The following is a 72,089-nucleotide window of genomic DNA, read 5'->3' on the forward strand; positions in this document are numbered from 1 at the left end:
TGACGAGGAAACAAGGAAAGCAGCCACAGCCAAATACCTCCATCGAGTAAGGCAAGTCCTAAGAAGTCAGCTCAATGGCAAGAACAAGTCCCTAGCCATTAACAGCTACGCCCTACCAGTAATCAGGTACCCTGCAGGAATCATACGGTGGCCAAAGGAAGATATACAGACCACAGATATCAAGACACGGAAGCTCCTAACCATGCATGGAGGGTTCCATCCCAAGTCCAGCACCCTGAGACTGTACACTAGCCGTAAAGAAGGAGGCCGAGGACTAGCGAGCGTGAGAGCCACGATCCAAGATGAAACATCCAAGATCCATAAGTACATCAGGGATAAGGCCCCAACGGATGACGTGCTCAGTGAATGTCTCAGACAATGGGCATCAAAGGAAGATGAGGTGCTGGAGGGACCATCATGGGAGGACAAGCCCCTACATGGGATGTACCACCGAAACATAGCTGAAGTAGCTGATATCCAGAAATCCTACCAATGGCTAGAAAGAGCTGGTCTGAAGGACAGCACAGAGGCACTGATCCTGGCTGCACAAGAACAGGCCTTGAGCACCAGAGCAATAGAGGCCCAAATCTACCACACCAGACAAGACCCCAGGTGTAGATTGTGCAAAGAAGGTCCTGAGACAATCCAGCACATAAATGCAGGGTGTAAGATGCTGGCAGGTAAAGCATACATGGAGCGCCATAACCAAGTAGCTGGAATAGTGTACAGGAACATCTGTGCAGAGTATGGACTGGAAGTCCCAAGATCCAAGTGGGAAACACCTCCAAAGGTGGTAGAGAATGACCAAGCCAAGATCCTCTGGGACTTCCAGATCCAGACAGACAGAATGGTAATGGCGAACCAACCGGACATTGTGGTGGTGGACAAAGAGCAGAGGAAAGCCGTTGTGGTTGACATAGCCATCCCAAATGATGGTAACATTAGGAAAAAGGAACATGAGAAACTTGAGAAATATCAAGGGCTCAGAGAAGAGCTGGAGAAGACCTGGAGAGTTAAAACTTCAGTGGTACCTGTGGTCATTGGAGCACTAGGGGCAGTAACCCCCAAACTGGAGGAGTGGCTGAAACAGATCCCAGGAAAAACATCTGACATCTCAGTCCAGAAAAGTGCAGTACTAGGAACAGCAAAGATACTGCGTAGAACCCTCAAGCTCCCAGGCCTCTGGTAGAGGACCCGAGCTTGAAGGGAAAAAGAGACCACCCACGGGGGGTGAGGAAAAGTTTTTTTTTTTTTTATATATATTCAACCCACAGCGGGGAAATTTACTTGTAACAGCAGCGTATAAGAGTGCAAGAATACAAGTGCCAAATTTAAAAAGGATAAATAACAGACAAAGACAAGTGCCACCAGTAGCGGTAGAAACGAAACACTATTTTATCAGGCGCCACGCATGTTGTAGAGTCTGACAGCAGTAGGAAAGAAGGACCTGCGGAATCTTTTCTTCCTACACCGTGGGTGTAATAGTCTGCTGCTAAAGGAGCTGCCCAGGGACCGCACAAAGTCATGGAGGTGGTGAGAGGTGTTGTCCATGATGCAGGGATGAGAATCTTCCGTGGATCAGTTTTTTTTTTCCGTCGGGAGTATCATTTTCGTGAATCGTGTAGATCCGTTGAGAAAATTGTTTTTATATTGGGGGGGAGCGACTGGCAGCAGTATTGCGACAACAGCCGCCTTATTTTCGTCACATCATTGACAGCTCCGGCCCTCTCTTCACCCGCGTGTCCAAAACATGCGGCCGCAAATCCGATGACACGACTACAAAGTCGGTCATCGAACTGCGGCCTAGGGTGTCCTGGTGCCAAGTGCAAACATATTCCTTATGTTTGACCATGGTGTTCTTCATTGAAAATACGTGTCGAGCACAAAAGTCCAATAAAAGAACACCACTCGGGTTCAGATCCGGGGGAGGTGGGGCGTTCCTCCCAATCATGCCCTTCCAGGTCTCACTGTCATTGCCCACGTGAGCAGTGAAGTCGCCCAGTAGAACGATAGAGTCCCCAGAAGGAGCGCTCTCCAACACTTCTTCTAAGGACCCTAAAAAGGGTGTGTACTCTGAGTTGCTGTTTGGTGCATAGGCACAAACAACAGTCAGGAAAAGGCGGAGGGAGGCTACCCTCTCGTTCAACGGGGTGAACCCCAATGTGCAGGTGCCCAGCCGGAGTCAAGGTCACGGAGTCGTCACCTTGCTTATCTATACTGTAAACCACTCAGTTCTTTATTAAATGAAGACAGCTTTAATCCTGACATCAAGGAGTGTCAGATTTGGTTCGAAACAGTTAACTTAAGCTCAGCTTGTCAGGCACAAAGGCAGGGCGACCAAATGCAGCACGTTCCTTTATTGAAAATGGGAAAAAGGGGAGCGGGACGCTGGACTCGCGATCTGGCTGGCGTAGCTGAGCTGAAGAGCGCAGCACATAGTCGTGGTCGGGGCAAGCAAGTAGTCGGGGCAGGTGGCGATCGGAGCGTGGTCAGGGACGGGCCAGTAGTCGGGGCAGGCGGCGATCGGAGCGTGGTCAGGGACGTGCCAGTAGTCGGAGCAGGCGGCGATCGGAGCGTGGTTAGGGACGAGCCAGTAGTCGAGGCAGGCGGCGATCGGAGCGTGGTCAGGGACGTGCCAGTAGTCGGAGCACGGCAGGCGGCAATCAAGACGTGAATAGTCAGTTTCCCTAAACGATTAGCAACGGAGAAAAGGCACAGGCTGATAGGCTAAACACACAGGCTGTAACGGGTAGTATACAGGAAAAAAACTGACAAGGGAGTGACTGGATGACAGGGCATAAATAGAGAGCCTGACAGGTGTGGGTGATTCAGCCGATTGGGGGCGTGGCCGAGTGTCAGGTGATGCCGGAACGTGACACAGCTAGCGTGGGTGCATGCCAGTGGAAATAAACGAGTCCCCGCGGTCTTAACAAAGACAGCCAAATATCGAGCAGTTAACAAAAGCCCCAAATCTTATAGGAAAGAAGAGCCGCTGAAACAGCCGTGATCAATTTGATCCCGGGTCTCGACACCGGGGTCTTTTTAATTTTAAAGGGACTGGCGTCCGGAAATGACGGAATTAATCTAACAATAGATTGATTACTTGACTCGGAACAAATCTTCTTTCCGTACCGGCTTCAATAAATTCTCATCTAAATTCTAGGAATGTTAGGTTTACGAGCAATGCTCTTCTATCTTTCACCACTGTACTTACTTACTTACTTAGGCCCACGCTCCTCGTGGATCATAAGCCACTGACGACTCTTCTCCATTTAAAATGGTTTTGGCCAGTCCTTTCTGCCTCCCCCCAGCTGATTCGAAGGCTCTTGAGTTCTGCCTCAGTGTCCCATCTCCAGCTGTTTTTGAGCCGTTCTCTCCTTCTCTTCCCCTGGGGGTTCCAAGTCAGGGCCTGGCATGTGGTAGTAGCTGCCGGTTTCCTCAGGGTTTGTCCGATCCATCCCCACTTTCACCTCAGGATTTGTTTCTCTACTGGCTCCTGTCTTCCTCTCTGCCAGAGTTCTTCATTTCTGATTTTGTCTGGCCATCTGATTCTGAAGATGCTCCTCAGACAGCAGTTTCAAGATTCAAAATTTTTTATTCGCCATGTTTGAGCGTGCCAAACAAGGAATTTGACTTCGGTACATCACAGCCTCTGTTCAACATTTAGGTGACTAACAACACTCAGCACGTGTGAAAAAAGTGACAAATATTCTCAAACATCCCCTGATCTTAAACTCCCAGGAGGGCAAGGAAAAACTCGAAACTCCAACTAGGAGAAATGAGAAACCTTGAGAAGATACCACAGATGGGAGGATCCCTCTTCCAGGATGACCAGGCTGCAGTGGATGCAGAGAGGACACATAGTACAAATAATGTAGACAATTCAAAAAAGGTGTGGAGAGCAGGATGTTATTGCACAGCAATGACTCTGAGACACTAAGAGTGGTGTGAGTTCATCAGAGCGACAGCCTGGGGGAAGAAGCTGTCTTTGTGTCTGCTGGTTTTGGCGTACAGAGCTCTATAACGTCGTCCGGAGGGGAGTAGTTCGAAGAGACTGCAACCTGGGTGGGAAGGGTCTGTAGAGATGTTACTTGCACGTTTCCTGGTCCTGGACAGGTACCCGTCTTGGATAGATGTGAGGTGTCAAACGCGCACTTTTTATCAAAGTGGCACCGGCTTCCCGGTAACGGGTTCGATGAGCCGGGGTGAAGGGACTCGTCCGTATCTAACCACCCGAGTTAAATTAATTCTACCAGGATCAATCTAATTTCTTTATGACGCCAATCCCTCTCAAGTCAACCGACGCTCGAGCCGAGTAACTAATTCGAGGCAAGTAGTCGAATTGACCGCGCCATACCATGATGGCTCCCTTCGGTTGTTTGATGCTTTTGTTATGTTACGGATATTTTTAGATGTCTTTGTTAAGACCTCAAGGATTCGTTAATTTACTAGAGCGCCCTCGCCCTCGCTGAGCTCAAGATAACTACTTCGAACCAGATCTGACAATTCCTGATGTTAAGGATTAAAGCTGTCTTCACTTTAAAAAGAATTGAACGGATTTAAAGAATGACTATGATAGGGGAATAAAAACATTTTAAAGTTGTAATTACTGCATATAAAACGATGCTCAACATAGTTACTACGAAATAATCGATAACCGAATTAAGGCTTAAGAAGAGATTTAATGAATAAGCAAGCAAAAGAATTACAAGTTAAATAAAACAAAGAAAACAAGACTCACCCACTCAGAACAAAAGAGGAGACTAAAGGTCTAAAAACCTATTTGGTTTAACAAGTCGAGTGATCGGCTCTCCTTTGTTCCAAAATCCGAATTCTGTTTAAAAAAGAGGAAAGGTCTGGCCGTGAGGAGCGTAGCCAAAAAAGTAAAATTGGCAACTTCCCCTTTCTGCCCGGAGCGGCTGTCTCCTCTGCCCTCCTTGAAGCTTAAAATTTGACCAAGTCCAATTTGAAGACTCCTGGTGAAATTTTGGAACTACATGTTTTAGGATAGTCAATGTGCTTGGGCCGAATTCAATACCTAATTTTACACCATCTTGTACCACCATGCCACTTGACAGTTGACAGACTTGATAATTCCAATTATCTTTTCTGCAGTCCTGATTGTCCATTGCAGTCTGTGCTTGTCTTGTTTGGAGGCCGATCCAAACCAGACAGTGATGGAGGTGCAGAGGACAGACTGGATGATGGCAGTGTAGAAGGTCTTCAGCAGCTCCCGCGGCAGGTTGAACTTCTTGAGCTGTCTCAGGAAGTTGATGGTTTGTATTTTCTGCCACGTCCTTTTCGTGCTTCTCCACGTCTCTGAACCGTAGAGAAGGATGCTTTTCACGTTGGAGTTGAAGATGCATACTTTAGTTGTGGCTATTTCTTCACTCATCTGTCCCTGAGAATCTGAGTTTACAATTCGAATCCACAGAACTGCTTGTCCACCCCAGCCAGATCGCCGCTCTAGCGCCAGCCACCCCAGCGCCAACCACCCCCATCATCCCCTTCCACAATAAAGGCTGTCGCTACGCACTTGGCTGTACTGTCTGATCCCTTACAGTACAGACTGACCACGCTATGCAGCCAGCGTACGATGAGACAGCATTGAGCCGACTGGAGCGAGCCGAGACCGCCATCAGCAGCCTGTCCGCTGACATCCGGAATCTGATCGAGGTTGGTCAACAACAACAGCTACAGTAGCAGGAGATGGCCCAAGCCCTCCAGAGACTGTCGGTGGCTGCGTCCCCGGCTGTCACGGCACCCCCGCACCGCCCATCTGCCGAGGCCAGGAGGCTCGTGGACGTCCCGGAGCTCCGCCTTGGCAACATCGAGAAGTTTAACGGAGACCCAAAGCACGTGAGGGCATTCGTGACTAGCTGCCGTATAATGTTCAGCCTCCAGCCCGTCACGTTTGCGTCGGAATCTGCCAAGGTCGGGTTCGTCCTAACCCACCTCACGTGCGAGGCGCGGCTGTGGGGTCTGGCCGAATACGAGAGGATGGCCCCAGCTTGCGATTCATTCGACGCCTTCGCGGAGGAATTGCTCTGCCTGTTCGACCTGGGCTCCGCCACCGAAGACGCCGCTGAGGAACTGGCGATGCTGCGTCAAGGTAGCCGATCGGTCGCGGAGTACGCACTTAAGTTCCAGACGATGGCTGGCAGCAGCGGATGGAACACGCCGGCGCTCGTTAGCACATTCCTCAACGGCCTCGCTGAGTACATGAAAGACGAGCTGGTTTCTTACGATCGCCCGCGAACCCTGAAGGGCGCGATGGACTTGGCGGCCCGAGTAGACCGGCGGATCCGGACGCGGCGGCGCAATCGGGGTCCCCTCGGAGGAGCACCGTCGACGCCTCTCACTGGGCTTGTGTTTTTACTGTGGGGAGGGGGGTCATCGGGTGGCGGGGTGCCCGTTAAAAGGCCGGAGCTCACGCGGCGTCGGGGGATCCGCGTGAGCTCGACCAGCAGCGGCTCTCCCAGTTCCAGCACGCTCACGCTACAGGCACGCGTCCAGCTTGCGGCGGGCGACCAGAACGTGGCGGCCTTGGTGGATTCCGGCGCGGAGGGGAACATCATGGACATTAGCCTGGCATGCCAGTGGGGTGTCGGCTTCCTCCCTCTGAGCCCGTCCATTCCCGCACGTGCCATTGATGGCCGTCTGATCGGCGAGGTGGCTTTCGTGACGGAACCAGTTAAGTTACTGCTCTCCGGCAATCACCACGAGACCATCCAGTTTTTTCTTCTTTCCCTCCCAGAACAGCGGCACATACTGGGGCACCCTTGGTTGCGGCAGCACAACCCGGTGCTGGACTAGGAGGTGGGTGCTGTTCGGCAGTGGAGCGAACGCTGCCATCGGGTGTACCTGAAGGCGGCCACTGTTAGAGATTTGCTCACTCCAACTTATTTTGCAAGAACCACACGGGAGACAAGCAAGTCCTTTTAGACACCTGCAGGCGGAGAGTTCACTCGTTCAAGGAATGAAGTCTGAACCCTCCTTCCTGCAAGGGCATATTTATTAGGAGGAACAGAGTGGGGGTGAGAGTGGACAGGTTTGGTGAACCCCCGGCCTCTGGTAAGATCAGAGCAGGGGGTGTTTTACGATCTTGTGGGAAACAGAGCAACTTTGATTGCTTCCTCTGCAGCTGGTCAATCAAACAGAGGAAGCAACCACTTTATTTTACTGCGTTGTGAGAGCAAGACAAGATTGGTTAATAATTACAGTCTACATTCCAACATAATCCTACAATAAAGATAACCTGGAAAACCCTAACATCTACCAGCCCACTCGGCAGAGCCCCGCCCAGGTACAGTCCCGACATCTCCAATGTCCCAGCATTATATCACGAACTCAAGGAGGTTTTTAGTAAAGCCAGGGCCACTTCTCTTCCTCCACACCGGTCCTACGATTGCGCCATCGATCTGTTGCCCGGCACTTTCCCTCCCAAGGGACGCGTCTACTCCCTGTCCGCTCCTGAGCGCCGGGCTATGGAGGAATACATCCGGGAGTCCCTGGCAGCCGGTATCATACGGCCGTCCTCTTCACCTGCGGGAGCGGGGTTTTTCTTCGTGAAGAAGAAGGAGGGCACGCTACGCCCGTGTATCGACTACCGGGGAATAAACAAGATCACTGTAAAGAACCGATACCCTCTGCCTTTTCTGTCTTCCGCCTTCGAGAGCCTTCAGGGTGCCACCATCTTCACAAAGCTGGATCTTCGCAACGCCTACCACCTGATCCGCATCCGGGAGGGAGACGAGTGGAAGACGGCTTTTAACACCCCGAGCGGACACTACGAGTACTTGGTGGTTCCGTTTGGGCTCACCAACGCCCCAGCGGTTTTCCAGTCCCTGATAAATGACGTGTTACGAGGCATGCTGGGCAAATTCGTGTTCGTTTATTTGGACGACATCCTCATCTTCTCCCGCTCGCTCCCTGAGCACATCAAGCATGTTCGGGCGGTGCTGCGCCGCCTCCTTGAGAATTCGCTCTACTTGAAGGCAGAGAAGTGCGAGTTCCATGCCTCCTCTGTCAAATTCCTGGGCTATGTGGTGCGTGAGGGATCCATCGAAATCCACCCTGGGAAGGTGCAAGCGGTCACGTCATGGCCTGTTCCCGAAACACGCAAGCGGCTGCAACAGTTCTTAGGATACGCGAACTTTTATCGCCGTTTTATCCGTGGATACAGCAGGCACCCCTCACCGCCCTTACCAGCCCCGCCTCCCCGTACAAATGGACGGAACGGGCAGAACAGGCATTTCAGGAGCTTAAGAGGAGGTTCACATCTGCTCCCATCCTCAGGGTCCCCGATCCCGACAGACAGTTCGTGGTCGAGGTGGACGCCTCGAACGTGGGTGTCGGGGCGGTGTTGTCTCAACGTAGCTGCCAAGACGATCGTCTCCACCCGTGCGCCTTCTTTTCTCGCCGTCTGTCAGCCTCGGAACGATACTATGACATCGGTAATCGGGAGCTCCTCGCCGTCAAGTTGGCCTTGGAGGAGTGGCGGCATTGGCTGGAGGGCGCCACCACTCCGTTCATCCTCTGGACCGACCACCGCAACTTGGAGTATCTGCGATCGGCCAAGAGACTGAACGCAAGACAAGCACGGTGGGCTCTGTTCTTTGACCGGTTTGAGTTCTCTCTTTCCTATAGACCGGGTTCCCGTAACGCGAAGGCGGACGCCCTGTCGCGTTTGTTTCCTGGGGGGGAGGAGGGACAGGGTCCGCCTCCCACTATCCTCCCGAGCTCGGTTCGGGTGGTGACTCTTACATGGGAGATCGAACGCCAAATGGAAGCCGCATCACGCGATCAACCCAGCCCCAGCAACTGCCCGGAGGGTCGCCTGTTCGTCCCTGAAGGCCTGCGGTCGTCCGTGCTGCAATGGGCGCACGATTCACGCCTGGCCTGTCATCCCGGCGCTGCACGCACGAGGTACGTGGTGGCACAGCGTTTCTGGTGGCCCACCTGGCAAGTGGACACCAGCGATTACGTCAGAGCCTGCTCAATTTGTAACCGCTGCAAGACGTCTACTCGCCCTCCGGCCGGGCTGCTTCAACCCTTGCCGGTTCCCCAGCGTCCCTGGTCTCACCTGTCAATCGACTTTGTCACGGGCCTCCCCCCCTCAGAGGGAAACACGGTGGTCCTCACGGTGGTGGACCGTTTCAGCAAGATGACGCATTTCTTCACATGTCCTGAGTGTTGTTGTTAGTCACCTAAATGTTGAACAGAGGCGGGGACGAGTCGTGACAGCTCCCAGGGTTTCCTCTCTTCTCTAACATTGACGGCAATTCAGAGGACTGTTCAGATGCGAGTCTTTTAGCTTTTTGCGCACAAGGAATCTGGGTGTCTGCACTCAACTCATCTGTGGCTATTTCTTGAGACATGTCACTTTCCATTTGTGTGCTTACCACATGCACTTTCCATTTGTATGCTTACCACACCCTTTCCCTTTCCTCACTTGTTTCCTCTCCACTACTTGTAGGCATTTCTTCTACTCCATCAATTTCCTCTGCGTTCTCTGTTGGTGGGGATGGCACATGCCCCTCTCTGTTCCCTCATCACCTGTTTCCTCGTCACCTGTTCCCTCCTCACCTGTTCCCTCCTCGCCCGTTTCCTCTCCACCAATCACAAGCCTTGGAGGGAAATTTGAATTTCCAAAATGTTTGTTAGCTTCATTTTCCTTCACCAGTGTCATTTCTTTCCCGGCATTCAGTTTGTTGGCAAAAGACCTTGGGCACTTTCTGTAGAGATGATCGGTTTCTACACAGAGATGGCACTTTCTGCCATTGGTACACTCTTCAAAAGTGTGACCAATAACTCTACATTTTCTGCATATTACTTGCTCACACGCTTCTGCAAGGTGCCCATGCTGTCCACTTGCGGCAGAGCTTGGGTTGGCCCTGACAATATATGTAGCTTCGGTTTTCTCTCAAAACTATCATTGATGGGAGATCACTTCACTGGTTTCTTTTATATCAAACACATTGTTTTAGGTTATTCACCTGACATGCTGATGAAGGCGGAAGAAACCGCCGAAACATGTCAGGTGAATAACCTATAACAATTTGTTTGATATAAAAGAAACCAGTGAAGTGATTAAATAAGGAAAAACAAAATGAACTTAGTACAATTATTGATGGGAGATGTTTCAGGCCCTGGAACCCCTGAAGGTTCCCCCATTGTTGAATGGGGACCCGCCATGAACAATTCCAGATGCCATCTTCATCTCTCACCTTCATAGCCTGACCTTTAACCGTGCAATATCTTCCCAGAAAATTACAAATCCATCCATCCATCCATTTTCTGAACCGCTTAGTCCCCACGGGGGTCGCGGGTGTGCTGGAGCCTATCCCAGCCGTCATCGGGCAGTAGGCGGGGGACACCCTGAACTGGTTGCCAGCCAATCGCAGGGCACACAGAGACAGACAACCAATCGCACTCACACTCACACCTAGGGACAATTTGGAGTCTTCAATCGGCCTACCAAGCATGTTTTTGGAATGTGGGAGGAAACCGGAGTGCCCGGAGAAAACCCACGCGGGCCCGGGGAGAACATGCAAACTCCACACAGGGAGGGCCGGAGGTGGAATCGAACCCGCACCCTCCTAACTGTGAGGCGGACGTGATACCCAGTGCGCCACCGAGCCGCGAAAATTACAAATGTCCTCTGCATTCACTGTCTCATTAAACGTTCTGAGAATAACTTTTTTCCCAGTATTGTCGGTCAGCCTTTCAACAATAAACACAGAACTGGGGTTTAACATTTCCAAAACTCACGCAGGTATGCCGCAGAGCAAAATTTCACATCAAAGCCTTTGCTAAAAGGCAACGTTATAATGCAGTTCAAATCATATGCTTTAAATTTCAGGGTTTGTTGGATTAGCTTTCTGGAAAAGTCTAAACTTGACATTACCAGCGGCTCACCATTCATTTCCTTAAAATTGAAGCGTACACTATGGTGCATCCGCATGGGGAGCCGCCATAGTGGAAGCACCACCTAAAGACATTTAGACAAAAGGAAAGAAACACTTAAAGAATACCAAACAACTTCAAATTAACACAAAGTAAATTAAATTAACTTGCCACAGTAGATTCCGTCACAATAGTATCAGGTTATTTGTAACACAATGCTATGACAGTATTTCCTCCACAAAATGAGTCAAGTTCACTGCCATGTCAGGGTGAGAACCTGCGACATAGGAGAGGTGATCGCCTTCTAGCCAGCTAAGAACAGATACTACACTTGATCTTAGCCAAAAGGCCGAGAAGCGATGGAGTATACGAGTGACGGACTCGCTTACAGGCTTCCCTGTCTACCCATTCTCACTGACAGTTACAGTACGGAACAGAGTGGTGCTCTTCCGGGCACTAATAAATCAGCAAACTTGTCTGCCGATTTATTTGTTCACTCTCCTTCACCCGCAGTAAAGCATGTGTCACATGCCGTGCCAGAGAGACACCCGACTGGCAACTTACCTCAACCACACCCTTTTGTTATCGTCATATCTGTCGCCTGCTCCCTCTTGTTATGTGATGTATTTAAATCCTGCCCGTGTGTTTCTCCCTATGGTCGCGCCTCGTGTTCCTGTCCTGCTCGTCCAGTTGCACCTCGGTCTTGTCTGGAGGCTCACGGTCAGAATCTGTTCCGTGTCCGACTGGACTTCTGTATATCTGTTTGTTGGCCGAGAGTCTCTATCCCGTCTGTGTCTTTGTTTTCCCCACCTACCTCCCTTCTAACTCCCTTTCCCTTCAATAAACCCTGGTTCAAGCTGCATTTGGTCGCCCGGCTCCAATCATTCCTGACAGCATGTAGTCGTTTACGAGGCATATGTACGTGTCTCCTTTCTGCAGTCTCTATCCAAATACACAGTCCAGGTATTAAATGGGTAGTCCCGGTGAACATAAAAGGCAAAGATTGATATTTTGCAAAGAACTTTCCAGGGTCATCGTTTGTACTGAACGGCTGCGCTGGAAAGAGTTGAGCCTGAAGAATAGAACGAACCTGATGCAGAAGTGATATTTGAACACATGCCTCAGGAGAGACTGGAGCCTAAATCCAACACCTTAGACCGCACAGCCACACTACCAACCACCTGTAATTTCTACATTGTATCTATTAAAATGTGAATTTGGAGGATAAAAAGTTGGTTTCTCCACCAGCATCCAGGTTAGTGCTGCCCGACTGAGCTTTGCTCATAATGTAATGAAGCCTGTACACAACAGAATCGAAACAATATGAATGACAATCAGAAATCAGTTGCGTTGGATCCGAATGCTTGTTTGCTGATTAGAGGACATCATGAAGGACTAGCACTGAGTAGCAGAGTGGTGCAGCGGGAGCGTGCTGGGCCCATAACCCAGAGCCCGATGGATCGAAACCATCCTCTGCTATTTAGAACGTGTGTCCTTTGGACCTTCTTTCAAGTCATGATTTTGAGAAGAAATGTGTGGATATTATTTTCCACACGTTGGTTGTGCTGCGTGGAACTCGACCCATACGCAATGCATACAGTTTATTAGGCATATGTGTGCTTACTTTCACCATTCTCAGTTCAAATACACCAGACATGGGCAAATGACAGCCCGCAGGCCAAATCCGGCCAACGGGGCTGTTTAATCCGGCCTGCCAAACCCGAATAAATTGTATCATTAATCATTTTCCCTGCAATTACTATGTTTCCCCCAATAGATATGGAAGCGCCCGCTCGCGCATTTACTCCCGGAAGCCATGTCAGAAAGCTCGGTGGACACTCACAAATGTAAGTAGTACGGACCCGGCGCACTCCGCGCTCTATTTTCATCAGTGCCAAATTTCAAGTGTGGGCTGTGATGTCAGAATTCCTGTAATTCGTGTGCTGAGCTTTCAGATACAGTTTGACGCTAATGCCACCCACAAACCTTCCCCTGGAATCCTTCCATTAAAATGAGTGGCCCAAGGAAAAGAAAGGTGGACACTGAGTGCCGAGTGTTTAAAAAAAGGAGTGGACAATTTGGCTCGACCTACGTGTGTGAGCAGACGTTCAGCTGCATGAACGTCAACAAAGCCCGTCACAGATCTAGGTTAGAGGACCAACACCTTGGCTCTATCCTAAGAATTACGACAACAAATTTTACTCCAAACCATGATGCACGAGCAAAAAAGGGAGACCAACAATACTATGGATTTCTTTATTACTTTATATAGATGTATTATTTCACAGAATCTTCAAGATGATGTATTTGGTCAGAATGTCTGCCGTTTGATGTGATTTTGCCTCATTAGATAAACATCTTTCATAAATTTGGCCTGCAGGCGCTGAAGTGATGGAAATATTATTCATAATAACAGTGCCGTATTTAATGAGAATCACTGATAGTAGTGCTGTTAATAAATGCATTTTTTTTCAAAAAGTTTATTTTGATTATCCATGCTTTACTACCTACTAAAATAAAAACTTTTTATGCAATGAGCTTTACATGTCATTTCTATTACTTCACACAAACACTACATCCATCTGCTCCTGGTTTGGTCCCCGGTCAAAATTTGAACCCAATTCGACCCGCAAGTCAAAAAGTTTGCCCACCCCTGAATTAGACAAACATGATTGTCAGTGAAAAAGTATTGTGATTCCCATTTCTCTTGAAAGCAACATCAACTTTCCTTGTGTTCTTTCCAATCGCCATGGCAGAAATGAGCGGTGGTGCTGCCACCTTTTGGTTATAGGAGGAATTATAGTTTCAAGTTTCATGATTTTTTTTATTCAGTTTGACAGTGCAGGCGGGCCATAAATAATACATTATTATTAAGACCGAAGCTGCGGGCTGTATGCAATCTGACCCGGGGCCGGATTTGGACCGGAATTTAGACATGGATTATGTACAGTGAATAAAGTGCATGGCTTCCTGTGAACTCAAAGCAGCAGTTTTTACTTGTAAATGAACCCAACGCAACATAATGCGCTTCCATGTAGTGTTTTCTTCACCTTTTTCATGACGTTTATTTTGATACAGCAAAATGCAGGTCACAACGGCAAATTCGTATTACCACATGAAAAGCTGTCAATAACATTTCATGATCGACATGTTTCCATGAAGTCTTGGAAGAAAGCCTGTTTCGGACCTGGTTGTAAAAAAGGGAAGGGAGACCGTCAGGGAATACCTGGTGCTGAAAGCCTTTTTTTCCCACGTCAATTGTGAAAGGAAACTTTTACAACAGCCAACCGCCACTGCTTAGCAGGGTTTCAGGGGCGATTGTGTCTATAAAATGGAAAATTTTGATTTCTCTCACTGCTTACGGCCATACTACCCTTAAAACGCCCGATCTCGTCCGATCTCGGAAGCTAAACTGGGTCGGGCCTGGTTAGTACTTGGACGGCAGACCGCCGGGGAAAACCAGGTGCCGTCAGCTTCTTTGTTTTTCTTTTGTGCACTTCAATCGTGAAGCAATTTTTTTTTACAACACCATATAAAGTTGGCTTCAACAAAGACATGGCAGTTAGGGTTAGGGTAAGGTTAGGGTTAGGGTTAGGGTTAAGGTAAGGGTAAGCTTAGGGTTAGCGTTAGGGTTAGGGTTAGCTAAAGAGTTCCTCTCCCGAAGGAGAGGAGCAAAGGCACGGTCCTACCATCCTCGCCCGCACTCCACAACCAGCTCCAGAGCATCCTGCCCGTTGTGGCCGCGCCAGCCATGCTGGCCAGGACTAATTAGGGCTTAATAAAGATCCTTTTTGACCTTGAACATGTGTTTGTGCTTATAGATGTTTGGTTTTGATTGCACTTTACCTATCCGGTCGCCTTTGTTATATAATTAATAAGTGAGTCTCGATTTGGCATGTAAGATTGACAGCTGCACTTGCGTTCAACTAAATTATCGTACCTCACACCTAATCCATCGACTCCCCCATCTGGGTGGAGCGAGAGCATCTTGCTCTGTGCGGCATCCATGCGCTCTCCTATCTGTCACGGAACAGAGACAGGACAACCAAGTGCGCACGATCCTTTATTGAAAAGGGGGAAAGGGGAAGTGGAACGCTGGACTTGCGGTCTGGCGTGGCTGAGCAGCAGAGCACAGCGCGTAGTCGTAGTCGGAGGCAGGCAGGTTGTCGAGATAGGCGGCGATCAGGAGCAAGGTCAAAGGACGAGCAAATAGTCAGGGCAGGCGGCGATCAGGCATGGTCGGTCAGTTTACGGAAGCAGTTGGCAACAGAGATCGTTCAGGGAACAAAAAGGCAGTGGTGTCATTAGCAGGGTAAGGAGACGAACTGACAAGGTTAAGTAGTGGACCTAACGAGCTGTAGCAGGTGCTGGCAATTCCTTGATTGGGGCTTGGCTGGGAGTCCGGTGACGCAGGGACGTGACACTATCTGGGTAGAGCGTGGGTAAATTACTATTTGCTTCCAATTGGTTTCGTACCGGCGTCATTTTGCGCTAAATTTTGTTCATCTGTGTGGCCATCGACAACGTTTCGGCATCTCTTGTGCCTTTCTCAGGTCTGCCACACAGGATTTGCAGCTAAATTTAGTTTAGTTTCATCGCATGCGGAGCTGCTTCCTCCCCCACGGCCGCATCGAGAGTGAGAGCATCCTGCTCCAAACGGCAATGCTGGTCAGGCCAAATTGGGCTTAATAAAAATTATTTTCAACATTGATCACGTGTTTGTGTTTTATTGTTGTTTGTTTTTGTTTGTTTGTACTTTGCCTATCCGGTCGCCTTTGTTATATAAGTAATGAATTAGTCTCGACATGGCATGATAGATTGACAGCTGCACTTGCGTTCTTCGAATTAGTCGTACCTCGCACTTAATTCATCGACTCCCCTATTTGGGTGGAGCGAGAGCATCTTGCTCCGTGCAGCATCCATGCGCTCTCCTATCTGGGTAGAGCGTGGGTAAATTATAATTTTGCGTCTAATTGTTTTCCTATCGGCGTCATTTTGCGCTCCATTTTAGTTCGTCCGTGTGGCCATCGACAACGTTTCGGCATCTTTTGTGCCTTCCTCAGGTCTGGCACACGGGAATTGCAGCTAAATTTAGTTTTATTGTATGTGGAGCTGTTTCATCCTCTATGGCCGCATCGAGACTGAGTTTCCTGCTCCGAGCGGTCCTTAAATATTTTTCTTCATGTCAGCAATTTGCGTTTTGTTCCGGATTTTTTTCCATCTACTTATTTTAGCTTAATAACTTGTTGTTTTCACTCTATTTCTATGTGTATTTCTGTTTCTTTTCTTGCAGGCACCGATTGGGCGTGAATATGTGAACCCGGCATAGGTAAGTATAATTTGTTTTTTGTTTCAGGTATGTATCTAGGTAAGTATTGTTTTTTGATTATGTAAATATTTACTTTTAACCACTTTTTGGTTTACATTCCAATTTGTGTTTACGTTAAAATTTTTGACTTCTTTATTTCCAATTTTTGACTTGCAGGTTGACGTTTTTGTCGTATTGGGAGTTAGGGAGGGATTTGGATTAGGGTTAGGGTTTGGGGTTAGGGTTTGGGGTTAGGTGAGGGTTGGGGTAGGATCAGTTTAGGGGACAGCACACAGACGTAGCAGGAGCTCAATGGAAACCGGATATGTGTGTGTGTGGGGGGGGGGGGCACTGGAGGTGGCACAGGCGAGTTAGGATTACATATATAACCAAGGCGAATTCCAGCCATGGAGCAAGGTTGGACCACGGTCCACTATGGCCGCCGCCGCCGCTTTACTCGTCAGAACCCTGAGCTGGGGGCTGGGAGGTGTGCCGGACGGATGGACCGTGCTTTTGCCCCTCCTTCCTATACGAAGGGGGGCTTCTACCGCAATCCTAACCAGCCAGTGCCTCCTCCGGTACCCCCCAGCCACTTCAGGGTTCGCTCGTATGCTACGGTGGTACGCCAAGGTGGTAGACTGCCATCTGATGTGCATTCCACCCAAAGTGAGGCTCCGGCCAATGGGTGGCGACACTTTGGACTAGGTAGCGGGGCAGATCAGGGCAAGCACGGTGGATCTCCTGATTCACCGAGCCCGACTTCTCCTCCAACAGCACGCCCGGATCCGGAGCCCGTGACTCCATTGACGGAGCCCGTGACTCTATTGACGCCAATTCGGACCTGGTCGTCGCCGGCACCAAGTCAAGTTCCGGTACCCGTGGCTCTATTAACGCCGGTCCTGGCCCAGACTTCTCCGACACCGAGTTCGGTTTCGGTGCTCTTGGCTTTTTCCATGCCAGTCCAGGCTCAGAGGATGGTGGCTCGAGAGGATGGGAAGAACCGAAAACCGGTCTTCTGCATGCCCTCGCATTCGCGGAGCCCTACCGCACGTTGGGTTGATGGTCGAGGTCCGACTTCATATGAGGTCGGTGTGCTGAACCCAAACCCCAATCTGGACCCCATCTTTGACCCATTGGGGGAACCCGAAATCGGGTTCCTCTCTGATGAGTCAATTGATTCGGTGGACGAAGAATTCCACGACTCCTCGGATTTCCTGAATTTGAGGGACCCTGACATTGGGCCTCGATATAATCTTCATTCTAAGCCCCACCCAAGGGGCACCTATGCATACTCCATGTCCTAACCCCCAACCCTACCCCTAAGCCTACCCCCAATCCTAACCCTAACCCCAACCCTAACTCTAACCCTAACCCCTAACCCTTACCCGAATCCAATTCTCTGTTTATGTCCTACTAGGAACAGAAATTCCAAACAGCAGGCTCAATTAACATAATTAGGACACATTTATTAAAATCAATTCAGACTCACTTACCTTAGATACCTACCTTGGATACTTACATCAAATTGGTACCATGCCTCTGGTCCGCGGACCACGGCCACCTAAAAAAATTAGAAAAGACAAAAATCAGCAAATTATATACGTAAATACCTACCTGAATAATACACTTACCTGTAGTAAGAAAAATGAGAAACAAAAAATCAAAAAACAAAACAACAAAAAACAAAACAATAAAATATTCAAAATCATAATTCACAATATCAAATCTTAATTGGAACACATTCATTGAAGCTAAAACCAGTTTTATTTCCAAAAATGAAAAAGTCAAAAACAAAGACGAAAATTTGAAATTGGAAACTCTAACCAAACAGAGACAAAAAATGACGCGCAGGGCGACAGACGCTCAGTGCGTGGAGAGAGAGCAAAGAGGAAACAACTCAGCAATTACAAACAGTAGAATTCAGCAACCTTTTCATTTTTTGTTTGTTTGTGTGCCAGACCTGAGGAAGGCCCTAGCAGCCGAAACGTTGTCAGGGCACACTTATATTATATATTGGCCAAACTAAATCTAACAGAAGAAAATTTATTAAAAACGACTTCATTAAAAACAACCTTATTAAAACAATTTTGTTCGTTAAAAACAATTTTATTACATATATAACATAGGCGAATTCCAGCCATGGAGCAAGGTTGGACCACGGTCCACTATGGCCGACGCCGCCGCTTTGCTCGTCAGAACCCTGGACTGGGGGCTGGGAGGTGTGCCGGACGGATGGACCGTGCTTTTGCCCCTCCTTCCTATAGGAAGGGGGCTCCTACCGCAACCCTAACCGTAACTCTAACCTTAATCCTAAACCTTAACCCTAACCCTAAACCCTAACCATTACCTATCCTTGGTCACTCTCTCTCTCTCTTGCTCTCTCTCTCTCTCCATCTTCCAAAATAACTTCCCTAATATTTATTTTCTTGCTATTGGCTAGAATAAAAATGGCGCAGAGAGGCAACTTTTCCAACCTGGTTAGGGCCATTTCCAACCTCTACACAAGGCAGTGGAATGCTTGCAATGTACATGAACAGAGATTCTACAGGACCACTAGGAGCTGGAGGAGCAAGCCCTGAGAAGAGAGATAGGTTCCCTCCCTTCAGAGGATGAATCAAGAGCATGGTAAGTGGCTCAACGGTGGGTCCTCAGACGTCTCAACGGTGGGTCCGCAGACGCCTCGTCCTGTGCGGTCATCCCGGAAGTAGTTTCATCAACAGTGGCAGTGCTGGAATCCCCAGGAATGGCAGGGCCTTTTCCTTTGTGGCCTAAGAGGAGACGGGACAGACACTGAGGGTGAGTTAAGAAGATCAAGATGAAGGAGAGGTGGAAGAAGCAGCTCAGCCACCACTCATTGAAATGGGGTGAGGCTCAACCCACGGAGGAACTGAGAGAAACCCACGAAACTTACCAGCAGGTGAACGAATGCATTCACCTACTCAGGAAGAAAACTCGACGACGCGGGAAACAACGGTAAAGTTGTGGAGCTTTTTGAAGAAAGGAGAAGAAGATACCAAGAACCTGGTCCTAATTCTTCTGAAGCGCCACGGGGGAGAGAAGAGCCATCACAACGGTAGGTGAAGGAATGCATTCACCTACTCAGGAAGAAAATGCGACGACGCGCAAAGTGCCAATGGTAAAGGTGCTGCGGGAGCTCTTTGAAGAAAGAAGAAGAAGATACCAAGAACCTGGTCCTAATTCTTCTGAAGCACCAAGGGGGAGAGAACATCCATCACAACGAAAGAATAAGAAGACACCAAGAACCTGGTCCTAATTCTTCCGAAGCACCAAGGGAGAGAAGATCCGTCACAACGGCTACTAGTGGAGACAACATCGGTCCAATCCCAACCCTAGCCCTAACCCTGGCCTTGACCCTAATCCTAACCTCTGACCCCTAACCCCTAAAACCCTGACCCTAACCCTAACCTTAACCCAAAACTTAATACTAAATTACGCCAAACTGCAGAAAAATAAATGCTAACCCTAACCTTACTCTGATCCAAAATGAAACTAAATTCCAAACTGGATTCTAAATTTAACCAAATCCTAAATTTAATTCCTAATTCTGACCAAAATAATAAAAGAAAAGTCTAAATTTTAATCAGACTCAATTCTTAACTCGAACAAAATTCTAAGGGAGTTTTCTTTCCAGACCAAAAGAGAAAATAGAGGACGGGAGAGTACACATGAGGGCGCCATTGCCACATAAAATAGTTGTCTTGCAAACAGGGTTTGGTTGGATAAAATCACCAATTGGTTATTATTATCCTTTAAATATAGAAATAAATAAGTGGGGAAAACGCTAATAGATAGTATTAAATTGTTTTTTTAACATTTTGTTTGATTTTGATCGGTTTTTGGGGTGGATATTGTAATAAATAGGCGGCTCGGTGGTGCATTGGGTAGCACGTCCGCCTCACAGTTAGGAGGATGCGGGTTTGATTCCACCTCCGGCCCTCCCTGTGCGGAGTTTGCATGTTCTCCCCGAGCCCGCGTGGGTTTTCTCCGGGCACTCCGGTTTCCTCCCACATTCCAAAAACATGCTTGGTAGGCCGATTGATCACTCCAAATTGTCCCTAGGTGTGAGTGCGAGTGCGAATGGTCGTTTGTCTCTGTGTGCCCTGCGATTGGCTGGCAACTGGTTCAGGGTGTCCCCCGCCTACTGCCCGATGACGGCTGGGATAGGCTCCAGCACGCCCGCGACCCCCGTGGGGACTAAGCGGTTCAGAAAATGGATGGATGGATATTGTAATAAATACGATTGGTGACAGTTGGTTGCCATGACACTGTGAGTGTCAGCACGGATACTTCCGGTTTTGCTAACGTTTACGAGCCACTTTACCCACAGGGCTATTTCGTTTGAATTACACGGTTTTATTATTATGGTGGTCGAGTGGATTTACGGACAACAGTGACCAGGTAGTGCAAGGAAACAATACCCATCAAAATGTATTTTGTTATTATCACTGGGATGGGTAATTTTAATAATATTATCGTTTAACGGGCTTCCCTATAACTTTTTGCAGGGGCTTATAGGTACTTCCGGGTTGCTAATGTAAGGGTTTGTGGGTACTTCCGGTTTGCTAATGCTAAATAGCCGCGTTACGTGTTAATCGATTTATTTCCAAGTGTGCGCCTCTGTTGTTGCGAATTAAATTTGCAGTTGGAGGGGAACGGTTAACACAATCAAACGGCACAAATATGTTTTATCTAACTTGATTTAGTGCTTGTCACTTTGTTAGATAATTTTAGATAGGGGATTGGTATGCGAGCCGCCATGACACTTCGCTGAGGCTCATGGGAATTTGCCATTGATAGTGACACCGTGAATCAAGAAAGCGGCGCTGGGAATGACAATCTACCAAGGTAAGATTATGCAAGTAAATAAGTGCTAAAAAAATTAAATACAATAATTCACCCCCTTTGATTAAACAATGTTGATTACTTGTGGAAATAACGATTTAATATTTTTAATACATTCGGGCCACAGCTATACCACCAATTACGCAAATAAGCGTGGCCAGAAACTTAAATGAAATAACACAACATTAAATTAAATATAAAGAGACGTAATGATGGTTTAAATTGAATGAATCAATAAAACAAAAGATGCTAATACTGACCTACTGATCTTTTCTGTCTGCGTTAAAGCTGGGCAGTTGACTGGACAAATAACACATTTTAATTGACTAGGTAGACACACTCCGTGGCTCGATCAACCCCTGCGGGGCCTCCCTTGGGCAAGGGTGTCTGGTGATAATGGCCGAAACACTCTGAGACCCCAAGGTCCACTACTAATGAGGTGTCTACAAAATTCTGATGTTCAAATTACCCACAACAAAGACGACTTAATGGGACCCTTTCTAAAAAAAAGCTGTTGGTTGAATATAAAAACAAGATATTAGGTCAAAAATAATTCAAAGTGAATAGACAATATAATCCAAGGGTAGGACTTTAGGTTGGTGTTTTCTCTCATTTTTCACTATTTTCCCATCTTGCTGGCCGAAGACCTGGGTAGCGCCTCAGCTACTCGGGGGAGGTTCTGGTTTAAGTGCAGTCTCACTTCGCCGTCCTTCGTACCGATTCCAGAATTTATGCGACTCCGGTACGGTGAGGTTTACTGCAAGAGACATGAGTCGGCCTGTGCCCTCAGCTGCCTTCTATCTAACCAACTGGGTCGGCGGACCCTTTGTGTAGCGAGATAACCTTATAAACCTAACCCTTTATTTCAGAGGAGAAAGTGAGGCGGAGCTGGGTGACGCAGTAGAAGATGAGGGCGATAGTGTGGGGTTACCCCCACCGGTTCTGAGCCAGCCGCCGAAGTCTCCCCGTCCCCCGTGCAAGGCCAAGACCAAGACCAACCGGGTTGTCCTGACCCCTCCTACCGGGGTTTCCCATTCTGGAGGTTACAGGACGGAGGCTGGGGTCACGTCGCCTGGTCCTTCCGCGGGGATCCGGGGTTTGGCTCCCCCGGCGGAGGTCCAGGCTGATGTTATCCAGGAAAGCCAAAACCACCTAGACGCCGGAGAGCGCAGGTCAGGGGACCCACCCAATCACTTGCAACTGGCTTATTGTGGGTGACTCCAATGTCGGCCAACTGCCGGCCCCTTCAAGCCACAAAATACAAATGGTTAGTTTACCGGAGGGCATATTTCGGCACGGCCAGACCTACCTGGACAATGCTTTGGTGAATCACGACGTGAATGTGGAAGCCATTGTCTTGGCGTTTGGTATTTATGACAGGGCCAACAAGCCTAAGGAGACGACCATTAAGTCAATCCAGAGGGTTCTCAAGTCCCTCAATAACAAGTTTCCTTATACAGTCATTGTCATCCCTCACATCCACTTCTCGAACCTCCTGCCTGACTGTGAAAAAGAGAACCTCAACGAGGTCAACGACTGGGTCAAGCAGCGTGAGGACGTTGCACAGCTTCCCCAGCTACAACACGGGCAGTTCCGGGTCCAACAAGACCAGCTCCAATGGACGGCTGACACCGCGACCAGGATGATAACCCTCTGGGAGTCAAGCCTTCATGATCTCCTTTGTGGTGCTGATTTTTGTGCGGTCCCCTAGTTTAATCCTTTCCCCAGTTCCAGCCCACACACTCATCCTACCCTAACCCTAACCCTACCCTAACCCCAATCCTAACCTAACCCCAACCCTACCCTAACCCTAATCCTAACCTAACCCCAATCCTACCCTAACCCCAACCCTACCCTAACACTAATCCTAACCCTAACTCTAACCCTAACCCAAATTCCCTTTAAAATGACCACTTGCCTACAAAGCAAACAAAAACAAACAAAAACAAAAATATTCATTAAACAAATATCAATACTTACCGTATTTACCTACCTGTACCGACTACATACCTGCAGAATGACCGCTTACCTGCAAAACAAACAACAACAAAACAAAAAAAATCATCGAACAAACATCAATACATACCTGATTTACTTACCTTGACCGACGCTCAACAGTCAAAAATTGTAGGAAAGAAAAAGGTAAAAAGAAATGTCAAGAAATGAAGAAAAAATTGAAAAACAAAGAAAATGAGAATAAAATTTAAAAAAATGAACAAATATTCATATTTTATTTGTATTTTTATTTTATATTTTAGTTTAAACCACATTGGATTGGACTATTAACTTCATATTGAGCACAATGCATTGACATCTCTATGTAAAATTTACTACGAACCAAAATTATAGTTAAAACATATTTTCACCCGGCAAACGTGTATAAAAAGACCGACGTGAAAAAAGTCACTCATTCCAACATTGGACAGCGGAAGAGCAACATCGTATTATATATATATTATAGTGTGCTAGACCTGAAGAAGGCCTATTGGGCCGAAACGTTGTCAGGGCACACCTTCTGTATATATTATTTTCAAATGCATTTGATTTAGGGATTAAAAAATTTAAATTAAAAAATTTGATGGTTTAAAATTCAAAAATTGGAAAATTCATTTTGATTTAAAAAAAATAAGAAAAGTTTTGTGTTAAAAAAATAATTTTATTAAAAAATTGGAGAATTCTAATTTTAAAAAGTACAAAAACATTAAAAACATCAAGACCAAAATAGTGTATGGCGAGGAGGGATGGACAGTTGTCCGTCGACAACGACGCCGACCTGCACACCTGGGGTGGGAGCTGGGGGCGGGGGGTAGACCGTGGGTGGATGGACCGTGCATTGTCCTCTTCCACCAGGGGGGAGCGTCAGTTCCCCAATCCTGGTTGGGGGAGGACTCCTCAATCCAACCCTAACCCTAACCCTTACCCTTTATTTTAGTGGAGAAAAGACGTGGAGACGTCGATTCACGTCACGTCGAGTCACGTCACGGGTCCGCATCGATCGACACAAGAGATGCTGAGGTGACAACCCCGGAGCAAGAGAAACCGACTTCCGCGGCATTCGTTTGGAAATTCCGGATGTGAGGAGGGCAAACGTTTGGGGTAGCTGAAGACTACAGCGGCATTAGCCACAGAGGCTAGCCGAGTACCAGCATTATCACACCGGGAGAGACTCAGCAATGGCGGCCAACGCTCGATTAAGACCTGGCCCAGGACAACGCTGAGAGAATCAGCTGGCAGTTGAAAGCCCAAGCTACTGCGATCGACCATTACACGGTTTTTGGAAGGAAATACTGCACAAAATCGCCATCGTGGTTGCTAACCATGCTAGGCTACCAAAGCTAACGTCAAGACGAGAGGATTATGAATGACACCGAAAAGGGATACCTGGGAGTCCGAAAGTTATGAAGAAATCAAGAAAGCTCTGCAAGAAATGCAGAGTAGAATAGAAAAAGTTTTAGACGTTAAAGATGAAATAGAAGAAGTTAAAAAAGTCCTGAAAGAAATGCAGAGTGGACAGCAAGAAATCATCAAACAACTTGCGGAGGTCCAGGAACTAAGGAGAGAGGTCAAATCTCTCAAAGAAGAGAACAAGAACAAGGATAAATTGATCAGCGACCTCACAAACGAAGTGGAGGAACTCGACCAGCAGATCAAAGGTAATGATGTCATCATTGCCGGCCTTAAAATTTTGCCAAGAACTTATGCAAATCAGGCGAGTGGTGTTATCAGCTCGCAGGCAGAGGAGCAGGACAATCGCTCCATTGAAGCTCAAGTTACCGCGTTTTTTAAAACAAAGAACATAGCTCTGGAGAAAGACACTTTGGATTCATGTTACCTGCTTCCAAGAAAAGCTGCAAGTGACAGAGGCAACGACACCCGTGCTGTATTGCTGAGATTTGTAAGCAAAAAATTTAAAACAGATCTGCTCAAGAGAGGAAGAAATTTGAAAGGTTCCAATGTCTACATAAACAAAAATCTTACTAAAAAAAACGCCACCATCGCCTGGAAAGCCCAACAATTAAGAAAACAAGGGAAAATTCATAGCACCTGGACGTCAAACTGTAAAATCTACGTGAAACCAAATGGAGCTACCCCAGAAAATACAAGACCAGTGCTCATCAGAGCCTTGGTTGAGCTGGATCAATTTGCAAATTAAGAAAATGGAAAGTCCAAAAACATCTTTGATTAGCTCGGATAAATCATGGAATCTGGCAAATCAAGATAAACAAAAGATCCTGATGGACCTGGTAAAAGCCTATGAAAATGTGACTCTGCCTACAAATCAATATTGTGCCCATGACCCAAATGTAAGCATTGACTCGGAAAGCAATTTTTATACAAGCGAAGTGGACACTTGTGGATATTTTTTTGAAGAAAACCTAAACAAAATAAATGATGACGGAGAGAAACTTTCTTTGATCTATATAAACAGCAGGAGTTTATACGCAAATTTCGACAAAATCCAGGATTACCTGTTAGACTTTAGACAAACACTTCAACATTATTGCAATATCGGAAACATGGATTACTGAAGAAAGGGGAGCAGCTTTTCATCTTAACGGATATAATTTTGCCCAAAAAAAAACGGTCGGAGAAATCTGGAGGTGGAGTCGCGCTGTTCGTTGACGACAGGCTCAACTGGAAGATTTTGGAAGACTTGTCCCTTGCAATAGAGAATGTGCTCGAATGTCTGATGGTAGAAATTTAATTGTGTACAGGAAAAAAGTCTGTAATCTGCTGTATGTATAGAGCTCGACCTTGTAATGTTCAACAATCAAGTGACCGTACTCCTCTCAAAAATAAGACACAAAGAAATTTACATATGTGGTGATTTTAACATTGACCTACTAAGACGAAGTCAAAACACGCAAACGGAAGTTTTTGTGAACTCATTACCAAACCAAGCCGAATCACGCCTCAGAGTGCAACACTAATTGACAACATCTATACTAATTATTACGGTAAACATATCAGTGGCATCCTGATATGTGATATATCTGATCACTTACCGGTCTTCTGCATTAGTGGCCAAAGAATGCCAAACCCCCAAACTCACCAAAGAGAACAAAAAGCAATGCCGTACTTAGAAACCTAGACCAAGAACTCAGAGGAAATTCATGGGCCGAGGTTTATATGGAAAATAATGTAAACAGAGCCTATGAAAACTTTCTAAAAACATTGCTTGAAACATATGAAAAGCATTGCCCTATTGTCACAGAAAAAAATACAAGCGTACAATCAAAAAAAAAAAAAAAAGTCAAGCCATGGCTAAACAAAACACTACTAAATGCATGCAAGAAAAAAAAAATATATAAGCAATTTCTGAAGGACAAGACCGATGGATCTCACAAAAAGTATAAAACTTATAGAAATTCCGTCAATAACAAATTGAGGACAGCCAAACAAGAGTACAACGGAAGATTATTAGTCGAAAGCCAAAATTACACTAAAAAACTTTGGGACATAATTTATTCTATCGCAGAGGGCAGAAGAAAGAGAAATGAAAAAACACACTTGGTCATTGACGGTCAAAGAGTGGATGATCCCCAGCAAATCGCAGATAAGTTTAATCAGTTTTTTGTCGAAGTGGGGGCAAAACTCGCCTGAAACATTCCTTCTCAGGAGATAAACTGGAATGTTTTTGATCGTGGAATAGACAATACTGCTGACGACTTTTCACTGTCCCAGATAACTTTGAAGGAAGTCGAAGATACTATACTGAGTTGTTCAAGCAAGAAATCAATTGACGTTGATGAACTAGACATGAGGACGCTAAAATATATAGTGCATGCCATTTCGCCTCCACTTACACATATCTGCAATCTATCATTCAACAGTGGGATATTTCCTGATAAAATGAAAATTGCCAAAGGTCTACCCATATTTAAAAAAGGAGACAAACACCAGATCACCAACTATCGCCCAATCTCTATCCTCCCCCAATGTTCTAAAATCATTGAGAAATTATTTAATAGCAGGCTGGAGAATTACATTGAACAAAAAAATATACTGTCAAAAAATCGATATGGTTTTCGTAAAAAACATTAGACTGCACATGCACTTTTAGATTTTGTAGAAACCACTAAAATGGCGATGGATCGAAAACTATATAGTATTGGAATATTTCTTGATATTAAAAAGGCCTTTGACACAATTCATCATGAAATATTGATTGAGAAATTGTATAGATATGGGGTAAAGGGTACAGCCTTAAAATGGATCAGGAGTTACTTAAAAAATAGAACCCAATTTGTACAGGTAGAGACTAACAGGTCACCTACATTGAAAATAACGTGTGGCGTCCCCCAAGGGTCAATTTTGGGCCCTAGGTTATTCACGCTATACATAAATGACATTGCAAAGGCATGTTCCCTCAAAATGGTAATGTTTGCCGATGACACCAGTATATTATGTACTGGACATAATTTAAGACACATGGAAGCTTGTATAAACAGAGAAATGTCAATTTTACAGGCTTGGTTCAATGCAAATAAATTATCTTTAAATCCATCCAAAACTAAATATATGCTATTTGGGAAAAGAAAACCAAGCGAAGACTTAAACTTAGTGTCAAACGGTACCAAGATCGAACGAGTTAATGAGTATCAAATGCTTGGCATAACACTTGATTGTTTACTTAACTGGAAACAACAAATTACAAACTTGTGCAAAAAAATATCAAGAAATATTGCCATTCTGTGGAGGCTGCAAAATAAAATTAGTACATCTGCTTTAAGAATAATGTATTTGACACTCATAGAGCCACATCTACATTATTGTTCAGAGGTCTGGGGTCACGCATACCAGACATCAATAGAACCACTTTACAAACAACAGAAAAGAGCACTGAGGATCATTTGCAAAAAGCCGTACAATTCTCACACGAACAACCTCTTTATAAACACTGGAATACTGAAGCTCCAAGACTTAATCACTTTTGCAGGACTGTTAAATGTGTACAACGCTTCTAGATGTATGCTACCAGCAAATATTCAAAGCCTATTCACCCTGAGGGACACAAAACACGACCTCAGAGGATTATTAAACTTTGACCAACGACAAGTGTCCAGTACACTCGGAGGTCAATCGCTGACGGTTGTCGGTATAAGAAATTGGAACAAACTAAACTCTGACCTAAAACTATCCGAAAATTTCAAGGACTTCAAGAAAAAACTGAGAGCCTCTCTCATATCAAATTACGTAAGCTGAGTCCGCGGCAAACCCTGGGACGAAAGCATTGATAGCTCTTTGTTAAACTCGATACAAATCATTCAAATTCCAAATATTAGCATCATACATAACCATACATTTTTGATGTTGGCTATTTTGAAACTAAATGTGTAAATGCACTAATGTACAAATATTAGCATCATACATAACCAGAAATTTTTATGTTGACTATTTTAAAATGAATGTGTTACATAATATCTGTGAAGACTCTCATGAAATTGCTGTGTGATAAATATCTGTGAAAACACGAAAAATCTTTGGATGAAAGTTTTGGGACGGGACTCGATAAGCAAGACTGCTTCCACCCGTTCCTTTTTCGGCAAGTACGAAACGAACTCTAAGCTTTGTAAAGAAAGTGTGACTTTGATGATGTCTGTGTACAAGCTGAAATAAACAAAAAATGCGGAACTGGGTGACGCAGTAGAAGATAAAGGCGAAAGTGTGGGGTTACCCCCATCGGTTCTGAGCCAGCCGCCGGAGTCTCCCCGTCCCCCGTGCAAGGCCAAGACCAACCGGGTTGTCCTGACCCCTCCTACCGGGGTTTCCCATTCTGGATGTTACGGGACGGAGGCTGGGGTCACGTCGCCTGGTCCTTCCGCGGGGGTCCGGGGTTTGGCTCCCCCGGGGGAGGTCCAGGCTGATGTTATGGCAGGAAAGCCAAAACCACCTAGACACTGGAGAGCGCAGATTCCCCAAGGTCAAGGGACCCACCCAATTACTTGCAACTGGCTTATTGTGGGTGATTCCAATGTCGGCCAACTGCCGGCCCCTTCAAACCACAAAATACAAATGGTTAGTTTACCGGAGGGCATATTTCGGCACGGCCAGACCTACCTGGACAATGCTTTGGTGAATCACGACGTGAATGTGGAAGCCATTGTCTTGGCGTTTGGTATTTATGACAGGGCCAACAAGCCTAAGGAGACGACCATTAAGTCGATCCAGATAGTCCTCAAGTCCCTCAATATGAAGTTTCCTTATACAGTCATTGTCACCCCTCACATCCACTTCTCGGACCTCCCGCCGGACTGTGAAAAAGAGAACCTCAACGAGGTCAACGACTGGGTCAAGCAGCGTGAGGACGTTGCACAGCTTCCCCAGCTACCACACGGGCAGTTCCGGGTCCAACAAGACCAGCTCCAATGGACGGCTGACATTGCGGCCAGGATGATAACCCTCTGGGAGTCAAGCCTTCATGATCTCCTTTGTGGTGCTGATTTTTGTGCGGTCCCCCAGTTCAATCCTTTCCCCAGTTCCAGCCCACACCCTCATCCTACCCTAACCCTAACCCTACCCTAACCCCAATCCTAACCTAACCCCAACTCTACCCTAACCCTAATCCTAACCCCGATCCTACCCTAACCCCAACCTTAACCCTAACCCAAATTCCCTTTAAAATGACCGCTTGCCTACAAAGGAAACAAAAACAAACAAAAACAAAAATATTCATTAAACAAATATCAATACTTACCGTATTTACTTACCTGTACCGACTACATACCTGCAGAATGACCGCTTACCTGCAAAACAAACAACAACAAAAACACAAAATTCATCGAACAAACATCAATACATACCTGATTTACTTACCTTGACCGACGCTCACCAGTCAGAAATTGTAGGAAAGAAAAATGTAAAAAGAAATGTCAAGAAATGAAGAAAAAAATGAAAAACAAAGACAATGAAAATAAAATAAAAAAGCAAAAATAAGGAACAAATATTCATATTTTATTTGTATTTGTATTTTATATTTTAGTTTAAACCACATTGGATTGGAGCTGGGGGCGGGGGGAGACCGCGGGTGGATGGACCGTGGATTGTCCTCTTCCACCAGGGGGGAGCATGAGTTCCCCAATCCTGGTTGTGGGAGGGCTCCTCAATCCAACCCTAACCCCTAACCCTACCCCCCTAACCCTAACCCTGACCCTAAAACTAACTCTAACCCCAACCCCAACCCTTGCCCCAATCCCAGTCCCTATTTACGTCCCACCAGGAACAGAACTTCCAAACAGTAGGACAATTAACATAATTAGGACAAATTGGTGTTACTTTATTCGGACCCACTTACATCTAATACCTACCTGGATACTTACCTCCAATTGGAACCACGCGTCTGGTCCCCGGACCACGCCCATCTGAAAAAAAAACAGAAAAAAACTGAGAAAACGGAATAAAACAAAAAATATAAACAAAAGTCACCAAATATTCTCATTAATATAATTACAAATTTGCAAAAACACAATATACATAGTATATAATCCACCTACCTATCCACTACTTACCTGCAGTTTGAACCGCAATCCCAGATCCTAGACCACGCCTACTTGGAAAAACAAAAAACATTAAAAAACAAAAAAACAAAATTGGTATGTTTACATTATTTTTACAATACCAATTTCAAGTTGACCAAATTTTAATTATTTTGCTTAAATCTAATATGAAGGCTAGTTTAATTATGAAAATTAATTGGAAAATGCAAATTTAAGCTAAAACAAGTTACATTTCTAAAACGAAATTTCGAAAAACAAAAAAGATTTAAAACTTCAACCGAGCTGAGGGTATAAAAGGAACCGGCAAGGCAAAAGGCCTTTAGTGCGAATTTGGACTGCAAGCAAGACACATTGTTGCACCTCATAAAACAAAAATAGTTTTTCATTTAATACATGTGTGACAGACCTGATGAAGGCTTAAGATAGCCGACACATTGCATATTGGCCAAAATAAATTAAAAAAAAACTTTATTAAAAACAACTTTATTAATTATATAACAAAGGCAACTTCTGGATCCACAGCCATGGATCAGGGTTGGACGATGGTCCACTATGGATGACGCCGCCGCGTTGCCTGCCGGAACCGTGAGCTGGGGGCTGATTGGAATCCCGGATAGATGGACCGTGCTTTTACCTTTCCCTCCTCTAGGAGGGGGGGCTCCCACCGAGGGCTCCCACCCTAACCCTAACCCCTAACCCTCACAACGGCTGGTGGCAGCCAAGTATGTGAGGCACCGACTTAAAAAGGACGTGAGGGACTGGGCGAACACCTGTGTCGAATGCCAACGTGCCAAAGTGCACCGCCACACCAAAGCGCCACTCGAATGCTTTCAAGTGCCAGAACGATGTTTCGACCACGTCAACATCGGCCTAGTTGGCCCAATTCTACCCTTGCATGGGCACACTAACGTGCTCACCATGGTCGACAGGACACTACGGTAACATATTTAATTATGAGATCAACTGTAATTACTACACGGATGACCAATTTAAAAGTAAATTTAATCTTGAATATGGCGTATCGATCATACACCGAAACATCCATCCATCCATCCATCCATCCATCCATTTTCTGAACCGCTTAGTCCCCACAGGGGTCGCGGGCGTGCTGGAGCCTATCCCAGCCGTCATCGGGCAGTAGGCGAGGGACACCCTGAACCGGTTGCCAGCCAATCGCAGGGCACACAGAGACAAACTGTTAGGTTCAAAGTGCTAACTGAATATCTGAATAAGAGAAAAGGGTCAGCAGACAAAAAACAAGTGAGGCAGAATATTGAGTCTTTTCTCGCGAGGAGTGCAATCAGACTTACAGCAATCCGACTACACTAAAAATCTGTTTTACACTCCTCGCTCTTTTTATTTGGAATGCCCTACCCACAGTGTGAGACGATTAGCCCTTAAGGGGGGGGGAAAGAGATTGTGGCTTCGTCTCGTAAGAAACAAAAAGTAACGCACAAAGTGTTGCGTGCAGATATGGCTATATCAGCAAAACAGTTTAAGCGATATTCTGAGAGATAAAAAGAGAAAGTGACGTTCTTTAAGGAAGATCAGAAGGTTCGTGACGCATTGTTTGACGTGTTGTTTTCACGATCTGTTCTGGTGGACGCTGAGCTGTCAGCAGCATCTTGTTTGACACAACCGTCATCTCGCCCCTGACCCAGCCGTAATCCTTCTGTTCTGTTGTACAAGATAAGAATAAGCAAGGCAAAGCAGCAAGCATACTGAACAGTAATATTGTGAATAAGTACTCATTAGAGAACGCATGATAACATATATATATACAATTTTTCTAACAATTCCCCCCTGTTTATCATAAGTTCTCGGGGACTAACTTATCACCCATATGGCCACTTCAAAAGATTTTCAGCCAAGGGATCACATTTCGCAAGAACTAACTTACACTTGGGAGGAAATTGAGTCTTAATCGTCAAAGCCAGAGTCACGAAACAAATCGGACAGGTTTACCACAATGGATTCGCTGACAGAGTCGTCACTAGAGAAAGAACTCCCGTCGATCGAAAGGTCATCCCTTTGGAGTAACGGAAAAGTCTCAGCTGGTGGAGAGATAGCAGTTGTAATTAGCTTAATAATTAAGGATCGGAGACAAGGAATGCAGCAACATCCACACAGGGTTAAAATGGCAGAGAAAACGGCAATGGAGACCAGGACCGAGGAAACCAGGGTGCGGTACTTTCCGAACACGTTCAACCAGTCGGTCCAAACCTCCGTGTTCACCCCACTGTGTTCCTTCATCCTCCCATTCAAGGTCCTCAGACCCTCAAGGGCCCGGGACAGGCTTCCGTCGGCTGCAGTATTATTTGGAATAAATGTGCAACATTGCTCACCAAACATGGCGCAGACACCGCCCTCTTTTGAGAGTAGCATGTCAAGGGCCATTCGATTCTGGAAAGCCATGAGGGAAGTAGCGGCCAGTTGGGAGTGGACCGCCTTGAAACCCGCCTCGGTCCAGTTTCCAAGCCTCTGCACGTTGTAGTGGATGTAGTTAATCCTGTCAACATTTTTGTTAAGAGTACACCACCAACACAGGGCGGATTCAAAACCAGCTGCTATCTGATTCACCAGCTTATACTCATCCGGTACTCCTCTAGGAACACCAATGGCGTCTATGTAAGTTGGATTAACTGCGCCCTGCCATTCGGCGTTTCGCTTCGTTCTCGGCCAGTATTCGGGCACTACGGACTTAGCAAAAGATGTTAGATCATAAGACATTGGTATCAAATGAACAGGAAACAATAGGCCTAACAAAGCGCAAATTCCAGAGCTGTTTAAAGGCAACCTATCATAAAGTTTTTTACTATTACACCAAAACCAAATATCACTACGAGCAATGGGCAAAAAGGGGCAGTGACATTGGTCATGGACCCACACCATGGAGTAGGTAGGGCGCCGAGCTTCTCACCGGTACCAGGTAATCTAATGCATGTAAAATTACCCTTATCTACATCGGACGAAAAAAGGGGTTTATATTTTGTCATAGAGGCAACAGGGTAAACCTTATCCCATTTAAAACAATCATGAGTGGGTGAAATGGATGAGTTTAACATTAAAACAACAGCACACTTAGGAACTATATTTGCAAGTATTTTCAAAAGAGGTCTTGGACCCATACATGCAATGCAACTGGTGTTAGCCATTTTTGCGGCTTGCTCAGCCATAAGAAGCCAGTTGTTGGTTTGACCGCTTATTCCTGTGGAAGCTACAAAATAGCTGTCTATATCAGTGAGGAGCATACTTGTGATTTTTGCTCCTGCTGACAAGGTGTAATTATTTGTAACGGGACGGTCTGCGATCGACATTGTTTTATTAAGGCAAATAGCAATAGGAAAGTGAGGATCGATTCCAGAGGACCAGGCCCACAGTTGAAAACCCCAACAAAAAGTGTCAAACAAGGTGGCATTTGGAGGACGAATTTGACCATCAGGGAGTGTAAGAGTCAAAAGGAGGCTTGTGCCCTGATTCTTCAAAGTCACTCCTTTAGCAAAGAACACAGCCTCTTAACTGGAACCAGAGAGCGGGGTGACCATTTCGAAACCTTTCAAACTTTTCATAGGTAAAATAATAGAAGAAGATGTATTAGGAGCCACAGTAAACATTAATGAATTATTGTAAGTCCAAGACAAAAGCCATGGTACGCAAGTTGGAACGCGGACGGTTTCTGGTGTACAAACAACATGATCAAAAGGGGATTTTGTGTTGCGCTCATGTCTAGCAATTTTTCCCCATGAGCCATATTGATTAGAATCAGCGTTGGTAGTTGCCCGAGAGAAGAATGTTCGAGGCTCATGGTACTCTATCCATACGAATAAAATAACCCCCGAAAAAAATATAATGGTAACACAAATCAGCAAAAGCAACCAAAAGCGCATGGTAGACTTTGCGCAGGCTACAGCCCGATTAAAGCACTCACCAAATGACTCTCTAATGCTCATGTTTTTGGATCTCCTCAGAGTCAACACCCTGAGCTTCGGGTTGGTGTCTTGGAAATTGGCTTCTGCTAGCTTTCGTGTCAACCCTGGATCTTGGCACCAGGATCAGGCACTATTACCAGACTTTGCTCACCTTCCGTACTTAGGTTGGGTCTGCGGAGATCACCTTTTTACAATGAGATAAATGAATCCATGTGTTGCGTTCGGCTATTTTCAAAGCATTAGGTGTCGTGAGTAGTACCAAGAAGGGACCTTCCCACTTGGGTGAATGCCAATTCTTCCTCTTGATACTCTTGATCAAAACCCAGTCTCCCGGTACCACTTTGGGGTCTTCCTGCGGAGAAATGGGTTCATCATCAGTGTTATTGGTTGGATTCTTTTGACGTTCCAACATTTTTCTCATGTAATCAGCTAATGTGGCTTCCTCGGGGATCTCCCATGTGTTCTTGAACTGAGGAAGCCTGTAAGGTCTTCCAAACATAGTTTCATAGGGAGTTAGCCCTGTTGTACTTGTAATATTTATGTACATTTTGACCAGGTCTAAGCACTGAGTCCATGGTCGTTTGGTTTCCTCCATACATTTCTTTAATCTGTTTTTTATAGTCGCGTTAGATCTCTCAACAAGGCCAGCTGATTGTGGATGATAAGAACAATGGTTCTTTAAATTTATGTGGAACATTCTCCCAATGTTATGCACTACTTGATTTACAAAGTGTGGACCATTGTCGCTGTAAATTTTTTCTGGAATACCGTACCTTGGAATGATGTCTTTGCATAAGGCTTTTGCCACTGTGAGTGCATCAGCATGTTTGGTAGGAAATGTTTCTACCCATTTAGAAAATGCGTCTATTATGACCAAACAATATTCTTTCCCTTCACATTTATGTAATTGAATATAATCCATATGTATTGTCTGAAACGGATACAATGGAGTCGGGTATTTCCCTCTCTGAGGTCTTAAATTGCCTTGTGGGTTGTGTTTAGCACAGATCAGACAGGCTCTGCAAAATTGTTGTGAGAAAGCTGCAAAGCCGTATGTTGTATAAATAGCTTCAACTTGTTTCACCATACCCCCCGTCGAGACATGGGTGACCCCATGACTCGAAATAGCAGCCCATTTGAACAAGTTACGAGGCAAGATAGGTTTGCCCAAAGGTCACACAAAAAGACCATCAGTGTTTTTAGTTGCACCTCGTTTTTCCCAAGAGAGTCGTTCCTGGGAGGGGCTCTGAGACTGCATGTCAAGCAACATATCAGGGGAGATGTGTGACATCGAATCATGATCAGTGAGAGACGAGAGGACATGGAGCAGGCCTTCTGCAGCGGCCTTAGCGGATTTGTCAGCAAAAGCATTACCAAGAGAAACAGGATCAGATCTTGCAGTGTGAGCAGCACATTTGCAAACAGCCACCTTTAAAGGTAGCTGGACAGCGTCCAAAAGTTGAGTTAGTAATGTGGAATGGGTGACGGGCTTCCCTGTAGAAGTTATCATGCCACGGTTGCTCCACTGCTGAGCAAAAACGTGCACTGTAGCAAAAGCATACTGACTATCAGTCCAGATAGTGACGGACTTGTTTGCAAACAATTTGCAGGCCCCAGTCAAAGCAATGAGCTCAGCGGCCTGTGCTGACATATAGGATGGCAGTTTAGCAGCCTCCAAGATTTCGTCGGCAGTAACAATGGCATACCCAGTAAGGGTCACTCCAGATTCATTTTTCTTAGAAGACCCATCAACAAAAACCACATCACCATCTGGCAGAGGCGTATCTTTCAAGTCAGGCCGAGCCTTTGCAATCTGTTGGGCAGCATCGACACAATCATGGAATTCACCGTCGTCAGGAAGGGGAATGAGAGTGGCAGGATTGAGTGTCGTGCATCTTTCAACGGTCAGGTGCGGCTGAGACAGTAACGTAGCCATGCAAGAAAGATGACGTGCAGGCGACAGAAAAGTCACTCACTCACTCACTCACTCACTCACTCACTCACTCACTCACTCACTCACTCACTCACTCACTCACTCACTCACTCACTCACTCACTCACTCACTCACTCACTCACTCAATCTGACAATCAATCAATCAATCAATCAATCAATCAATCAATCAATCAATCAATCAATCAATCAATCAATCAATCACACAGGTGTTAACTAATTTCTAATTATATTGCAAGCAATTCCTAATCCTACTTTACCTTTGTATAAGGCACAGGTGTCAAATTGTGCTTCATATTCATGTCATTACTCGAATTGCAAATTATCTTCCCTCTTAATAATGTTGTAAGTTTAAATATTAGACCAGTTTGTATTTGTCTGATTTGAAAGCGAGTTACTCGTCAGCTTGTTTTGCAACTCCCACAATATGAGGCGCTCACACATCTACTCGGGTATGACAGTCATACCGGCCCTCCAAAAGAAGCCATGACTACACCGCGGCCCTTGAACAAATGAGTTTGACACCCCTGGCACAAGGGATAGCCTTCTCATTGATCAATCGCGTATCTTAAATCATGCTTTTCCTCCTTTGAAGCGACTATGTACTTCAAACCCAAACGGCACCATTTTATAGGGAAAAATTTGTCGAATTTATTCGTTGTCGACATAATACTGGTCACAAATTTGCATGTAGAGCATTTTTGATTTGTTGATCATAGACATCAGTTGAACACTCTTTCTGGTCTGTGTCTAAAGTCTTCAACCAACTTATCTTGTTTTTGTTTAGTTCGGCCAATGTCTGTGTAATTTGCTCTACGTTGGAATTTTATTTTTATCCTGCCCAATAGTTGGTCAATTTGTATTCGTAATGGCACCCCGTTATATTCCAATGGACGGCCCTGGAGATCAAAAGGACTCCAGGTGCCTTTAACGCTTGCCCAATGTTTGGTTAAGGATGCCATGAAAACCTGTTGTACTTCATCACCTCTCAAATTATAGGAAGCAATGAGTTGTTTAATTTGGGGTACAAAGACGGAAAGGATGGTTCGCTTTGCCGTGCCACAACATCTGTCTTTGTAATTTGATCATTTTTCTCATCTTCATTCATCACATTCTTAGCTGCGATTCTTAAGCGAGCTCGCGCTGACACTGTGTCATCATCTTCCTGTCTGTGCAACAGCAAGTTCTTTTTTATCTTTTCTTCGTCTTCCTTATCTTTCACTTTTCCTCTCATCTGGGAAAATGAGAATGTAATTTTGCTTTTTAATTTTTAATTTTAAGTCTTGCAAAATTGCTATATCCTTACTGCACCGAGATAAACTGTTAAACATATCTTTAAACAAAAACAATCTATGCTCCTGCAGAGACTCTTCAAAATGGGACCCAAATGTCAGATTACAAATCAAACCTCCTCCTTCACTCTCACATTTTTTGATAGAACAGTCTACTTAGCTAGACACTGTCATATCGTACTAAATAATGGCCTGCAAATTAAATATAATGTTGTTGCTGTGGTCCCTCAAAACATGTGACTAGAATTTGGACAATTACTAACCCCCATCAATTGATAAATTATCTCCTCACTAAAGTCCTAGCCTGTTAACCTATCTGCATCAAGAAGACATTTGCAATGCAGGGGATTAGAGAATAATAATAACACCAGTGATTTCTAATCATTAACCTAATTTTATCCAGTTCTACAATGTATGTTTTCTCTTACTCTCACATTTTTATGAGGGTTGGGCACTCTCCTCGTCGGATGAGTTTCTGCCCACAACCGTCATATTATTCTATAATTTCTAATTTTTACATTTAACAATGCAAATCTGATAAACCATTGTCTAGCACACCGTTTTCGTGCACCAATTTAGCGCAATTCCAACCTTTATAACGAACTGATACACAAAGACAAACATACACAGAAACAAACACACGGGCCCACAACATAGACATGACAATCTTCCCAGCTGATAACAAGGGTGGGGGGAGCAACTGAAGTGCGGAGAGCCTCGCCACCGCCACGTCGCATAATGCAACCCACCTCTGTCCAAAATATGCATTTGTCAAGATATTTTATATTTTCGGTGTCGACCTCTTCCATCAATTTCCAATCTTTGCATTTTAATTCATGTCGGGGTAGCAGCTTTTGTTTGCTATTTGATTTTCCCATGGTTTATTTTCTAAATTTCGGAGTTGGCAATTCGAATGGCACCTACAGTGTCCTAAAGCCAACTTTATTCACAGGACAGTGGTTAAATGTTCGATGTGTGGCGAGTCTCTTTTCACCTTCCCGGAGGAAGCAGAGAGTCCTTGCTTTCATCCACACAAAGCCACTGTTTACAATCCTGTGTTGTTTACATAGAGGAGAGCTCAAATGAGGTCACTCTCAGTCAAACCATACACACACACACAATGCGCACTTTTATCGTCTCACAGGCAAGCAGGGGAGTCCACCCTCCCGTGGATTTTAACAAACTCTTTAACCTTCCTATTGTGTAAGAAAACTTATTTTGCCTTTTTCTTGAAGTAGATATAAAACCTATCTTTTCATGGATAAATGAGCCAAACCAGCTAAACAAGAGTTAAGAAAAACACCACAGATGGCAGCAGAAAGCTAACACATTAGGAAGGTTAAGTTAGGAGGCCCCACGACACCTCAGTGGAATTTAACTGCTCCAAATTACCTGTACTTTTTAGAAAACAGAGGAGTCCGCCCTCCCGTGGAATTTAACTGACTTTTACGTCAGGGGACTCCACCATCCCCTGCAGAATTTAACTGTTTCTAATTGCACTTGATAGGTTCTAGAATTGTCAAGGTTTTAAGTGACCTCTTGTCACTGCACTTTCATTACTTTTAACAGAATCAAGATCCGTACTCACAGTCTGCTGGGCCTTCTCCTCGGATGATCTCGTCAACCACTCCGGCGTCCAGCTGACTGATCGAGTCAGCCCCGTGAAAAGGGTTTCCTCTATATGCCTTGGCCAAGGACTTGTCCTGGGTCGAAAAGTCAGCTGGAATCCCGAAATAGGTCTATTGAGATCCCGGACGAGCCCCCAAAAATCTGTTAGGTTCAAAGTGCTAACTGAATATCTGAATAAGAGAAAAGGGTCAGCAGACAAAAAACAAGTGAGGCAGAATATTGAGTCTTTTCTCGCGAGGAGTGCAATCAGACTTACAGCAATCCGACTACTCTAAAAATCTGTTTTACACTCCTCGCTCTTTTTATTTGGAATGCCCTATCCACAGTGTGAGACGATTAGCCCTTAAGGGGGGGGGGAAAGAGATTGTGGCTTCGTCTCGTAAGAAACAAAAAGTAACGCACAAAGTGTTGCGTGCAGATATGTCTATATCAGCAAAACAGTTTAAGCGATATTCTGAGAGATAAAAAGAGAAAGTGACGTTCTTTAAGGAAGATCAGAAGGTTCGTGACGCATTGTTTGACGTGTTGTTTTCACGATCTGTTCTGGTGGACGCTGAGCTGTCAGCAGCATCTTGTTTGACACAACCGTCATCTCGCCCCTGACCCAGCCGTAATCCTTCTGTTCTGTTGTACAAACCGAAACAGCAGAAGTTTATTTACTAATTTTTAAAATGTAAAACATTACTTAGGACCATTCGCCACACCCTTTAGTGTCATAGCCATCTCAGAAACCTGGCTGAGCCTGGAGAAAGGGGTGGACTTTGATCTAGAAGCATATGAACTAAACTTCATTAATAGGGCTGATAAAAGGGGAGGGGGGCAGCCTTATATGTAGATAAAAGACTAAAATACAGGATTGTCAACCGTATGACTGCTGCCATTAAGGATATATGTGAATGTATTACCATAGAGATAAACATGGAAAAAAGAAAAATATCACTGTCGGCTGTGTTTATAGAGGTCCTAGCTCCAGTATAGATACATTTAAGGAAATAATGGAAAATATCGTTACAAACATTGAGCAGAAGGTAACTTTTACTCGTGGTGATTACAACACCTAAATCCTAATAATTTACCAGCCATTGATGAATTCACTGCTACAATGTACAGTATGGGCCTTTAGCCGACCATTACAAAACCCAGCAGAATGACATCTCAATCAGCTACAATTATAGATAACGTATTTAATAATAACTTGGAAGACAACATAAGTGGACTACTAATAAATGATATGTCACCATCTGCCAGTGTTTGTTATTTTTGACTGTGATTATAAAAGGCCTAAGGAGGAAAACTTACTAAGACAGAGGAGAGTAAGAACGGAGGATACCCTTGAAGTAGTGAGATCTGAACTGCTGAGGCAGGATTGGCGAAAAGTATACGAAGCAATGGATGTTGAGTCCGCGTATGACTCTTTCTTGAAAACGATTATGACCATATATGACAGAAGCTGTCTAATTCAACAAAGTAGATATACAACAAAAAATACTGACAAACCATGGATCACAAAGGGACTATCAAATACCTTTAAAAAAAACAGTTTGTTTTTATATATTTTATATTTGATTTATTTTTCTCTTGTACTATGTTTTATGAATTCCTTATACAAACTGATATACTAAGAAAATGTAAGAAGGATTATTATAATAGAGTGCTAGAAAACAACAAAGACAATATAAAGGGTACATGGACTATATCAAATTCAATTATTAGAAACAAAAAGACTAGCTCCTATTTCTCAGACTTCTTCATGGAAAATGGTAAAACAATCACTAATAAAATAGATCTGGTGGAAGGATTTCAAAAGTCAAAGTCAAAGTCTGCTTTATTGTCAATTTCTTCACATGCCAAGACACACAAAGAGATCGAAGTTACGTTCCCACTATCCCACGGTGACAAGACATATTACACAATATACATACAAGTAACCAACACAAGAGCACCACTCTGTTCCGTACTGTAACTGTCAGTGAGAATGGGTAGAGTCCATCACTCGTATACTCCATCGCTTCTCGGCCTTTTGGCTAAGATCAAGTGTAGTATCTGTTCTTAGCTGGCTAGAAGGCGATCACCTCTCCTGAGTCACCAGTTCTCACCCTGACGTGGCATTGAACTTGACTCACTTTGTGGAGGAAATAGTGTCATAGCATTGTGTTACAAATAACCTGATACTTTTGTGACAGAATCTACTGTGGCAAGTTACTTTAATTTACTTTGTTATTTTGTAGATGTTTGGTATTCTTTAAGTGTTTCTTTCCTTTTGTCTAAATGTCTTTAGGTGGTGCTTCCACTATGGCGGCTCCCCATGCGGCCATGCGGAGGCACCATAGTGTACGCTTTAATTTTAAGGAAATGAATCGTGAGCCGCTGGTAATGTCAAGTTTAGACTTTTCCAGAAAGCTAATCCAACAAACCCTGAAATTTAAAGCATATGATTTGAACTGCATTATAACGTTGCCTTTTAGCAAAGGCTTTGATGTGAGGTTTTGCTCTGCGGCAAACCTACGTGAGTTTTGGAATCGGGATGGAAATGTTAAATCCCAGTTCTCTGTGTTTAATGTTGAAAAGCAGACCGACAATACTGCGAAAACAGTTATTGTCAGAATGTTTAATGAGACAGTGAATGCAGAGGACATTTGTAATTTTCTGGGAAGATATTGCACGGTTAAAGGCCAGGCTATGAAGGTGAGAGATGAAGATGGCATCTGGAATTGTTCCTGGCGGGTCCCCATTCAACAATGGGAGAACCCTCAGGGGTTCCAGGGCCTGAAACATCTCCCATCAATGATAGTTTTGGGAGAAAACCGAAGCTACATATATTGTCAGGGCCAACCCAAGCTCTGCCGCAAGTGTGGACAGCATGGGCATCTTGCAGAAGCGTGTGAGCAAATAATATGCCGGAAATGTAGAGTTATTGGTCACACTTTTGAAGAGTGTACCAATGGCAGAAAGTGCCATCTCTGTGTAGAAACTGATCATCTCTACAGAAAGTGCCCAAGGTCTTTTGCCAACAAACTGAACGCCGGGAGAGAAATGACACAGGTGAAGGAAAATGAAGCTAACAAACATTTTGGAAATTCAAATTTCCCTCCAAGGCCTGAGATTGGTGGAGAGGAAACGGGTGGGGAGGGGTCAGGTGACGAGGAAACAGGTGATGAGGGAACAGGTGACAAGAGAACAGGTAACGAGGGAATAGATGAGAAGAGGAAAAAGGAGGGGCATGTGCCACCCCCACCAACAGAGAATGCAGAAGAAATTGATGGAGTAGAAGAAATGCCTACAAGTAGTGGAGAGGAAACAAGTGAGGAAAGGGAAAGGGAGGGGCATGCGGTAAGCACATAAATGGAAAGTGACATGTCACAAGAAATAGCCACAGATGAGTTGAGTGCAGGCACCCAGATTCCTTGTGCGCAAAAAGCTAAAAGACTCGCATCTGAACGGTACTCTGAATCGCCGTCGATGTTAGAGAAGAGAGGAAAGCCTCGGAGCTGTCACGACTCGTCCCCGGTTGTTTTATAATGTGTAGGTTGTCATGGTTTCTGTCCGCGTCTGTGTACTCACCCCTCCCTTCCTGTATCTACTCACAATCAATGTCCTAATCACAGTCACCTGCCTCTCGTTACCTGTCTCTTATTTAAGTCCTGTCTGCGTGTCACTCTCTGTCGGATCGTTGATCCTTGTCTTTGTCAGTTCTGTTTCCGTTAGCCAAGTCTGTCGGTCGGTCTGTTGAGTTATGTTAGTTTACCGGTTCTGTTGGTCTCGTTCCCCTCATCCTCCCTTCCAACTACCTTTTCCCTCAATAAACCCTGGTCCAAGCTGCATTCGGTTGCCCTGCTCCATTCCTGTCCTGACAGAACGATCCAACCCCTTCAGCGACCAGCGCCTGGACCAACCTGCTCCACCAGTTCCCACCGTGACGCACGATCCACGTCCGTCGTTGGAGCTTGTTCCAGCGCCACCGACTCCGCGGCCGCTGTCAGACTTCGCTCCAGCGACGCCGGACCCGCGGCCGCCATCGGAGTTCCTCCCGACGCCATCAGTTCCGCGGCCGCCATAGGACTTCGCTCCAGCGACGCCGCACGCACGTGCGCCATCAGGATCCACCTTTGCGCCGCCGGATATGCAGCTGTCACCGGACCCGCGGCCGTCGCCGGACTTCGAGCCACGTGCACCGGACCCGTGATAGTCCCTGGCCCCGCTCCCACTGCTGCAACATGCGGTGGCTCCTGCCGCTGCGCGCAGCGCTGACTTCCAAATGACGCTGATTGCGGCTCTGACGTTCCGTATGCCGGCAATTGCGGTTCAGACTCTCCGTTTGCCGCAGAGCGCGGCTCTGCTTCCCGAGATTCTGCTGATTGCAGTTCTGTCCCAGAGTTTCCGCCGATTGCGGTTCTGTCCCCGAGTTTCCGCCGATTGCGGTTCTGTTCCCCGAGTATCTGCCAAGTGCGGTTCTGTCCCTGAGTTTCCGCTGAGCGCGGTTATGTCCCAGAGTTTCCGCCGATTGTGGTTCTGTTCCCAAGTTTCCGCCGAGCACAGTTCTGTCCCCGAGTTGCAGCCGAGCACAGTTCTGTTTCCCCAGTTGCCGTCGAGCGCGGTTCGGACTATCTGTGTGCCGCCGAGCGCGGTTCAGACTTTGCTGCCAGTTCAGACTTTGCTGTCAGTTCAGACTTTGTCATAGACCATGGGGGTCAGTGAGACAAGTGCGCTTCCCCCCCGCCCACCCCGCACACCTTGTAGGGTTTGGGTTTTTGGGACCCGTTCCTTGTGGGGGAGTACTGTCACGACTCGTCCCCGGTTGTTTTATTATGTGTAGGTTGTCATGGTTTCTGTGTCTACTCACAATCAATGTACTAATCACAGTCACCTGCCTCTCGTTACCTGTCTCTTATTTAAGTTCTGTCTGCGTGTCACTCCTTGTCGGATCGTTGATGTCATTCTTGTTTCTTTGAGTTCCTGTCTTTGTCAGTTCTGTTTCCATTAGCCAGTCTGTCGGTCGGTCCATTGAGTTATGTTAGTTTGTCTGTTCTGTTGGTCTTGTTCCCCTCATACTCCCTTCCAACTACCTTTTCCCTCAATAAACCCTGGTCCAAGCTGCATTTGGTCGCCCTGCTCCATTCCGATCCTGACAGGAGCCCAGATAGTGAGCTGGATGAGTCCAGAGTTTTCCCTTCCGACTCACCAAATGAAATCTCCTTTTTAAATATATGCCTACAATCGACACCCAAAAGCCGCAATACCATGAATTTGAGGTTGAGGAAGAGACCGTTACCAGACGCGACCAGGAGAGGTCGCCGGCAGCCAAGCTCTGCCTGTTGTACCGCAATAAAGGACGAATTACTTTTAAAAGAAATAACCTAACTGTTGCACTCAATGATTGGTTTGAATAGCAAATATGACACCCTCTATAGGAGTATTATACTAATGACACAAACCCTATCAATCATGAATGTTAGAAGTGTAAAATCAAAGATTAGAGCTCTAAGTGTCTAGTGTCTCCATAAAAACCCTCAATGCAGATGTGATTTTAATTCAAGTGTGCGGCATACCCTTTTTAAGAAATTACAGACAGTGGGAGGAGATGTGGCCCTATCCATTGTTATGGAGTGGGTCAAATGAAAACTGCAATGATGGATTGGCCATTTTAATAAATAACCCCCAAATTCTTTTAAACAGGAGCACAGTGGAGTAACAGATTATGCACAGACCAGATTGCCACCCTGCGCATAATTATAGAACAGTCAATAGAATGGAACTCCCCCTTATACGTAAACTTCATAGATTATGAAAGAGCATTTGACAGTGTAGACAGAGAAACACTGTTGAAACTACTGAGACATTATGGGATCCCAGAGAAGATCATCACTCTGATCCAAAGCACCTACCAGGAAATGTCATGCAAGGTTCTATATGCAGGCCAACTGTCAGAAAGCTTTGAGGTCAGGACCAGTGTTAGACAGGAATGCCTCGTATCATCCTTAATGTTCCTCCTAGTAATAGACTGGATCATGAAGACCACTACTACGGGCAGGAAAAACGGCATACAGTGGAACCTCTTGACACAACTAGACGACCTTGACTTTGTGGACACAACCACAATCAGATGCAGGACAAGACTACCAAACTACCAACCACATTCCTTGGGACGGGGTTAAGGATAAACCAGCACAAACAATGATTTTTGCTGCACAAACCGGCACAAACGAAACTCAAACGAATCAGACTATTTTCCTTAAATTTTGCAAGGTTGGGGGGGCTGCATGACGTCATCGCTAGAAATCAAATGCCTAATATCTCCGAAACGGAAGCAGCACGAACGAAACTTTTTGCTGCACAAACCAGCACAAACGAACGGTACCAATGTTGGTCCATTTGGAGGAAAGGGAGGGGGGGATGACGTCATCGCTACAAAATAAATGTGTAATATCTCCGAAACGAAAGCAGCACAAACGAAAATTTTTGCTGCACAAACGAAGCACAAACGGACGGTACCATTTTGGGTCCATTTGGGGTGAAAGGGGGGGCTGGGTGAACTCTGACCTTGGCGGTCTGATCCCCGGCTGCAGAAGCTGGCTCTTGGGACATGGAATGTCACCTCTCTGGCTGGAAAGGAGCCCGAGCTGGTGTGCGAGGCAGAAAGATTCCGACTAGATATAGTCGGACTAGCCTCCACACAGTTTAGGTTCCGGTACAAGCCCTCCCGAGAGGGGCTGGACTCTCTTCCACTCTGGAGTTGCCCACGGTGAGAGGCGTCGAGCAGGTGTGGGTATACTTATTGCCCCCCGGCTGGGCGCCTGCACATTGGGGTTCAACCCGGTGAACGAGAGGGTAGCCTCCCTCCGCCTTCGGGTGGGGGGACGGGTCCTGACTGTTGTTTGTGTCTATGCACCAAACAGCAGCTCAGAGTACCCACCCTTCTTGGGGTCCCTGGAGGAAGTGCTGGAGAGCGCTCCTTCTGGGGACTCTATCGTTCTACTGGGTGACTTCAATGCTCACGTGGGCAATGACAGTGAGACCTGGAAGGGATCTGAACCCGAGCGGTGTTCTATTGTTGGACTTCTGTGCTCGACACGGATTTTCAATAATGAACACCATGTTCAAACATAAGGGTGTCCATGTGTGCACTTGGCACCAGGACACCCTAGGCCCCAGTTCGATGATCGACTTTATAGTCGTGTCATCGGATTTGCGGCCGCATGTTTTGGACACTCGGGTGAAGAGAGGGGCGGAGCTGTCAACTGATCACCACCTGGTGGTGGGTTGGCTCCGATGGTGGGGGAAGATGCCGGTCCGACCTGGCAGACCCAAACGCTCTGTGAGGGTCTGCTGGGAACGTCTGGCAGAATCTCCTGTCAGGAAGAGCTTCAACTCCCACCTCCGGCAGAGCTTTTCCCACATCCCGGGGGAGGCGGGGGACATTGAGTCTGAGTGGACCATGTTCCGCGCCTCCATTGTTGAGGCGGCCGACCGGAGCTGTGGCCGAAAGGTCGTTGGTGCCTGTCGTGGCGGCAATCCCCGAACCCGCTGGTGGACACAGGCGGTAAGGGATGCCGTTAAGCTGAAGAAGGAGTCCTATTGGGCCGTTTTGGCCTGCGGGACTCCGGAGGCAGCTGACAGGTACCGGATGGCCAAGCGGAACGCGGCTTCGGCGGTTGCTGAGGCAAAAACCCGGGCGTGGGAGCAGTTCGGTGAGGCCATGGAGAATGACTTTCGGACGGCTTCGAGGAAATTCTGGTCCACCATCCGGCGTCTCAGGAGGGGGAAGCAGTTTAACGTCAACACTGTGTGGGGATGGCGTGCTGCTGACCTTGACTCGGGACGTCGTGAGTCGGTGGGGAGAATACTTCGAAGACCTCCTCAATTCCACCTACACGCCTTCCATTGAGGAAGCAGGGCCTGGAGACTCTGAGGCAGATTCTCCAATCTCTGGGGTCGAAGTCACTGAGGTAGTTAAAAAACTCCTCGGTGGCAAGGCCCCGGGGGTGGATGAGATCCGCCCAGAGTTCTTAAAGGCTCTGGATGTTGTGGGGCTGTCATGGCTGACACGCCTCTACAACATTGCGTGGACATCGGGGACAGTGCCTCTGGATTGGCAGACTGGGGTGGTGGTTCCCCTCTTTAAGAAGGGGGAACGGAGGGTGTGTTCCAATTACAGGGGAATCACACTCCTCAGCCTCCCCGGTAAGGTCTATTCAGGGGTGCTGGAGAGGAGGGTCCGTCGGGAGGTCGAACCTCGGATTCAGGAGGAGCAGTGTGGCTTTCGTCCTGGCCGTGGAACAGTGGACCAGCTCTACACCCTCGGCAGGATCCTCGAGGGTGCATGGGAGTTCGCCCAATCAGTCCACATGTGTTTTGTGGACTTGGAGAAGGCGTTCGACCGTGTCCCTCGGGAGGTTCTGTGGAGGGTGCTTCGGGAGTACGGGGTGCCGAGCCAACTGATAAGGGAGGTTCGGTCCCTGTATCACCGATGCCAGAGTCTGGTCCGCATTTCCGGCAGTAAGTCGGATTCGTTCCCAGTGAGGGTTGGACTCCGCCAAGGCTGCCCTTTGTCACCGATTCTGTTCATAATTTTTATGGACAGAATTTCTAGGCGCAGCCAAGGCGTTGAGGGGGTCCGCTTTTGGGGACCTCAGCATCGCGTCTCTGCTTTTTGCAGATGACGTGGTGCTGTTGGCTTCTTCAGGCCGTGATCTCCAGCTCTCGCTGGAACGGTTCGCAGCCGAGTGTGAAGCGGTCGGGGTGAGGGTCAGCACCTCCAAATCCGAGTCCATGGTCCTCGATCGGAAAAGGGTGGAATGCCCTCTCCGGATCGGGGATGAGATCCTGCCCCAAGTGGAGGAGTTCAAGTATCTTGGAGTCTTGTTCACGAGTGAGGGGAGGATGGAGCGTGAGATCGACAGGCGGATCGGTGCAGCGTCGGCAGTAATGCCGACTCTGTACCGGTCCGTTGTGATAAAGAGAGAGCTGAGCCAAAAGGCAAAGCTCTCAATTTACCGGTCAATTTACGCTCCTACCCTCACCTATGGTCACGAGCTATGGGTCGTGACCGAAAGAACGAGATCTCGGATACAAGCGGCCGAAATGAGTTTTCTCCGCAGGATGTCCGGGCTCTCCCTTAGAGATAGGGTGAGAAGCTCGGTCATCCGGGAGAGACTTGGAGTAGAGTCGCTACTCCTCCACGTTGAGAGGAGCCAGATGAGGTGGCTCGGGCATCTTATCAGGATGCCTCCTGGACGCCTCCCTGGGGAGGTGTTCCGGGCATGTCCCACCGGTAGGAGACCCCGGGGACGACCCAGGACGCGCTGGAGAGACTATGTCTCTCAGCTGGCCTGGGAACGCCTTGGGATCCCCCGGGATGAGCTGGATGAAGTGGCTGGGGAGAGGGAAGTCTGGGAGTCCCTCCTAAAGCTGCTGCCCCCGCGACCCGACCCCGGATAAGCGGAAGAAGATGGATGGATATTTTGTTTCGCTATGATATACTTTGAAACAGCATTTCAGACCTCTAGCCTCTTAGCCTTTTTTACTATATTTTTGAGTTTTCAATCGAGAGAACTTCAAGACTGAATAATTTTTGCTCTATTGAGAATGATGAGTGGAAATTATTGTTAGTTGTTCGAACAATTGAAACTTGTAATTTTCTTTCTTGCTTATTCATTAAATTTCTACTTTATAATCATTTAATTTCAATTAATGAATATTTTGATCTTTTATGCTTTATATCTCTTGTTTCTCTATCATAGTCATACTTAAAACTGTTCAGTTCTTTTTTAAATGAAGACAGCTTTGATCCTTGACATGAGGGAGTGTCAGAATCTGGTTCAAAACCATTAACTTAAACTCAGCTAGTGTGAGTGTACGCTAGTGAAAATAAACGAGTTCCTGCGGTCTTAACAAAGACAGTTAAACTATTCCGAGCGGATAACAAAAGAAACATTCTTAATAGGAAAGGAGAGCCGCTGAAACGGCCGTGATCGAGGAGATCCTGGTTCTCGACAAAGTAGTTACTCAAACCTCGGGTTTCTTTGATTTCAGCGGGACTGGCGTCCCCAAATGACGGAATTAATCTAACAATAGATTAGTTACCTCAACAGCGGTTAGACTCGGAATGAATCTTCTTTCCGTACCGGCTTACATCAATTCTCGTCTACCCTACAGACTGCGTGACTGCAGAGGGGCTAAAGTACAGAATTTTACCCTTTCAACGGAGAGCCGGTCACTTATATCAGATAAGTGCACGATTGACAGTGTGATCTTCTCCACGGTTGTGCCTCTAGCTCCTCACTCATAGTTCTCGCCTTGCTCTTCGACGGCAAGTTCTTCAGATCCTCTGGTTCGCAGTAAGATCGCCGCCACAGCCACGTTGAATTCTCTCACCAAGTCTTGTGCATCCTGCTTGTAGATTACCTCCACCGATCACCGCCAAGATCCGCCACTGCTGCCCCGCTCCGTGCTCCTGGCTCCGTTCATCCCGCTCTACCTCCACCGCAGCTCCTCCAATAAACACTCCTCACTAATTCTGGACGTCTGAGTTGGTTTTTCTGCATGTGGGTCAGGTCAATCGCTAAAACGATGACAGTAACGGCAACCCTGGTGTGATCATTGAAGCACTTGAGAGTAAACTTTTACATGGTGTCAGGAATAAGATGAGCCTTCTCGCCGCCGAGTTTTTATCTTTTCTTTACCGTGTACGTGTAGTAGTTGTTTATTACGTTACGTTTTGTTCGCATTGGCTACCATAACGCCAACAAGCCGCTCTTCTTACCTGTATTTTGCAGAGCCGACCCCCTCATTTTCAACAAAAACATCGCAGAGAATTGGCATGTTTTTGAAAGGGAATATGATGTCTTCATTGCCGCGGCACAGCCAAGACCAGGCTTACATCCTCCTCAACATCGCTGAAACAGAGGCCATCGAGCGGGAGCGTTCATTTGTCTATAACCCAAAGGTGCGAGTTCCTGACGGTGAAGGATGGTTCACGATTGTCACTACCGCCGAGTCCAGAGAGGATCCAGTGTGCCTTAAAAGAAAGTTCGCTAGAATCGGCAACCCACAAAATAACAGGATTATGACAAACACAAGTTTCAGAAGATACCAGAAGCAAGATGAGACAATCGAATAGTTTATTAGCAATTTGAGGATCAAGGCCAAATGTTGTCACTTCGGAGAGATAACAGATGAGCTACATTTGTGACCGCATGGTCTGCGGCATTACAAGTGACACTTTGAGGAAAGCCTTGTTGAGGGATAGCAGGCTGACTCTAGCCAAAGCCATTTCAATCGCCTGCATTCATGAGACGATTGAGGAAAGCAGTAAGACACTAGCAACAGCAGCTACCAGCGTTGATGCAGTTAAGCCAGCACCAAGTAGTTTAGCCGAAAACCGAACCACTGGATGCTCAAACTATCCCAAAAAGCAGTGCCACAGCTGCAGAACCCTTAGTCATTACAAACAGTGCTGTAAGTCTAAACCACGCAACCAACTATGTAGACCCACGAGACAATCGGTGAACGAAATCGAAGTGGGTGCAACAAGGAGACATTTTATGTGGATGGTGTTGAGGCAGACAGTAAGGTGGTCTATGTCAACTCGACAATGACAAACGCATTGAAAAGAAAGTTGATAGAGGGGCAAAATGCAATTTGATACCACTAAAAAATCACAGAAGAGAGACAAATGGATAACAACTAATCAAGCAAGGGAAAACAGTCAGCCTCGTCTTTTATGGCGGCACCAGACATCAAACGTAGCCTTGATGTCCACCAGGTCACCGTGGAAAGCAACACTAACTTCAGCTTACAAGTACTAGCTCAGTACAAGGACCTACTCAGCAACGAGCAGGGAGAACTTCCTGTCATGTACTCCATGGAGCTGGATCCCAATGTGCTGCCTGTGGTCCGCCCTGCCCACCGCGTCCCTATTGCAATGCGCGAGAGAATAAGGGGTGAGCTTGAGCGTATGCAGTGCATTGACGTCATACCACCAGTCACAGAGCCAACCGACTGGGTCTCATCAATGGTAGCGACACACAAGAAGGACAAGAACAAAATCAGGCTGTGTCAATTCTGAAAGTGCTGAGAAAGATGAGGGATTTGCCACTATGGACATAAACGACAAACTCGTTGAAATGAAAGTAGACACGGGAGCAAAAGGCAATGTAATGCCACTAAAGACTCACAGAAGAAGACCTCAACACGGTGTTGAAGATGCTCCACCACCGAAAGTGTAGTGGAGCGCAGCGTGGAAGAAGTTGCAGCACAGATGTTGGGAGCGACAGTATTCTCTGTTTTTGGATGCCAAGAATTCTTTGGCAGATAATAATAATAATATTATTATCATTATTATTATTACTATAAAATGCAATTCCTGGATAAATTGCGTGTGAAGGCAAAGAAGTTGAATAAATACTTGGGGAATGCTGCAGAATGATGTTTAAAGTTGGAGCGGGTTGAATCAGTTGAAAATTGTAGAAATTAGAAGTGAAAAATGAAATTTTGTGAAATCTTGCGCAAATTTTAAACGTTAAAACATGATTTTTTTTAATTTGGCAGTTTTGGGAATGTCCTCAATGTGATTTGAATGTGATGAATGATGTGAATTTGAAACTGGAAGGATGTAAATGAGTTAGAATGGGTTGAATTGGTTGAAAAATGTAGAAACGAGAAGTGATTTTGTAAAATTTTGCGCAAATTTTAAACATGAAAGTTTGGGAATGTCCCCAATGTGATTTGAATGTGTTGAATGATGTGAATTTCAAACTGGAACGACGTAAATGTGAAATGCTTAATGTGCCATTAAGAATGAATGGGGGAAAAATTCCCGGAAATTTGTGAATTTTGTGAATTTTATGAAAACGGAAAATTTTTTGAATGAAAAAAATGAGAACAACGGTGTCATTAATATTTGGCATAAGTTAAAAGTGGAACGGAGTGAATCGGTTGAAGTGTGTGGAACTAGTTAAACGTCAAAAAAGTGGGCAGAATAAGTGGAACAACTAGAAAAGCAATTCCTGGAGAAATTGCGTGTGAAGGCGAAGAAGCTGAAAAAATCTCGGGGAATGCTTTTTGGGTTAAGTGCGAAAAATGAAAAACGCGAAAAACGATAAGCGTGAAAAACAGTAAGCGGGAAAACAAGCGCGAAAAACGGTAAGCGGGAAAAGGGTAAGCGCAAAAAAATGGTAGGCGAGAGAATGATAAACGCGAAAAATGGTAAGCTGGAAAGCAATAAGCGCAATAAAGATTAAGCGTGAAAAACGGTAAGCGACAAAACGGTTAACGCGAGAAACGGTAAGCGGGAAAAATGGTACGTGAACAAACAGTAAGCGTGAAAAATGGTAAGCGAGAAAATGGTAAATGCGAAAAAACGGTAATGGAGAAAACGATAAGCGCAAAAAAACGGTACGCAAGAAAACAATAAGCGCGAAAAACTGTAAGCGAGAAAACGTTCAGCGCGAAAAACGATAAGCAGGAAAACGATAAGCCCAAAAATATGATAAGCCCAAAAAACGATAAGTGCAAAAAACGGTTGCTGTGAAAAATGGGATGATAAATTTGGAACATGTCGAAAAAAAAAGATTCCTCTCCACAAATCCAGTGGAAAACGAGGATGCTGAGGACAAAGGATACTGCTGCTGGGACGTTGGGGAGTTCTGGATATCCATCCATTCTATCCATTTCTCTTCCGCGCCCTCTGCTGGCAAAGATACATATTGCACCTTGACATAAAGTACACATAGGTTTCTTCCTCTAAGTCAGGGGTGCTCAAACTTTTTCAGCCCACGAGCTACTTTTAAAATGACCAAGTCACCACTACAATAAATAAATAAATAAAGTGTGTGTATTTTTGTAATGCACTTAGAAAATGACAGTCCAACTCCCATTCAAAGTGATACGTTTTTGGCTTCTTACTTGGTCCAGCAACCCCACTCATTTTTGATGGTCATAAACTTTCTTTTGTTGAAAAGAAAAAAGCAAGTGCGTGCGTTGATTGGCTTATAAGCTTTGGCGGTTTGTGTGTACGCGGCAGTTAAACATGCTGTGGTGAGGGGTTGTAGTCACTGTCTATTGCGCATGTGCGGTTCACTGTGATTGCCTCCCGACAGGCCTACCTGTATATCAATCAAGCGATGGGCTGAATTCTAGTGTATACATTTTTTTATTTTTTTAAACGTCATGCGATCAACCAGTAGTAGCTTGACGATCGACTGGTCGATCGCGATCGACATATTGAGCACCCCTCCTGTACTGTATACAATGTACTAACAGACCACCCCCCAGGCTGAAATTACAGTTGTGATTGTGCATTTCAGGCTGCGATGCCTGTACGTTGCAATGAGTGCCTATCAAAGAATCAAATTCGCCGTCAATCATTCAGCATTAACTCCCTACCTTATTATTCTGAATTGGACCTTCCAAGTCAAGTCAAGTTTATTTGTATAGCCCTAAATCACAAGCAGTCTCAAAGGGCTTCACATAGACAAACAATTGACAATTATTGTCAAAGCATCCCCTGATCTTAAGCTCCCAAAAGGGCAAGGAAAAACTCAAAAAAACCTACCAGGGGAAAAACGAGAAACCTTGAGAAGGAACCACAGATGGAAGGATCCCCCTTTCAGGATCACCAAGCTGCAATGGATGCAGAGAGGGCACATAAAATACGTAATATGAAAATCAATGAAAAAGTGGATGTCCAAGTCAAAGCGAAAAGCTGCCGGAGGTGCCCTCGATTGTCCGGGCAGTGTCTTCGAGGAGGGTAAGCTGCAGTTCCCTCATCCTGAATTGGTCCACGAGAATCGAGATAGCCGCTGTCAGCTTGGGTGTCACCTAACCACCTCCCCAGCCGGTGAGGGGTGGGGGGAGGGGGGATGGGGAGAGAGAGCGAAAACAAACTCCAGCCACTCGCCCACTACAGGTTAATTAAAGGCCATATCATAGAAATGTGTCTTTAAACGTGTCTTAAATGTTTCAACTGAGGTAGCAGTTCTAATATCCATTGGTAGGGCATTCCAAAGCTCTGGAGCCCGAATAGAAAATGCCATGCAATGATTTATAGGTTAATAGAAGAACCTTGAAGTCACATCTTAAATGGACCGGGAGCCAATGTAAGTTGGCTAATATTGGGGTAATGTGATCAAATTTTCTTACCTGTGAGAGCAGCCTTGCAGCAGCATTTTGTACTAACTGTAGACTTTTGATGCTGGACTTAGGAAGACCAGAGAATAATGCATTACAGTAGTCCAGGCGCGACGTGATGAACGCATGTATAATGGTTTCCGCATCACCAGTCGAGAGGATCGGACGAATATTAGCAATATTACGAATGTGAGAAAACGCAATTCTGGTTATATTCTTAATGTGCTTTTGAAAGGAGAGCGTTTGGTCAAATATTACCCCGAGATTAGTTACAGTATCGCTCTGAGTGACAGTACGGTTATCTATAGTTATAATGGTTTCCTTAAATAAGTGTTGATAACTAGCTGAACCAATTATCAACATCTCCGTTTTATCTGGGTTAAGACGAAGGAAGTTGAGAGACATCCATTGCTTGATCTTCGCAAGGCACGCCTCAAGATTACAACAGTCCCGCGGGTCTGTCATCGATAACGGCATATATAACCGGGTGTCATCCGCGTAACATTGAAAACTAATGTTATATTTACGTATTATGTCCCCAAGCGGAATCATATAAATATTAAATAGAATTGGTCAGAGTACCGATCCCTGTGGGACACCACACGTAACATTATAGAGCTCAGAGAACGTATTGCCGTGGACCACTCGGTGAGTCCTGTCTGATATATAGGAATAGAACCAGCCTAGTGCTGACCCTGAAATACCAACACAACATTTAAGATGCTCTAATAAAATATTGAAGTCTACATTGTCGAAGGCAGCACTAAGATCGAGTAGTAACAATACCGATGAAGTGTTTGAATCCATAGCTATGAGATCATTAGTAACTTTAGCAAGTGCTGTCTCAGTGGAATGATTAGCTCTAAAATCAGACTGAAAAGATTCATATCGATTATTGGCGACCATGTAATCAATAAGCTGCTGCGCTACTACTTTTTCAAGAAGTTTTGGTATGATTGGGAGGTTTGAAACTGGCCTATAATTACTGAGACAGTCGGATCAAGATTTGGTCGCTTAAGTAACGGTTTAATGATAGCGGTTTTAAAGGCTGTTGGCACTATCTCAGAGGAGACAGAGAAATTAATTATATTTAAGACGGACGGTCCTAAAATTTGAAATAATTCTTTAAATAGTTTGGCTGGAAGCGGGTCGAGTAAACATGTTTGTTTAGCCGCACTAACCAATTGTGTAAGCCTTTCAAGGGACACACTTTTAAAATTTGAGAGGGTTATTGCATGATCGTCAGCGCCGGTAATCAGCGGTCTCGACTGAGCGATTGGAATGGTCATCTTGATCTCATCCCTAATGGATTCAATCTTTCGAGTAAAAAATTTCATGAACTCGTCAGCTGAGTGGAAAGAGCTATTGGGGGTCGGCTGGCGTAGTGTTAGCTTTGCCACTGTATCAAATAGGTATTTAGGATTGTTTTTATTGAGATTGACTTGCGAAAAATAACGAGTTTTTGCTAAGATAAGTGAATCTTTATATTTCAGGAGGCTGTCACAGCATGCCTGATGGAAAACCTCCAGTTTGGTTAAACGCCGTTTGCGCTCACGCTTTCTACATAATTGTTTAAGCTTACGTGTTTCATTTGTGAACCACGGAGTAAGCAATCTACGGCGAGTTTTCAGACGTAGCAGCGCCACAGAGTCGATGGCATTTAACAATGTCACATTGAATTCATTTGTAAGATTACACTGGGCAACAATTCTTTACTTTTTGAATGTTGTCTTGATTTTTACAACTGATTTAGGGTAGCTTTGCGCTGCTGAATCAGGAAATAACATCCATTTTTCTCCATCAGGTCAGGTTTTTGTGCCAAGTTGACTTGAAAAAATCAGATCTTGTGACAAAATCACAGTTTTTCACTACCAGAACGAATGCCTTCCCAGCTTCCAGTTCCACTTCGTTCATTGAATTTTCAAACTCTGGATCTCTGATGAGCTCACGGATCTGAGGACCGTCAAAGATGCCAGCTTTCAACTTTTCCATGGTTAATCCTAGAAAAGCTTGGCACAAGTAAGTGAAACAGTCACCATCCTTGTCCAGAGCCTTGGTGAACTGTTTGATTAAGCCAAGTTTAATGTGCAGAGGTGGGAAGAGTATTCTGTCTTTGTCCACCAGAGGGTCGTTGATGACGTTCCTCTCCTTACAAGGCACCAATTCCTCCCACACAGGCCAGTCCTTCTTCGTGTAATGCTGAGCACGGTCTCTACTATCCCACATGCACAAAAAACATGGGTACTTGGTGAAGCCAGACTGTTGTCCCAACAAAAAGTTCACCATCTTCAGGTCAACACAAATAAACCACTTATGCTGATCATAGCCAATTTTCTGCAGTATGTACTTCACTACTTCATACTTCTCCTTCAGCGTAGTCGAGTGGGCGATAGGTACAGAGGCAAACAGATTGCCGTTGTGTAACAGAACACATTTCAATGATCCCTTACAGCTGTCAATAAAGAGTCTCCAATCTTTGGGTTCGTACTGTGACACACCAAGCGTGAGCAGAAGCTGGGCAATATCTGCACAGTACACCAAGTCCTACTCCTCAGAGAAAAAACGGAGATACTCTCGCCTATTGCGGTAGAAACTGATACGAGCACTGTTAGAGAGTAGGTTTTTTTCTTTCAATCTGGATGCCAACAGTTCGGCAGAGTCCTTTGACAAGCTGAGGTCGCGAACTAGATCATTCAACTCGTTTTGGGAAAATGGATGTCGAGCGTCATCTTCAAAAACCACTTCTGCTTCTTCTTCATGTTCTTCAACACTGGAGACATCTTCGTCACTAATGTCAGGAAGTTCTCCGCAGATAGGCACTGGAATTTCATCACAATGAGCTACAGGACAACGTGCTGATTGAAGATCAGGATACTTGAGGCTTCCTCGGTTCTTTCTGTTGATACCGGTCACATCAACAGCACAGAAGTAGCAGTCAGTGACATGGTTTGTCGGCTCCCTCCGAACCATAGGAATCCCAAATTTCAGACTCCTCTTGCCATTGGTCCATCCACGCAGAGTCTCAGTGCATGCCTTGCACACTATGTGTGGTGCCCAGGCTTTATCCTGGTCACCAAGTTTAATTCCGAAATATGCATGGTAAGCACACGTGGCCATATCTCAAAAACTTGACTTGATTGAGCAAAACCAATGTGATTTTTGAATTCAGCGCATCAGATTCGTCGTAAATCAGCTGAAAAAACTCAGACAACAAATGTGTTGTTGACCTGTGTTATCAATACAGCCGATATATGTGGGAAATATGGCAGTTGCCGGTGTCGAGTTACATGGTGGATAGGATGGTAAAAGATGGTTCGTGAGTGTGTACTGGATTTGGCCCAGACGAATTGGCTAAGATGAAATTCCAAATTTCAAAGCTTGACATTGAAGACCCGAAGAAGGTGGCCTGAGTAGGGGTTACTTAAAAGTTACTTCTTTAAAATTAACTATTGTTAAATTGGTAAAGGGGAATTTGTTGGTTGAACCAGTAAACCTCCATTCCCGTTCCAAATTTCACCAGAAGATGGTGCCAAAGTCAGATTGACCTAACATAGTAAATTAATAGTTTAAAAAGTCATCAATTAGATGAAGACTTGTTCTGAGGGACAGCAACACACAATTTTGGATTATGTTATATTATTTTGTTTTGCTATGATATACTTTGAAACAGCATTTCAGACCTCTAGCCTCTTAGCCTTTTTTTACTATATTTTTGTTTTCAATCGAGAGAACTTCGAGAATTTTTGCTCTATTGAGAATGGTGAGTGGAAATTATTGTTATTTGTTCGAACAATTGAAACTTGTCTTTCTTTATAATTATCTAATTTCGATTAATGATTATTTTGATCTTTATGCTTTTTCTCTATCATAGTCATACTTTAAACCGTTCAGTTCTTTTTTAAATGAAGACAGCTTTAATCCTTGACATAAGGGAGTGTCAGAATCTGGTTCGAAAACCGTTAACTTAAGCTCAGCTAGTGTGAGTGTACGCTAGTGAAAATAAACGAGTTCCTGCGGTCTTAACAAAGACAGTTAAACTATTCCGAGCGGATAACAAAAGCAACAATCTTAATAGGAAAGGAGAGCCGCTGAAACAGCCGCGATCGAGGCGCTCCTGGTTCTCGACAAAGTAATTACTCAACCCTCGGGTTTCTTTGATTTCAGCGGGACTGGCGTCCAGAAATGACGGAATTAATCTAACAATAGATTAGTTACCTGAGCAGCGGTTAGACTCGGAACGAATCTTCTTTCCGTACCGGCTTAAATCAATTCTCGTCTCCCCTACAGGCTGCGTTACTGCAAAGTACAGAATTTTACCCTTTAAACGGAGAGACGGTCACTTCCATCAGATAAGTGCATGATTGACAACGGCGACAGTAACTCATATAGCGCAGTTGCAGTCATGGAGTTAATATTACGGCTGCTATAATTCTGATTGCTCTCTTGTCTTTGACAAAGAACTCAAATTTCAAATTTTATCAGGTAATGATCAGACAAAACAGTCGTGTATGGCAGTACTGTTATATTTGAGGTTGCCAGTCCTCGGAATAATACAAAGATCTAAGGTATTTTCATTCTTATGCGTTGCTGCCTGTACGGCTTGCGTAAAACCAAACGTATCAGTTAAAGTCTGAAACGCCAAAGTAAGTGGCTCTGACGGTAAATTCATGTGGATATTGAAATCGGCCATGATTAGTATATTATTCGCATTTGTCACTAGATCAGCCACGAATTCTGAAAATTCATCCAGGAAGCCAGAGTAAGCCCCAGGTGGACGGTAAATATGTGAAGAAATTGACAATAAAGCAGACTTTGACTTTGACTCATTTGCAGGATACACAAGGGGAGGGATTGATAAATTGAACAAACTTAAGAAGACTGCAGGAGTATTATGTTGAAAATAATTGATCATTTAAACAGTGGCGTGATTGGGACATGAGACAAAGACAAAAGAATGAACATACAAACAAATAAATGCAAAAAAATTTTTCCCTACAAAATGGTGAAGTTTGGGTTTGAAGTACATAGTCGCTTCAGAGGAGGAAAAACATGATTCAAGATACGTGATTGATCAATGATTGAATGTTAGTAAAACAACGGATTGAATAAATTCCGATGACAATGCTTTGAGAATGCTATCCCCTATACAAAGGTAAAGTAGGATTAGAATTTGATAAAACTGATATGGACATTCACATATTTCATTTGAGTTTAAACTGCTTGCAATACTATTACAAATTAGTTAACACTTGTGAGTGATTGATTGATTGACTGACTGAGTCACCGAGTGACAGAATGACCGAGACCAAGTGACTGAGTGACCGAGTGGGCGATCGTTCGATGTCTGTCCATCTTATATGTACGTATGTATGTATGTACAGTGGAGCCTCGGTTTTCGACCACAATCCGTTCCAGAAGGCTGTTCGAGAAGTTAATCGTTCGAATTCCCAATCATGTTTCCCCATTACAAATAATGGAAACAAATTTAATCCATTCCAACCAAAAAAAAAACCCGCCTTTGTTAAGCATTTTTTCATTTGCGCATTTTTCTCCAATCGTGCAACTCCAGCGCACCGCCGAACGCGCAACCGTAGCGCGTCGCCCACCGCGCGCTGGTCGCATTATTGTGACAGAGCCGTCGCTGAAATTTAGAAAATATTTTTAGTGTCCTTATATACCTTCCAAAATTTAAGTGGACGTCAGTGCGCAGGGAGCTTAATTTGGTCCGATCGCGCAACCGCAGCACGCCGGGCCGCTCACTGTCGCTCACTGTCAAGATTCAAGAGTTTTTATTCGCCATGTTTGAGCGTGCCAAACAAGGAATTCGGTACATCACAGCCTCTGTTCAACATTTAGGTGACTAACAACACTCAGGACATGTGAAAAATGACAAATATTCTCAAACATCCGCTGATCTTAAACTCCCAAGAGGGCAAGGAAAAACTCCAGCTAGAGGAAATGAGAAACCTTGAGAAGAGACCACAGATGGGAGGGTCCCTCTTCCAGGATGACCAGGCTGCAATGGATGCAGAGAGGACACATAGTACAAACAGTGTAGACAATTCAAAAAAGGTGTGGAGAGCAGGATGTTATTGCACACCAATGACTCTGAGACTCTAAGAGTGGTGTGAGTTCATCAGAGCAACAGCCTGGGGGAAGAAGCTCTGATGAAGTCCCTGTCGGATCATTGGTTTTGGTTGCTGTCGTGTCGTCTTCATGTCCTTTTGGTTCCTGTCGGTGTCAAGAATGTTTTCGTTGGGAAGTCATTTTGTTTTGCTAAGTCATGTCAGTTTACCGAGTCTGTATTTTGAGTTCCGCCAATAAACCCTGGTCCAAGCTGCACTTGGTCGTCCTGCTCCATGCTCCACCCAACCGTGACAGAATGATCCGACCATCACAACGACCAGCGCTTGGACCCCCCTCCACCACCAGCTCCCGCTGCGACGCCCGATCGTCGTCCGAGCTTGTTCCAGCGCCATGGGCTTGCAGCTGCCATCGGATCTTGCTCCAGCGACGCCGGACTCACGGCCGCCATCGGAGTTCCTCCCGGCACCATCGCCTCTGCGACCGTCATCGGACTTCACTGCCGCGATGCCGGACCCGCGGCCGCCATCGGAGTGCTTCTGGCGTCAGCGGCTTTGCGGCCGTGATCGGACTCTGGTGCCGCGACGCCGGACCCACGGCCGCCGTTGGAGTGCCTCCGGGCGTCATCAGACTCACGGCCGCCATCGGGCTCCACCCCAGCGTCGCAGGACCCGCGAACGTCAGCAGACATCCAAGCCAGCTGCGTCGGACCCGCGATCGTCCCTGGCTCCACTCCCACTGCTGCGGCGCGTGATGGCTCTTGCCGCCGCGCACAGCCCCGCCTTCCGAATACCGCCGATCACGGTACGGACTTTGTGAGTGGCCGCCGATCGTGGTACAGACTCCGGAGTCGTCGCCAATTGCCGTACGGACTTCCTGAGTTGCCGCCGATCGCGGCACAGACTTCCAAGTCGCCGCCCGAGTGCGGTTCGGTTCCCCTAGTTTTTTTTTTTTTTTTTCCCCCAAGTCACCGCCAGAGTGCGGTTCTGTCCCCTAGGTCGCCGCCCGAGCGCGGTTCTGTTCCCCGAAGTCGCCGCCCGAGTGCGGTTCTGTCCCCTGGGTCGCCGCCGGAGTGCGGTTCTGTCCCCTAGGTCGCCGCCCGAGCGCCGTTCTGTTCCCTGAAGTCGCCGCCCGAGCGCGGTTCTGTCCCTGAAGTCGCCGCCCAAGTGCGGTTCTGTCCTCGAAGTCGCCGCCCGAGTGCGGTTCTTTCCCCGAAATCGCCGCCCGAGTGCAGTTCTGTCCCCGAAGTCGCCGCCCGAGTGCAGATCTGTCCCCGCAGTCGCCGCCCGAGTGCAGTTCTGTCCCCGAAGTCACCGCCAGAGTGCGGATCTGTCCCCGCAGTCGCCGCCCGAGTGCGGATCTGTCCCCGCAGTCGCCGCCCGAGTGCGGTTCTGTCCCCGAAGTCGCCGCCCGAGTGCGGATCTGTCCCCGCAGTCGCCGCCCGAGTGCGGATCTGTCCCCGAAGTCGCCGCCCGAGTGCGGTTCGCTCCCCGAAGTGGCCGCCCGAGTGCGGTTCCGTCGCCCAAGTCGCCGCCAGAGTGCGGTTCTGTCCCCTAGGTCGCCGCCGGAGTGCGGTCCTGTCCCCGAAATCGCCGCCCGAGTGCGGTTCTGTCCCCGAAGTCACCGCCCGAGTGCGGATCTGTCCCCCCAGTCGCCGCCCGAGTACGGTTCTGTCCCCGCAGTCGCCGCCAGAGTGCGGATCTGTCCCCGCAGTCGCCGCCCGAGTGCGGATCTGTTCCCCGAAGTCGCTGCCCGAGTGCGGTTCTGTCCCCGAAGTCGCCGCCCGAGTGCAGTGCGGTTCGGTTCCCCAAGTCGCCGCCCGAGTGCGGTGCGGTTCGGGTCCCCAAGTCGCCGCCCGAGTGCGGTTTGGTTCCCCAAGTCGCCGCCCGAGTGCGGTTCGGTTCCCCAAGTCGCCGCCCGAGTGCGGTTCGGTTCCCCAAGTCGCCGCCCGAGTGCGGTGCGGTTCGGTTCCCCAAGTCGCCGCCCGAGTGCGGTGCGGTTCGGTTCCCCAAGTCGCCGCCCGAGTGCGGTTCGGTTCCCCAAGTCGCCGCCCGAGTGCGGTTCGGTTCCCCAAGTCACCGCCCGAGTGCGGTTCGGTTCCCCAAGTCGCCGCCCGAGTGCGGTTCGGTTCCCCAAGTCGCCGCCCGAGTGCGGTGCGGTTCGGTTCCCCAAGTCGCCGTGCGGTGCGGTTCGGTTCCCCAAGTCGCCGCCCGAGTGCGGTGCGGTTCGGTTCCCCAAGTCGCCGCCCGAGTGCAGTTCTGTTCCCCAAGTCGCCGCCCGAGTGCGGTTCGGTTCCCCTAGTTTTTTTTTTTGGGACGTCGGGAGCCGTCCCTTGTGGGGGGGGTTCTGTCACGTCTCGTCCCCAACTGCTCCACTATGTGTCTGTTGTCTTGGTTTCTGTCTGTGTGCTCGCCCCTCCCCTCCTGTGTGCCCATGATCAGTGTGATTGTTCCCACCTGCCTCTCGTTACCTGTCGTGTATAAAAGTCCTGTCTCCCCCTCAGTCCCTGTCGGATCATTGGTTTTGGTTGCTGTCGTGTCGTCTTCATGTCCTTTTGGTTCCTGTCGGTGTCAAGAATGTTTTCGTTGGGAAGTCATTTTGTTTTGCTAAGTCATGTCAGTTTACCGAGTCTGTATTTTGAGTTCCGCCAATAAACCCTGGTCCAAGCTGCACTTGGTCGTCCTGCTCCATGCTCCACCCAACCGTGACAGTCTTTGTATTCTAGGATGGCTTTACTGGTCCCACTTGCTTCCTTTGGAGGCATGATTAGAGTTGATGCAATTCTCAGAGTAACGAGCATGTAATAACAAACGGAGTCAGTTGGCATGTGGGTCCTCTCGGCTCATCTCGCGAGGTTCGACAACCGAAATTTCGTCCAACATCCGAAGCAAAAAATTCTCGAATTTTTTATTCGAACACCGATTTGTTCGAGAACCGGGACGTTCGAAAACCAAGGCTCCACTGTATGTATTTTGTTATTTGTTCATGTATTTTTCTCTTGCATTCTTTCTTCCTCTTCTTTCGGTTGCTCCTGTTAGGGGCCGCAACAGCAGAGCAATCGTTTCTAAATCTTTCTGTCCTGTCACGCCAACCAACAAATGTCCTCCCGCACCACTTCTATAAAATTAGAATGCAACATCTTCATCGCTGCCACCCTCTCCATTATTTTGGCCAGTTGAGATTTCCAAGCACCACTTCTAACATTCTTTTCCATAACTTCAGGCACAGCAACATAACACCTCTGTAGCTACTGCAGTTCTGCGCATCGCCGTGGTCTGAAATAAAAAATAGGAACCAGCACCTTTCCTCAGGAATCTTCTCGCTTTTTAAGGAATCTCCCCTGCCATCTCTCCTTGATAGTTCCATGATGCCACTGGAATGTCATCTGGGCCAATTGCCTTTCCATTCTCCATTTTGACAAATGTCTGGGTATGAATTTGATCTATGCTTATTTTCCTCACTCATTGGCACAGAGGGACTTGAAGCGGCGCCACAGAGGGACGTGGTGTGTCAACAGAGGGACCCTCGTGGTATCAATGGTTTCGGTGACCTCAGTTAAACTGAGGTCAACAGAGGGAGTGAAGGAATGGGGTCGAAATACAAAAAGTCCTGCCTAGCTACAAAAACAGATATGCTCAAACCTCACTGAATAAAGTACATAAGCAGACAAGTATATTCGCATATTAAATCAATAAAAGAAACAATTTAAGCATATAATTATACCTGCACACCAAACCAATAAAGAATACATAATTAGACATTTTTATATATGGTGATGACATAGGTTTTTATAACTTCATGATCTGATATGTATTTTTGTGCACTTTGAAATAACAAACTGACTTCCTGTTTCCTGTCTGGCTGCTGCTGAAAAGTTTGGCTTCTGGCACTTCCACCTGCTTTTTAACTATAACTCTATACTACGGATTTTAATGTTTTTAGTTTAAAGGACTATTCAACGATTCATTAACTAGCAAAGAGCATATGCAAACAACATTGGTGGATGATTTCTGTGATTCCTGATATTTGGTGGATTCACTCTTCCTCGGCCTACACACCTGCTGTGCTGAACCAGCCTGAACCAGAGACAAAGGCAGTCTGACTGAGAATACCCGAGGATCCCACTGCACTAAATTCATCTCATCCCGAACCAGCGCATCAACATGTCCCGGGGCAACAGAAAAAACGTCAGTAGTGATGGAGATTTTGTCATCGCGGAGGCATTGAAAGCAATGATGGATCAGCAGAAGGAGTTCTATGTGGAAATGCTCAACAGACAAGAAGCAACCTTCATGAACTTCACCAAGATGATCATGGAATCTACAACTATAAGAATCGACGGACTCATGAAAGAGCTTCAGGAGGTAAAATCTAGTCTTCAGTTTTCGCAAGGCCAAATTGATGACCTGAGAGAGGTTGAGAAGAAAGTTGGCTCTCTTGAAACACAGCTGCAGGCTCTGCCTTCTCAGTCTACGAACTATGAAAACAATGACATAATTTCCAAAATTGACTATATAGAAATTCAGAATCGACGAAACAATGTCATTATTGATGGTCTACAACAGGACAATTCCTATGAGTCCTGGGCAGACAGTGAGCAGAAGGTCAGAGAGTTCTTCTGCACCAAACTGAAAATTGACTCTAAATCTATTGAAATTGAAAGAGCCCACCGTACTGGGTCTGTGAAACAGAACACTGGAAAACCGAGGCCAATGGTTGTGAAATTCTTAAGATACAAAGACAAAGAACTCATCATGACCAAAGCGAGAGCCCATTTTAAGAACACTTCAATTTACGTCAATGAGGACTTCTCTGATCTGTTAAGGAAAAAGAGAGCTGACCTCATTCCTGCAATGAAACAAGCCAGGGAAAATGGAAAAATATGCTGTCATCAATTATGATAATCAAACCACGGAAGCCACTGCAGGACTGAATCTATATTATCCAAATATCAATGATTTCTTTTTTCACTTTCATTTTTAACTTGTTTTTTCTCCCTAACAGGTTAACATGACATCGAACATTTTATATCAGTGGTTCTTAACCGGGGCGAGGCAATGACATACCAGCTGTCCCGAACCCCTGAAGCCGACTCACCGAATCCCTAGGGTTCGATCGAACCCAGGTTAAGAACCACTGTTTTATATAATACTGACCCGGACACAAACTGTTTTTCTCAGCTTAAACAAGTTTCTATTGGTATATCTGACTACTATTCTGAGAATGAATTTAAATCCTCTGTCACCCACCAAAATATGAACAGTGATTTTTCCATCATTCACTTTAACGTTCGCAGCCTGAAGGCAAATTATGGCACTTTAGCTCTATGTTTGACTAGTCTTGATTTATCTTTTAAAGTAATTGGATTAACTGAACTTGGTTGAATGATGACACTGCTGAATTGCATGAATTGAGTAACTATAGCCATATTTATAGATACAGAAATGACCAAGTGGGGGGAGGCGTCTCCTTATATCTTAACTCTAACATGGTATTTAAAGAGAGATCTGACATTGAAAACTATTTTGTGTCTTCTGCTGAAGCTGTTTTTGTTGAAACTGACCAGTCCATTATTGCATGTATCTACAGACCACCTAGCTCTAGCCTGTCTGATTTCAACAGTGACTTAGCTAAGGTTCTTGACACTATTTCTAACGAAGGGAAAACATGTTATTTAATGGGTGATTTAAATATCAACATTAAAGACCACATGAAGAATAATCGAACTAAGGAATTTATTGACACAATGTATTCAGATTTTTTTCATTCTATGATATCAGTTCTAACCAGAGTGACAGAGACGTCTGCCACTCTGATCAACAATATTTTTACGAATGAGTTGGGTGTAAACTGTAAGTCAGGGATTCTGTGCCTGGAGGTTGCTGATCACTGTCCAATTTTCTTAATAATATCCAAGAAACACATTGAGCCAACATCAAAATCTTCTAAATATAAGAGAACAGTTAATGTGACAAACACAGCTAAATTTAAGTCAGTGATCAGCAACCATCCATGGACCGATATCCTTCATTCTGTAGACCCACAAGAATCTTACACTCTGTTTTCACAATGTATCTCTCAAGCTTATGACCTGTGTTTTCCCCTTAGATTGGTGTCTTCCAAACCTCATCATCACCCATTCAAACCATGGATAACGTCAGCCATCATCAAATCTGTAAATACTAAACATAGATTGTACAAAAAATATCTTCTTAGTCCAACACCATTTAATCATGCTCAATTGAAAAACTATAGAAACAAATTGAATCATATTATTAGAGGAGCTAAAAAACATTACTACAAAGAAGAGCTTTCTAAACATAAAAATGACATGACTATGTTGTGGAAAACAATTAACTGTATCCTCAACAAAAACAAAAAATGCAAGAAACTATCTAAAGAATTCAAGGCTAAAGGAGGGCTCATTTCTGACCCTCAGGAAATTGCAAACAATTTCAATAAATTTTTCTCCGAAGTTGGTCCAACTCTGGCCTCAAAGATCTCACATAGTGATCATAATCGCCTCGAATTCATGAATTCTCCGATCCTATCATATGAATTTCTCAGCTGTTTCTAAAGATGAGGTTCGGAAGACACTAGAGAGTCTGAAAGATTCTTCTCCAGGTTATGACAATATTGACAGTAAATTATTGAAAACCATCCAGGAACATATTGTACAGCCTTTAACTCATATTTACAACCTTTCATTAGACCAAAGAACAGTTCCTTCTGAACTAAAAATAGCCAAAATTATCCCAATTCATAAAGATGATGACCCAGCCATTTTCAATCATTATAGAACAATTTCTGTTTTTCCTGCTATATCAAAAATACTTGAAAAACTTGTTTACCATAGATTAATTGAACATCCCAACAAATATAATATTTTATATAAACACCAGTATGGGTTCAGGAAAAAAACATTCGACTTACATGGCCCTCTTACAGGGCGGCTCGGTGGAACACTGGGTAGCACGTCCGCCTCACAGTTAGGAGGGTGCGGGTTCGATTCCACCTCCGGCCCTCCCTGTGCGGAGTTTGCATGTTCTCCCCGAGCCCGCGTGGGTTTTCTCCGGGCACTCCGGTTTCCTCCCACATCCCAAAAACATGCTTGGTAGGCCGATTGATCACTCCAAATTGTCCCTAGGTGTGAGTGCGAGTGCGAATGGTTGTTTGTCTCTGTGTGCCCTGCGGTTGGCTGGCAACCGGTTCAGGGTGTCCCCCGCCTACTGCCCGATGACGGCTGGGATAGGCTCAAGCACGCCCGCGACCCCCGTGGGGACTAAGCGGTTCAGAAAATGGATGGATGGATGGATGGATGGATGGATGGATGGATGGATGGATGGATGGATGGATGGATGGATGGATGGATGGATGGATGATGGATGGATGGATGGCCCTCTTACATTTAGTAAATGAAATATATAGTGCGAGGAATAGAAAGGAAAATACAATAGGTATTTTTCTGGACTTATCTAAGGCATTTGACACGGTCAATCACCATATTCTATTGCAAAAACGGTCTCATATTGGAGTAAAAAATAATGCGTTCTCTGGTTCAAGAGTTATCTATAAGACAGACACAATTTGTATCCTACAATGGAATCAATTCTGCCTTACTTTATATGCAATCCGGAGTGCCTCAAGGATCAATACTTGGGCCTTTGTTATTTTTGATATACATTAATGACCTGTCAAATGTCTCAGATAAACTGTCCAAAGTTTTATTTGCAGACGACACAAGGGTCCTGTACTCTCACAAAGATCCCAACACCATTCTAAGGGTCTTAAATGAAGAACTTGGTAAACTGTCCATTTGGTTTTGGTGCAACAAATTATCACTTAATATTAAAAAAAAAAAAAAACTTCATATGTTTTGGTCTCAAATCTCATATATTTAACAAATCACCAGCAATATATATTGATAACATCCCTATAACTAACGTGTTCTACACGATTCCTTGGCATTATGATTGATGTATCATTGTCCTAGAAATCTCATATCATGACTATTTCCACAAAAATGGCCAAGAGCATTGGTATTGTACGTAAAACCCGTCATCATCAGCTCCGAGGTAGCCACTATGCTATACTATTCAATGATCTATCCGTATATTTACAATTGTAGTATTGCTTGGGCTAGTACTCACTAGACCAAACTTGAAGCTATATATCGTCTGCAGAAACGAGCTCTACGAGTAATATGTTGCGTACATCCGACACATTCATCTCAGCCTCTTTTTACTCTGCTAGGTATCCTCACTGTTTTTCAAGTCAATCATCTTCAAATTGGTCTCTCTGTTCATGGCTCATTGGGGAGAACCCTTCCCCTATTCACAGCTTATTTAGACATAATTCTCAGGTCCATAATTACCCCACACACAGCTCAAATGACCTCAGACCACCAATAGCCCGTGCAGCCCAAACTCAATTTAACATAGGCTACAGAGGGTCAAAGATTTACAATTCGCTGCCACTATTTTTATGGGACTTGTCTTCTTCTCACCAATTTAAGAAGGCTCTGAAATCACTTCTCTTAGACACTAAATACTTTCCATATGGTATGCTAAATGAACCTGGATCCAATTATTATCTTTAGTTATAATTTTGGTGTGTTTTTTCCCTATCGTTGTATGTTGTATGCCTTATCCCTGTTATAACATTTTCTTTTTTTCATCTGTATGACATGTATTAGGATGCATATTTCTTTATCCACTGAAATTTTATCTTAAATGTATTCATATTTCTGGAGAATGCCACTTCGTAAGCCCCTGGAGGGTTTTTTAGACATTCTCCATCACATTTATTTCATCTATGTAGATTTTAAATTGTTTTTGTATGTGAAAATAAACAAACAAACAAACAAACAAACAAACAAACAAACAAACAAACAAACAAACAAATGTTTGTTGATATATTGCCTGAATAGCATAATGACCCTTAAGGAACTGTTTAATGCATGCCTGATGTTATTCTAATTCACGGACACGGCCCAAGGTGTCTAAGAATGTTTTGTACTTGATTTTATCTTATGTTTTGATTAATGCTTGATGTGACGTCGTATTTTGCCTATTGCTATACGCCAGCCTTGGATTACTATTGAATGTTCTGGACAGAAAGAAAATCTTTTGACTAATAATGAAAAATACGGTCGGAAACATAATTAAACTAAGAATGTGACAATGCAAACAAGTACGTGGAGTGTCAAAAGAACAAACAAACAAATGCATGGTAAGTGGTGAGTAGGAACTTAGTCAGGGAACATTAACGAATTGATGATGTCACGCACAAAACTTCACATAAGTCCGTACAGAACGACAAAAGTGGAAGGATGATGAATGGACGAGGTGTGACAGTGTATGTGCAAGAATGGAGGAGAATGTTTACAGGAAGGTCACTTGGAGATAAAACCAGCAGGTGCCAGAGGGAGACAGCCAAAAACACGGCCAAAGATGATCATCAAGGCCGAAAGACGAAAAGGAAAACAACAGCCCCCACATACATCAAATCGCCCACAATCAGCAGCCAACCCCATGAAACCAGCTCTCACCAAACCAGCACCCACTCCCATGGAATCAAACTCTCCTGCAAACTTGCCCCACCCCAAAGACTCATCACCCATCAAACTCGGCCCACACCGGCATGTGCAACTGAATATAAGCTGACCAAAGAACCTTGAACGTAGCCTTTTCTGAATGGAGACTTTCTGCTCTTGAGCATGGTCGCACAAAAGGCCCAGTGCTGTATTGTACTTTCCTGAGAACAGAGCTTTCTTAACAAGAATTGTGATTGAACTCCAGCAACCCGTGTTAGTCTAATTTTGTTTCGGTGTCTTAGTCTTTTTCTAAAACTGAAAAAGAAAACGAACACGCAGTGAGTAAAATGGATAACAGATGATTGGCTCTGGCTTTTGCCGTGAGGCACGGACAGCGCGCTTCCTAAATTGTGAACCAAATCCAACAGTAGCGATCACTTCTTCACTGTTACTAATAAACTTGTGCAGGTGCGATTTGAGCTTGTGACTTGTTTCAATAGGCGGCATGACAAGGGGAGAAAACACACTTGACCAGGTCTACACAAACATCAGACAGGCCTTCAGAGCGGTTCCCCACCCCCACCTGGGTTCATCAGACCATCTCTCTGTTATGCTAATTCCAGCCTACAGACCTCTGTTGACGAGAAGCAAACCAACTGTGAAGCAGATCAGGGCCTGGCCAGAGGGCTCCACAGCAGCTCTACAGGACTGTTTTGAACGCACAGACTGGTCTGTCTTCAGGGAGGCGGCCACCACCAACCAGGGAGTCAACCTCACCGAATACACAGACTCTGTAACTGGATACATAACGAAGTGCATGGAAGATGTAACCGTCAACCAAAGACATTACAGTGAGAGCAAATGAAAAACCCTGGTTCACCAGGGAAGTACGTGAGCTCCTGAGGGCACGCAACGCTGCTTTCAAGTCTGGGGACAAGGAGGCCCTCAAGACTGCTAGGGCCAACTTGCACCGGGGCGTGAGAGTAGCCAAGCGTGCATATGGTCAAAAAATCAACTCACACTTCACAGACACAAAAGACCCAAGACGCCTGTGGCAAGGCATCCAGTCAGTCACAGACTACAAACCATCCCCCCCCACCGTGTGAGGACAACATAGACTTCTTCAACTCTCTCAACACTTTCTTCAGCCGGTTTGAAGAAAACAACACCACAACACCCACAAAAACCCCAGTACACCCAGACAGCACAACACTTCAACTGGACCCAGCGGACGTGAAGAGGACCCTACTCAAGGTGAACCCCAGGAAAGCTGCAGGTCCAGACAACATACCCGGGCGCGTGCTCAGAGACTGTGCAGACTCACTCACTGACGTCCTCACAGACATCTACAACACCTCTCTGAACCAAGCCATCATACCAGCAATTTTCAAAGCTACCACCATCGTACCACTACCCAAGAAGTCACCAGCATCATCACTGAATGACTACAGACCCATAGCACTCACTTCCATCATGATGAAGTGCTTTGAGAGACTGGTGAAGGCCCACTTAACATCCACCCTCTCCACTACTCTGGACCCATACCAATTTGCCTACCGCCCCAAGCGCTCCACTGATGACGCCATAGCAACAGCACTCCACCTCTGCCTGGCTCATCTGGAGAACAAAAACAGTCACGCGCGGATGCTGTTCATTGACTTCAGCTCTGCGTTCAACACAGTCATCCCCCAACATCTGGTGAATAAGCTGAGTACAATAGGCGTCAGCACTTCACTGTGCAACTGGCTGCTGGACTTTCTAACGAACAGACCGCAGACAGTCAGAGTCGGAAACAACTCCTCAGCGACCACCGTCATAAACACCGGGGTGCCGCAAGGATGTGTGCTATCCCCCCTGCTGTTCACGCTGATGACCCACGACTGCTCTGCCAGATTTGAAACGAATCACATCATCAAATTTGCAGATGACACAACAGTGGTGGGCCTCATCAAAGACAACGATGACTC

General features: G+C 45.7%; 1 long non-coding RNA gene and 3 pseudogenes across 1 annotated transcript; 3 read left to right on the plus strand and 1 right to left on the minus strand.

The window, feature by feature from the left end:
* Window positions 1–11,172: 11,172 nt before the first annotated feature.
* Window positions 11,173–11,269, minus strand: LOC125979062 (U2 spliceosomal RNA; annotated as a pseudogene).
* Window positions 11,270–14,264: 2,995 nt separating this feature from the next.
* Window positions 14,265–14,383, plus strand: LOC125979058 (5S ribosomal RNA; annotated as a pseudogene).
* Window positions 14,384–20,143: 5,760 nt separating this feature from the next.
* Window positions 20,144–22,125, plus strand: LOC137840782 (uncharacterized). Its single transcript, XR_011087810.1, has 3 exons — window positions 20,144–20,635; window positions 20,959–21,082; window positions 21,949–22,125. It is a non-coding gene; the product is annotated as an uncharacterized lncRNA (long non-coding RNA).
* A 19,256-nt stretch (window positions 22,126–41,381) lies between these two features.
* On the plus strand, window positions 41,382–41,585 carry LOC125979061 (U2 spliceosomal RNA; annotated as a pseudogene).
* Window positions 41,586–72,089: the final 30,504 nt, after the last annotated feature.

Source organism: Syngnathus scovelli, chromosome 12 (genome assembly GCF_024217435.2).
Source record: "Syngnathus scovelli strain Florida chromosome 12, RoL_Ssco_1.2, whole genome shotgun sequence".
Taxonomy (NCBI): domain Eukaryota; kingdom Metazoa; phylum Chordata; class Actinopteri; order Syngnathiformes; family Syngnathidae; genus Syngnathus; species Syngnathus scovelli.